This window comes from Myxocyprinus asiaticus, chromosome 21 (genome assembly GCF_019703515.2).
Source record: "Myxocyprinus asiaticus isolate MX2 ecotype Aquarium Trade chromosome 21, UBuf_Myxa_2, whole genome shotgun sequence".
NCBI classification, from domain to species: domain Eukaryota; kingdom Metazoa; phylum Chordata; class Actinopteri; order Cypriniformes; family Catostomidae; genus Myxocyprinus; species Myxocyprinus asiaticus.
In genome coordinates, this window is record NC_059364.1 from 21,381,595 (window position 1) to 21,453,683 (window position 72,089).

Consider the following 72,089-nt stretch of genomic DNA (forward strand, 5'->3'; position numbering starts at 1 on the left):
TTGTTTAAACATGCCAGCCAGAGGAGTGTGGCTCCTGAGGTTTGTTCCTCATATTTAAACATCTTATGGAGGATTTTCTTGTCAGTGTCGCCTTTAGCTTATTCACTGGGGTTGTGAGGCACTATTCTCCATAAAGCTGCTTTGGAACAACCTTTATTGTGAAAAGCACTGTGCAAATACTTTAAATTAAATTGAAGTAAATTAGATTTAATTGGATTGAACTGAATCAAAATGTGTTGGTTCAAATGTTAAGAAAAGCAACTCATTTTCCAAAACAGTGCTGTGTTGTGTAAACTGACCACTCTGTGCTATGACACTGGTTTCACAGACCTTTTATAGATCCATGTTGTCATGGTAATTTTAAACTGTTCATCCCACAGGGCCTTTTTATTTTTATTTTTTTATTTTTTTTATTATTATTTAGGAGCACAGACTGGCTTCACCAAAATGTACTGAATTAAAAGGGAATAATTTATCTATTTAAAATATTTAAATATTTAAATAAATAAATAAATAGCCTTCAGGACCACCCATCGAGTCTGCTATTTCATTTAAATGGAACAATGGCTAAAAATAATAACAATAATAATTTAGCCATTAGAACTATTTAATAGCTGGTGGAAATTTATAAAGTGGGAAGTACTGCATAAACCATTATGAAATGGTGAATTTGTTGTAGACATTATTAAGTTCCGTATTTTTGCGCCAGGTGGCGCCCAATAACAAAAAGTCACCTGTTTTCAGGAGGAGAAGAGGGCGTGGAACGGAACGGATAGAGAGGGAGATAGACAGAAAACGAGCGAGCGAGCGAGCGAGCGATAGAGAGAGAGAGAGAAATCACAACTCAGCCAGTCCACCAGTTTGAAGGTCTGCTGTCACGCACCCTACGCACTGTAGCACCAGCCGTGCGCACTCCTCCATGCGTGCGGACAACGTGCACAGGTTCAGCACCGCACTGACGTGGACAGCATGCTTACGGACAGACGGAAAGAACCACAGTCTCTTCCATAGAGACAGAGGTTCCATCCATACTGTAAGTACATAACGGGGAGAAGTATTTGCCGGCATTCAAGGGCTGCATCCTTTTCTTCAAAGGGGACAACATGGGCAGAACAGTGATCTTTAAAATTTTAATCTCAAGCATTTGATGATAACAAGGAGGATTTCGGAAAAGTGCCAACGAAGGATTTTAGCGGCTTGTCTGCGATTTGTTTCATAGCCCAGGACTTCGATAAGTTGCTCAGGAGAATGGAAAAGCCCATCCAGCCTCAGTCAACCATGTCCAAGTGCGCAGAAGGTCCGTCAGAGGACCTCTCCAAACTTACGGATGAGGAGCTTCTGAAATGGAGCAAGGAAGATCTGGTGCGCCGGCTGCGGAAAGCCGAAGCCGAGAAGATGAGCGTGATAGTGGACCACAGCAATCTCATCCGAGAGGTGAACCGCAGGTTTCAGCAGCACCTGAACGAGATACGGGGTCTGAAGGTAAGAGGAGCCTGGTTAACCGTTTCAGGTTGTTGGCGAATAGAGCTTTTATCTTGCAGTCATTTGCCATGCCTTTCAGTGGTTATCTCTGAAAACATTTGGCCTTCTAAGAAATCCCCAAAACGCACTGTTATTTAATGTCTAGCTAGATGTAATTTCTACAAATTTCTCAAGAATTTTGAGCCATACATCTTTTATATTGCTAAAATTATAATTTATTATCATAATTAACCATTTAGGGGAAAAAAGTGATAGATTTTATGAGATGCCATCATACCCTCCTAAATTAACATTCTGCTAAAATTATTTAAACTTATATTATTTAATACTTAAAATATTATCCCTTGTGATATTGCAATGTATATATAGTGCGAAAGGATTCTGAAATAATATTAAGGGAAATAATGAGAATTAAATGTCTCTTTTATATATTCTTTATGCAGTTCATTAACATGGACAAATGTACAATACATTTTTTTTTTAACTGTACTGTCTGAAAGGCTGCTGCTCTGATGCAGTGCACAATACTAGAAAAAACTGAGTGTGTTAGTGTCTCTGTTTTGTGGACTCTGTCCACCACTGCACTACATTGTTGCCAGTGCTTGCTTACTTTACTTTCATCAGTCACTCTAGCCTTGCTTGCACATCAGTGTTGAATCATAGATTTTATTGTTCCAGGAGGTGAATCAGAAGCTCCAGGAGGACAACCAGGAGCTACGAGATCTCTGCTGCTTTCTGGATGACGATCGGCAGAAAGGGAAGAAGGTGTCGAGGGAGTGGCAGCGCCTGGGCCGGTATAGTGCAGGAATCATGCGTAAGGAAGTGACATTGTACCTGCAGAAGCTGAAAGAGCTAGAACAGAGGCAGGAGGAAGTGGTGAGGGAGAACCTAGAACTGAGAGAGCTGTGCCTCATGCTGGATGAAGAGAAGGGCTTATCCACTGGTGGGTCAGCAGGCACCGGGGGACCAGCCGGCTGCAGGAATTCAATTGATAGCCAGAGCAGCCTGTCTCATGCCAGCGGACCTGGGCCTGGACTACTGAGGGATGTAGGTGATGGGAGCAGTACCTCCAGCGCGGGCAGCACCAACAGTCCTGACCATCTCACACATAAAGAGCAGCTGTTGGGTGGCCCAGCTGGAGGCAGTCCTGACCACCTATATAAACCAGGCACAGGGGAGGAGGCATTAGGTCCCGAGCACGCAGGCCGCAGGCATAGCACCAGCCAGGAGTATACAGCGCATACCTTTCCCCAGGTATGCAGGTCTCGCTGCGGGTCCTTCTCCAGTCCAGACCATAAGGGCCTACGGGGGCTCAGTCCAGAGAAACTCGGCAAGAGCCTGTCTAGAGGCAGTCCAGAGCAATTCTCGAAACACTTGCTGGTGTCCTCTCAACCGCCCGGCAGCCCCGACCTTTTCCAGAAGCACAGGGTGAGCATGGGTAGTGTGTGTGGGAGTCCAGAGCCCAAACAGAGTCTATCAGGGATGCCAGAACACCTACAGAAGGGCCGTATCATATCTGGAAGCCCTGAGATGTTAAGGCATCAGTATGGCGGCAGCCACGAACACGGCAAGTTTGGCAGCCCGGGCCGAGAGGTAACACAGAAGAGGACAGGGGGAGAGGAGATGTCGCCTCATCACCGGAGCATCTATACCGGTATGAACAGTGGGTCCAACTGGAGCCTGCTGTAGCACCCACAGTGACATACATGGAGTTTCATTTGAATACACCACATGCAGAGGGGATGGTCATTCTTCATCATGGAGGGCATCATTTGCAAGCAAAGCACAATTTCCAGCCAATTCAGCCAGCTATGATGTGCATTTAGTTCAGTTTGTCTTTGCTCAGTTCAGGAGAGGCATTGAGGAGATAGAGCAGGGACTTTAGTGTCTGACTAGAGCAGAACATCTCATCTTTGGTAAAGGTCGGTGGTGTCCAGTCTTGGTCCTCTTGGACCATGATTTTAGCAGGCTTTAGCTGCTTCCTGTCATTTATGCCTCTGTACCTGTGCCTCCGAAACCATTGTTTTAAGCTCTGGAACCCAGCTGAGGGAACACTTATCAGTGAAAGACCAAAATACTCAGAGGCCCAACAAAAGCCAGAAGACAGTGCAGCCCAGCAGGACCAGGAGTGGACACCACTTATTTGCCATATGCACCCAGGTGAGTGGAGTGGCAAAGTATGAGTCAGCAGAGCTGGAACAAGAGCAGTGTTGAGACTCCTATTTATTTATTGACCCTTTTCTTATGTTCTCTCAACTCCATTTACAATGCAGACTTCACAATGATCTTCTTATCATGTATAGATAACACTGTGAGTGTCTATTGTATATGAAGTGCTTAAGCTGAGTGCTGCAACACATATATACTCTTGAATTACACAAACACACACCCACACATAATCACATACAACTGTGTTTACATCTGCATAAATAAGCAGAAGCAAAAATGTGTTCTTGAACACACACACACACACACACACACACACACACACACACACACACACACACACACACACACACATGTTGGTCTACCTATCATTATGAGGACTTTCCATAGACATAATGATTTTTATACTGTATGAACTATAGATTCTATCCCCTAACCCTAACCCTACCCCTAAACCTAACCCTCACAAAAACTTTCTGCATTTTCACATTTTCAAAAAAACATAGTTTAGTATGTTTTTAAGCTATTTACATTATGGGGACACTAGAAATGTCCTCATAAACCACATTTATAGCATAATACCCTAGTAATTACCAGTTTGTAACCCAAAAAATTGTCCTTGTAAACAACACACACACACACACACACACACACACACACACACACACATGTTGGGTTTTCATGTTTTATGAGGACTCTCCATAGACATAATGATTTTTATTCTGAACAAACTTTATATTCTATCCCCTAACCCCAACCCTACCCCTAAACCTAACCCTCACAGAAAACTTTCTGCATTTTCACATTTTCAAAAAACATAATTTAGTATGATTTATAAGCTGTTTTCCTCATGGGGACTGACTGATTGTCCCCACAATGTAAAAAATATCAGGTTTTACTATCCTTGTGGGGACATTTGGTCCCCACAACGTAGGGAATACCTGGACAGATACAGACACACACACACACACACACACACACACACACTGTTGGTACAGCTATCATTATGAGGACTCTCCATAGACATAATGATTGTTATATTGTACAAACTATAGATTCTATCCCCTAAACCTAACCCTCACAAAAAACTTTCTGCATTTTTCATTTTCAATAAAACATCGTTTAGTATATTTTTTAAGCGATTTGAATTATGGGGACACTAGAATGTCCTTATAAACCACATTTATAGCAAAAATACTCTTGTAATTACCAGTTTGTAACCTAAAAAAAAGTCCTAGTAAACCACTTAAACCTGCCCCCCCCCCCCCCCCCCACACACACACACACACACATGTTGGTGCAGCTATCATTATGAGGACTCTCCATAGACATAATGATTTTTGTATTGTACAAACTATAGATTCTATCCCCTAACCCTACCCCTAAACCTCACAAAAAACTTTCTGCATTTTTACATTTTCAATAAAACATCATTTAGTATGGTTTTATTTTTAAGCGATTTAAATTATGGGGCCACTAGAAATGTCCTCATAAACCACATTTTTAGCATAATACCATTGTAATTACCAGTTTGTAACCTAAAAAAAGTCCTCGTAAACCACTTAAACCTGCCCACACACACACACACCACAAGGTGCTGGCACAGATCACAGCAGGGTCTTGTAACTTTGTACATAATTAAAGCATCACTTTAATTTTGCCTGTAGTTTCTGAAGGATTTCAGTTGGAGTTCTGAAAATTCAAGTTTTAGGTGCTGTATGCCAGTAGTGAAGTTTGATTTGATAGAAACCATGTTTAGGGATGTGTATCCCTTTTAGTCTGACAAAATCAACAATGTAGCCTCATATTAACCTAAGCTAATTTATCCTGTGAGAACAATTTCAAAGAAAATGTAAAGAAAACCAATTGTATGAATTTAGATTAGCAGTTTGCTTTGAATAGATAGTTTATAGCTTTGATAGTCAAAACTGTCTGGTCAAAAAGGCTGCAGTGAACATTATTGGAGGACAAACTGTAAGAATGTGAATGTATGCAGAACAAAGGGGAAGAATACCAGGCTCTCTTCCTGATGTATAAAATTTTCTCCCGCTATATAGGCTGCTAATGATTTCTTTGAGAGGAAAAGTGCTGAGCTGTGTGGCTTGCCAGAGCCGTGGGACACATCTTGAAGCTGTGTGCTGTTTACCTTACGATGCGTTTAATAGGAAAATAACAGCTGCTATTTAACACCTGAGCTCACTGACCTAAAAGACAGGCATGAATGCTTTAAAAAGAGTTACACAACTAGTAAGAGTGCTGTTATTTTGATGCAGGACAGTTGTAAGTGAAATTCTGGTATAGACTGGTATGGTAAAATTGTTGAGTTTGCCTTTTCTCAGAGGAAATTTTTATTGCTCAGATGTTGCCATTTCAGAGCTCAGGAGACTTAAAGGGAAAGTTTACCCTAAAATAAAATGTATTCACTCTTATGTTTTTCCAAACCCACATGTTGTTATAAACCCATATATGTGGAACACAAAAGGAAATATTAGTCAGAATGTTAGCCTAAATACACTTTCATTATATTTCATTATATACTGTAAATTCCTTAGGAGAAATGAAAATAGACACAATGTATGTGTTTAAATACAATCAAAAGTATAGAGCTATTCAATTAATATGGATTGCATAGATGATTTGATTTTAGGAGAATTTAATGAGAAATATTTTGAGTACATAATGCATTCTGTAATTTTTGATTGCAGACTTAGACATTGTTGAAATCTCTTCTGAAACTTAGCAGAAGATGCATGCAAGATTATTGGGGTCTTTTTCTCAGTAGAAAAATCTGAGGAGCAGGAGACCTCAGAAAAAGTCTCAATTTATTCTCTGTTTAATCTCACTGCTGTCTAGAAGAAACAACTAAAATATTAAAAAGATTTATTTATTTTCCTATGGGACGTGATGTGGTGTTTTTCTCTCTGAGTGCACAAAGGACTTGTATGCAAGCTTTGTACCAGACAGCCTGTACTGAGATCCATCTTTCTGCACCTTCATGTCTTTCGACACATCCAGCAAACGAACATTGAATAAACAATTGTACTCTCTATTTCCCTATAAATCATTTGCTGTGCTTGAGACACACATTCTGAATTTCCATTTGTGTTTTTCCATTATCTTTCCAGACCAAGACTCTTTTTCCTAATGTTGCAGATCCAATTAAAATTTTATTTTCCAATTCCAGATCCAATTATTGGTTAATCAAACAGTAAAGGTTTTTATACTGCCCTCTCTTCATGCAACTCTGTTCTTTATCAAAATCACATGCTCGTATTCTGAGTAGGGAATTACAGTTTATCCCTGTTGGTCATGGCCAGCCAGCCTGGATTATTCCGTAAGAAGGTTTTTACAGTCGGATTTCTCTTTTTCTCCTCCCTTCCTGGGGTGTGTCCTGTGGTCCCCTATAATGCTCATATTTTTGGCTTTTTTGATCCAGCCCCTCTATAGTTCTAGTTCATTTGCAACAGCCATTAAGCTATATCAGTAAAGTAACAGCTGCAAGGAGTCTGATTGAAGAGTTCAAAGTGAAGCAAGTTATGTGATCTGTGAATGACTTCTATAAGTCATTTGCTTTTAAACATGCCTAAATTGTAGAACTTAGAACTTAGGGGAAAGTCTTTGGTATTAACACTTAAAGGATTCAAGTGTTAATTCAAGGATTCAATTTAAGGTAAGCTAAATCTACAACATTTGTGGCATAATGTTGATAACGACAACACATTTTATTGACTTGTCCCTCGTTTATTTACCAGAAATTGCAAAAAACGTGGTTACAGTTAGGCACTTACAATGGAAGTGAATGGGACCAGTGTATACACATTATGTACAAATACACACTGTTTCAAAAGTATAGCCACAAGACGTAAACATTATATGTGTATAATATTTTAGTGCCATCTTGGAACGGACAACAAGGAGAGCTGATTGAATCGGTTTGAATGCAAGTGAATGGAGGAGATGCCTCAGACCGAGCTCCTTGCTCAGACCGCTGCATAAACTGCTTTTGTGTGGAAACAATGTTGCGGTCCATAGGAACAGCTGCTAATTAGGTATCTACTCATGAATATCTATGCAAATGAGGCTTACGCCACGCGAAAGGCAGTTTGAACTCCACCCATGCCAATGAGCTGGCCGGAAACTAAAAATTTTTTGTAAAAAAGTTGTAAATATTGATCTATTTCTTACACACACCTAGCATTTCACTTCAGAAGACATTAATTAATCCAATGCAGTCATATGGATTACTTTTATGATGGCTAAATTGGCTTTTTGGAGCTTCAAAAATTTGGCACCCATTCACTTGCATTTTACAGATCTGAGATATTCTTCTAAAAATCTTTGTTTGTGTTCTCCAGAAGAAAGACAGTCATACACATCTGGGATGGTATGAGGGTGAGTAAATGATTAGATAATTTTCATTTTTGGATGAACTATTCCTTTAATGCCAGAAAACCCTGTTATCTGGTAAATGGCGTAACACAGGTAAATCCCTGATTTTATCACACTAAAATAATGTTAACATGTATAATGTTTACATCTTGTGGAAATACTTTTAAAACTGTGTGTATTTTTATGTTTATGGACTGACCCCATTTGCTTCCATTGTAGGTGTCTTACTGTAACTGAGATTTTTACTTTTTTTTAAATAAACGAGGAATGAGTCAAAATAAATTTTTGTGGTAATCAACATTATGCATAATTGATACAGTATTTAAAGTTTGATAAGAACCATGATTGCCTTTTTATACCACTCATACTTACATTTCTTTGCAAGCCTGCCTGCAGGACATAGAATGAAGTGATGAACAAACTTCCAATATTTTTTCTTCTACTTTGAATTGGAGGATCGTTCCGCCCCAATTTAACCCCTGCTTGTATCATATCCTTTCTCTGTCCCCTTCTCACAGCTTCCAAAGCCATAGCGAGAGCCAACAGTATGACCTGCTATCCCACAGAGGACACTGCTTTTGACCTTGACCAACCTCTTCCTAAATGTAGCTCTATACCTATAGCTGCCCTGTAAATCTCCTTCATAGGGGACATCTGTCTGAGTGTTCCTCAGAGCCAGATGGCAAATCATACTGTCTGTCAATCAGACCGTCTGTCAACGTGTTGTGTAAATAATGAATAATGCTGTAGCTCAGCTGCATTTGCATTGGTAATGTTACACAGAACAAGCCCTGCTGGCTGTTCATGCTTCACGCTTTGTGGGCTTTTGTCATAGTTTCAGGCTGATGTGGCAGTACATGGTTTTGGCCCTTTGCAGTAATTTAATTTGGAATCTGAGCTACTCTGAGTTGAAACGGGCAATGTATTTCTAATTGCTTGCCTTGACATTTAAGGGGAATTTAATTTCTGTTTCTTTCATTTCTCATGAGATAAAAGGTCTGGTGGTGATTGGGACTGGCATCAGATGGCTGTTTTTTTCTCTCTTGCTATGGAGCTGGGGTTGTGTAACAATTTGGAAATATTTCTCAGAAGCTCCATAATAAAGTAAATCTACTCAGCTCTTTGGGACCTGGCCAATGACTGATCTTGAATGCTCTGCTATAATTAATGACTGTCTGCTTGTTTTATGGTTTAATGAAAAATTTAAATCCTGCTAAGCTGTGTGCTAAACAGACAGCAATTTATTTCCCCTGTGATCAGTTTGTGTGGTTGCTAATTCCATAATCTATTAGTTTTCATGCAGCGTTTGGCACACAATAATTTCAATGTGCTGCATGCAGTGTAGAAAATGCAGCTGATGAGAAGAGTTCTGGGGCTAAATAGGTGTACACATTCTGAGAAGTGGAGAGCTACAAAGTCTGCAATTGATTCAGGGTTTTTGCTACTGTGTCGGAAGGAGAAACTTTGAATTTAAGACACGTGGAATAGATTATGGGTCAGCTCCTTGCCTATATGTCTTGCCTTAACACCTCTAGTATGGACCTTAGTCAGGGTAGATGCAATATATAATGTGATGCAAACGAAAACAAGGCTGTGAGAGATACGAGGACAGTCCGATTAATAGATTTGATTGTTTTAAAGGGATAGTTCACCCAAAAATGAAAATGTACTCACCTTTAAGTTATTCCAAACCTGTATGACTTTCTTTCTTCTGTGAAGCACAAAAGGAAATGTTAGGCAGAATGTTAGCCTCAGTCACCATTCACTTCCATTATATTATGTTAATTAAAGTGAATGGTGACTGAGACTAAAATACTGCCTGATGTCTCCTATTGTCATTCAGGTTTGGAATGACATGAGGGTGATTAAATAATGACAGAATTTCATTTTTGGGTGGACTATCCCTGTAAGATTCAAAGTAACGTCTGATTTTCACAACTTATGTTTTCCAGAGATTTTTGTCCAGTGGAAATTTTTGAAGATCTGGTTTTTATGTTTTGGTGGCTGAAGAATCAGCACCAAGGTACACATCAGTACAACCCCTTAAACAGACTCCACTTCTCAAATTTAATTAAATATTAAATTTGGTGCCTAACCTAACTAAGATCTATTGAGTATAATTTCCCTCCATTTTAATTTACAGTTTCTAAATTGCAGTTAGGAATGACAATGGCGTGTGCAGTAAATTTCATTGTATTCCTATAACTTTTCGGTTTGGAAAAGATTTGGTGTTTGGTGATAAGGGTAAGCATAGCCAGTGTTAGAGGAATCTTCTATTCATTTCTGCCCCCCCCCCCCCCCCTTGTAACAGGAGTAACATGTTCAGGTGCAGAGGAGGAGAAAGAATAAGGCCTCCAAAGTGTCCTTTAGACTGGCTGTTAATGCAACTTTTCTCTTAGTCCAGTTCCCCTGTGTATGTTTTCACCTATGCATTAATATTCTTTCATTGAGATCTGATAGAAAAATATGCCATTATCTCACATTGAAATAAATCTTTCTTCCATTCAAGTTTAATCATGCATGTGGATGTTTTCTGTTCTGTATGAGTGAGTTCAGTTACTTCCACTCATCTGTGTTGTTATCCTGACTGTGACAGTGGCCTCTGTAAAAAAGTGTCTTTGTAGAACATGCATTGTCAACTTCATGGTTACTGCAGCCAGTATCTCCCAGTAATAGTTTAATTCATTAAATGTCAGTGAAAATGATATACATTATTCATCTCAATTATAGCTCTTGATCTCTCCCATTCCTTGGAAGATGTGCCAACAAAAGCCTTTTGTTCCAAATGATACCCTGTGCCATCTCTACCAATTCTCGCCTCTGTACTGCCCAGCAGCATAGTGAGATTATATAATTCATGCTGAGAGGGCTGAGCCTGCTCTTTACTCAGAAACCCTGTTCATCACCCTGCTGTCTTCAGGCATAAGGTAGAAACCATTGATTGCTACCATAGAGAGAAGGAACACGAGGGCGTACAGTGGTCAGGGCACCTGCAGGGCTTTTACCTAATCTATGGTCATAGTCCTCCAAGAGCTCACAGCCAGCTCACAGCTTGAGGGGCCAGATTCAACCCACCATTATCCTGTTCTAAAGAAGTCGAAAAAAACATTCATGGCGAGAGGGAGAGGCTGTCAAGTTGATGGCTCGCTGTTATAAAGGTCTTAAAATGGTTTCTGAGAACCTCTGGTAAAATGCTCGCATTGGAAATGCTGAGAAAATGGGATCCTTTTCGAGCAGAAAACATTGTCTGGTTAGTGGGAATGTGTTCACACACATCTTTATCATACTCTGTTGACCTTTGGCAATGACAGAGGAGTGTATTAGTGGCTTGTGTTTGTGTTTGGGTGTGACTTAGGTCACTGTGTAGGTAAGTCAGTGTTTTGCATGCAGATGAAGGGCAATCACACAGTATTGTAAGTCACTGCAGTCAGGTAGCACTGTTCCCCACTGAGCATATGTGATATATCTCAGTTAACAGTGAATATTAAACAGGAATCACTGACTTAAGAATAAAGACATCAGGATGAATGCATGGATTGGCTACAGAGTGTGACAGTGGTCACTCATTTCTTTCAGAGGCCTTGCTTTGAGAGGTATTTTTCCCATTCATTTTCGCACAGGTAATTTAAAAACATTCCTCAATTTGAACCATTCAAATAAGATCAGAATCACAATATTTCAAACATAGCAAAAAAGTACAACACTGTGTTCTTAATGTCTTTTACTAAGCAATTAACTTTGCATCCCATGCATTGCGAATTATGAAATTGAATCCAAAACAACTATTGATCTATTGACTTGAAAACAATGACTCAGAAGTGACTGCCCACTCCCATGTAGCATTGTGAATTATGTAATAGAGTCAGCCTCTCTGCACTCTCAGACAACTCACATACACTCACTGAACACTTTATTAGGAACACTATGGTCCTAATAAAGTGGCTGACATGATCTTATGCTGTTGTAGCCCATCCACCTCAAGGTTCGATTTGTTCTGCATTCTGAGATGCTATTCTGCTCACTACAATTATACAGAGGGTTTATCTGAGTTACCGTAGCCTTTCTATCAGCTCGAATCAGTCTGGCCATTCTCTGTTGACCTCTCTCATCAACAAGACGTTTCCATCTGACAGAACTGCTGCTCACTGGATGTTTTTTGTTTTTGTTTTTGGCACCATTCTGAGTAAACTCTAGAGAATGTTGTGCGTGAAAATCCCAAGAGATCCGCAGTTACAGAAATACTCAAACCAGCCCATCTGGCACCAACAATCATGCCACTGTCGAAATCACTGAGATCACATTTTTTCCCCATTCTGATGGTTGATGTGAACTTCAACTGAAGCTCCTGACCCATATCTGTATGATTTTATGCATTACACTGCTGCTACATGATTGGCTGATTAGATAATCACATGAATAAGTAGGTGTACAGGTGTTCAAATATATTGTATTTTACACTAAATATATATATATATATATATATATATATATATATACTGTATATTTAATGAAGGAATGAACTACGATTCCCAATACAAATCAAGAACAATGGTACAATATAAAACTATTGACTTGTAGACATTGATTATAAGTATTCGATTGTAATGCTGCATTCCATTCAAAGTCGGATGTGGGATATTCCGACTTGATATCTCTGATCTCCGATCATAAAGTTATTCCATTCCCCGATGCTCGGAAGATGACGTATAAGGAAACAAATGTGCAGTACTCCTGTTAGCTTTGCAGGTGTTTGACTTTCAACCAAATTTCTTAGCAACCAAATTGTGGAGGATAAACAATGCTATGCAATGCTTGGATTTGTTCTACAAGCAAACCATTATCAAAAGAGAGTGTAATTTTCCTTGCTTTTAACATCTGTCTCTGCAAACATTAGATTAACATGTTTTGTTATTATGTAATATAGGAGCTCTGACTCATTGATGCTTTTTATTTGCTTGAATATTAATGTTTATCATAAACTTTATACATCTCCCTGAGTGCCGACATGTCTGCGTGACATCATGCACCTGCATCTTGGCGAAATCGAGTTGAGGATTTCCGCACAAGTTTGAATTCAAGGGGCATTCCAGGAAAGAAATTTGACCTTTAAAAAGTTATGAAATCACACTGACTTGTAGCATATATCATAGCTTTACATCGAAGCTCATGGTTGTCTTGAAAAGTTTATACTGGCAGGGAAGGATGGGAGATGAGTACGAGACCAGCAGGTAGGAAATAAACATCAGTGGGATGGTATTAGCAGGACAGCAATGTGGGGCAGGTGTAGGCAGGATTCTTATGCTGGGACAGCGTAACTGCTGTCACTTCACTTCACTGAATTATATATGATGACCTGCTTACAGATAAAACCTCTTAATGTTATGGATAAAACTTTTTTGACTGCAACTATCTATGCTTACTAATTAGCATTACAGGTCATCGGCATGTGTTGTGTTTTGGATGCTCCTTCCCAAGCTGCTTAAAGGAATAGTTCACCCAAAATATATAGAGTTAAGTCATTATTTACTCACCTTAATGTTGCTCTAAACCCATGAGTTTCTTTCTTCTGTGAAACACAAAATGTGAATTTTTAACTACATACTGTAGGATGTAAGATGTTTTTCCAATGTTTTGTCAGCTTAACGATCAACACCAATTTAAACAACTGTACAGACCATTGAAGAGACTATAAGTCTTTCCCTCAAAGCCACATTTTCATTTCTGTCAAAAATCAAATATGCAGCTACTCTGAGATCCATCACCAAGAGTGTAATAGTCTTCACAAACCACTTTACAATTAAAATTCTGAAGTCAAGTAAAGAAGTTAAACCTTTCCTTGTCTCTATTTGCTATATTTTTGGGAAGTCATCCACTATCGATTTGGGAAATATATGGATTTTTTTTTACTGTCATTTTCCATTTGCCTTTATTTTTGTGCGCATGTTTATGTTTGCTGCTGACTAGAAGTTTTGTATATTGTGGTATGGGCAGGAATAGATTGCTGTGTTATATAACTGAAAAGTGTGAGATGGATTGAGAGAGAGAGAGAGCAAGACAAGAAGAGAGGTGAAGCTATTTTTTATGGTGAAAGCACTGCACTTTTGCTCTTGGCTCTCACAGCCGGTTCACATTTCAAAGCATAGGCAGAAAAAGGCGGTTGGACTCTCACGTATCGGCTTCAGAGAGCAGCGTGCTGCTTACAGTTTCAATGGTGTACTGAGAGAAGGCCATAGTTAGTGCAAAATCTATTGAAGGCAAAACTGCATACCTTTCCACCTAAATGCAGTTTCATAACAAAGTTCGACATGAGCATGTTCATTTAATCCAAACAGTCACATTAAGCGTATATATATATACAGCTGCTTACATCCATGCTGTGATGATTCCTTCAGCATTTGGCTCAACCCACTTACCCACGACAGATCCATGCGACAGTTTTGGATGACACACTACTCTGCGCAAAGCATTTGCCCTCATTAGATAAGCTCTTCCGTCGCAATTGTTACATTCTTCACCAAGCTGCTGCAGCAGCTACTATTCATATTTCGTGGAAATGCAGGCAATTTAACCATTGCTTTTGCACTGTCTTTCTTTTATTCTCATCTTTCCTCACTGAAGCTGACCTGGCATTGAGGCTGCCTCCGCACAGGCCACTGCTTCACTGTAAACCTGTCATACTGCCCCCTATGGCTGTACACAGGTCCTCTCAACCTATTTTTCTGCCCGGAGCGAATGGGCATTGCTCTGGCTTCATGCCACTTGAGCTCTATTACAGCTTTAATTTAACGCGAGGGAATCAAAAGATTAAAAATGTAATTCAAACATTATTCCAACGCACTCCAGCATTTCAATCCGGTTCTCCCGCACAAGTGATTCCTGTCATCCTGATTACCTCACCGTGCAGCTTGTTTGGGGTGTGTTCCATTCAGTGATCATTCCCATGCCCTATTCCCTTCGAAGACTTTACTATTGTAGGGCTTTACTGGTTGTTTAGATCAGTGTTACTATCAGAAATAATTAATAATTATTTCTTTAGTTATTAATTAATATTTAAATTAATTAATTGAATCTAACTCATTAAAACCTCATATGGGGCTCCAGTAAATGTAGTGCGCTACGTTTAGGAGTGGGTTTGGTTATTAGCAATAATTAATAATTATCAAAGATAATTATTAATTATTAAAATCAATAGAACATTGATGAGAATCAATGTTAGCTTTTTTAATCCTTTAAATCAACAATTATCAAAGATAATCATTAATTGTTAACATCGATGAAACATTAATTAAAATTAACACAAGCTTATTGATCATTCAAATTCAACAATCATCAAAGATAATTATCAATTATCAAAAATCAACAGAATATTAATAAGAATTAACATCACCACCCTGGAATCAGGGACTAATAACCAGATAGTATAACAGTCTCAATATTAGATTGTTTTCTTAGGAAAATTGACATCCGAAGAATATCGATTTTCGGGAAAAAAAACAATGAATGAAGGCTTGAATCCGAGCACTGACATCACATCAGCATGACACAGGTGTATGCAAAACAAACCAAAACACTTCTATTTGTAATATAAACAAAGTTTATTTATGCAGTAATATCAATTAATAATTAATACAATGCAGTCAATAAACTTCCGACTTACAACTACAAACTAAACAGTGATATGATTAGATATGGAAATCAAAATAATTCTATAACACATGAAGGTGTGTGTGTGTGAGAGCGAGTGTGTGTGTGTGTGTGTGTGTGTGTGTGTGTGTGTGTGGTTAGTACGAGAGAGAGAGAGAGAGAGAGAGAGAGAATAAAGTGACGGCCCTAAAGCCGATTTCGCAATCGTAGGAGAGAAAGCAACTGTTAGTTTATCGCTCAGAGACGCGGTGGACGGCTCGTAAAAGTCCCGCGTTCTTTGACTCTTTAATGGATAAACTCAGTTTGCCGGTCTCACCCGCGATGGCGAAAATGCACAACAGTCCAATTTAGTTGGACCACAATACAGCAAAACAAATTTGTGATAATTAATAATGAGCGGACATGGCAGTCCATAAACTGTATAAGCAAAAACCTTGAAACACAAGAATAACACACTATAATATTCTATCTCTACCCAGACATAAAACCTCTTACTTGAATTGCATGAGGATGCAGAATGTGTGTTCATACATCCTTTAACTCCAACCGGGTTCCTTGAGGCTCGGGTGATGATGGGAGGCCGTTTCCTCACTCTGTCTGCGGGCGGTACGGCTGCTGATTCTCGGCGGGCTGGCGGAGAAATCAGAAATGTCGACTTGATTGAAGATGGAAGAGAAATCTTTAATCTCTTCACTTCTGCAGGCAAACGGATGAAGATGCGGATTGCTCGGCGGTCTCCTTCAGATCCGTTAGAGTTTTCGGTTGAACACAGAGTAATCTCAACTCGTCCAGCGAGATGGAGATTGTATGGCCACAGTTTCAAGTCGGACGTTACTTCCTTGTGCCACGAGGTTGCAAGCTGCGTCTATACACTGCGAACAAAGTTGCTGGAAGCAAATCCCGGAAGCATTTCAGAGGTATTTCTACTCCCGATGATGTCATGGTTTGAGGGACATTCTGTTGTGTGCCTCATCCAATAGGAGTTGAGAGTTCGATCCTTTAGTGAGCAAGGCTTCATGGGATTTGTAGTCTGTTTTGGACTCCCTTTGTTTGATTTTGGTGCGATTTTTATCAGTAAGATTTACGACCTGGTATGTGGGGGCTTGAGTTAGGTTTTTACGACTGTGTTTTTTTTTTGTCTTCTATCTGAATACATGAGGCCCAACACTATCAAGCATGAGATATTTTGAGGGCTAAGAAGTGGTGGACTCAAAAAATTCAGAACTCACTTTGAAGTCTTTATATTCAGAAATTCCAATTTGAAGTTATCTTCCAACATGACTATCATGAATGTTCTCCCTTCAAAGTGCCCTTCGGAATGTGATTTATTTGGAACACAGGGGCAATCATGCAACAAGAGAACTTCCTTTCGAGCTGAATTCGGCTCCGCAAGTGATGGGTCGCACTCCGCGTCACAACTCGTTCATGAATCATTCTACAAATGCGTCTCGCCTCCTCGCAGCATTCGAGCTTGCCACGCAGCTCCGATAACTATGAAGCAAACGCTTCTACAAACTTTGATTCATCTCTAGACTATAACATGACTTTCTCTCCTCCCGCCCAGGACAAACGTTTCACGCAGGTGAAATCAATTCATAATTTTCATTTTACTGACAAGTCTTCTCTACTTTTACCCGAATCATTAGATTGAAAACTCTTAACAAGCTTGACCATAGAACCTAATTGCTGCATGACTTTAAAGTGTTTCAACAATCTGTCATAATCTTGCGCTCCACTCAAGCTTAAAGTAACGGGTTGAAATCTGCACCGGATGATTCGGATTCACATTTCACTTCATCGTTTTCTGTAGAATTAATTACAGATTATCAATATAAATAAGTCATATTTATTCAACACACTACTGCAAATGGCGCTCATATTGTATCTATTAAATCCAATTCTCAGGCACAAACTCCAAACGATTTCATACTTCCTCATCAAAATGAGACGAGTCACCCTGTGCCAGCAATAGAGAGTTACTCACATTACGTTGGAGAACAACCTACAAAGCTCCAAACCATACGCTTAAGTTAAATAAAAATCAGACTATGGTATTCATCTTGGTACTTAGTTTCAGGTGCCAACTTTAAATGATGTTGTAGGATTGCAAATGCAAGCATGTATCCTGACATTGCTTCACATCCAGTATGTTCCAGATATTTAATCTAGCAAACAATTAAGTTTAAGGTGTCTGCTGATGCAACATTTATTTATGTCTCCTCAACAAGCGGTTGTTCGCAGGTGTCTTGCAACACCTAATCATGAAAAACAACATAAAACAAAACAAAAAAACAAACAAACTCAAAGTTCAAAATATCTTCCTAGAAATGTAAGCGCAGTGTAGTTCTAACGGGAAGACTAGCAGCTGTAAATCATCGCACCATTAGCTAGGTAACACCTAGCCAATCACATGTAAGCCTATGTCTTATAAGTCTGCTCACAATCTATCACATTGCATTTCAGTGTGCTAACATGGCAACCTCCACCACCCCACCACTACCAGTTGAGTCCCGTCCTGCACGGGGGTAGGCTCCTCGCCCCTGCTTCCTATCTCTGGCAGGATATGACGGTTCTGAGTACAACTTCTTTGGACAGCCAGATGGGGCTTAGAGGGACATTACATTTCTGTTTTATATTCATCAAATAAATGTCATCTTAAATTTCACTCAAGTCTGCGAGTCTTCCTGAAAGAAGTGCTTTTACAGGGGATCCCCTTTTATGATCCTGGCTCAACTATTTGCCTGTTACCCCAGTCACCAGCACCATTTAATACTAGGTGTTTCTGCAAATGCATATTTTACATACAGTTGTGCACAAACGTTTGCATACACTTGGAGAGTTGGTAATATATGTACCATTTTTAAAGAAAACATTAGTGAGCAGGCAAAACACATTTCTTTTATTTCTTATAGGATTCATATTCAACTGTAGGTTATAACAGAATGGCACAATCATAAAACAAAACATGGCAACAAAGAAAAAAATGAAATGACCCCTGTTCAAAAGTCTGCATACCCTTAGTTCTTAATACTGTGTATTGCCCCCTTAAGCATCAATGACAGCATGCAGTCTTTTGTAATAGTTGTCTATGAGGCCCCAAATTCTTGCAGGTTGTATAGCTGCTCATTCGTCTTGGTCCAGGTCATGCAAAGTCTTTGGTCGTCTTGCATGAACCGCACGTTTGAGATCTTCCCAGAGTGGCTCGATGATATTAAGGTCAGGAGACTGTGATGGCCACTCCAGAACCTTCACCTTTTTCTGCTGTAACCACTGGAGGGTCAACTTGGCCTTGTGCTTAGGGTCATTGTCGTGCTGGAAAGTCCAAGAGCATCCCATGCACAGCTTTCGTGCAGAAGAATGCAAATTGTCTGCCAGTATTTTCTGATAACATGCTGTATTCATCTTGCCATCAATTTTCACAAGATTCCCCGTGCCTTTAGAGTTCTCAAAACATCAGTGAGCCACCACCATGCTTCACAGTGGGGATGGTATTCTTTTCACTATAGGCCTTGTTGACCCCTCTCCAAACAGATCACTTATGGTTGTGACCATAAAGCTCTATTTTGGTCTCATCACTCCAAATTACAGTGTGCCAGAAGCTGTGAGATGTGTCAAGGTGTTGTCGGGCATATTGTAACTGGGCTTTTTTGTGGCATTAGCACAGTAAAGGCTTCTTTCTGGCAATTTGACCATGCAGCTCATTTTTGTTCAAGTAGCGTCGTATTGTGCTCCTTGAAACAACCACACCGTCTTTTTGCAGAGCAGCCTGGATTTCTCCTGAGGTTACCTGTGGGTTTTTCTTTGTATCCCGAACAATTCTTCTGGCAGTTGTGGCTGAAATCTTTCTTGGTCTACCTGACCTTGGCTTGGTATCAAGAGATCCCTGAATTTTCCACTAAATTATAAGTGATTGAACAGTACTGACTGGCATTTTTAAGGCTTTGGATATCTTTTTATATCCTTTTCCATCTTTATAAAGTTCCATTACCTTGTTACGCAGGTCTTTTGACAGTTCTTTTCTGCTCCCCATGGCTCAGTATCTAGCCTGCTCAGTGCATCCACGTGAGAGTTAACAAACATTGACTATTTATACACAGACACTAATTGCAATTTAAAAAGCCACAGGTGTGGGAAATTAACCTTTAATTGCCATTTAAACCTGTGTGTGTCACCTTGTGTGTCTGTAACAAGGCCAAACATTCAAGGGTATATAAACTTTTACACGCAGGGCCATTTGTGTGATTTCTGTTATCATTATGATTTAAAAAGGAGCCAAACAACTATGTGATAATAAATGGCTTCATATGATCACTATCCTTAAATAAAAGACAGTTTTTTTTTTTGCACGATCAGTCATATTTTCAAAATCAATGCCAAAATTTCACAATTTCTGCCAGGGTATGCAAACTTTTGAACACAACTCTATTACTGTTTACATTATCAGTAAATGTTATATTATCCATAAACCCATCCATATAGGAAGCAGCAAGTAGTGGTAGCCCTGCTTCCAATGTTTCCAACAATGTACACCCACTTTCAGTGTGCTGGGCTATACCGTTATCTCAACAGAATGCAGATGCCAGCCCAACCTTGAGCACCGTCTAGTCACAATGTTAGTTGTGGACCAACGCGATCTATGTCCGTCCGCTTCAGTTTTCTTTGGTCATATTCATTAATGACTCTAATACCAACCCACTGCAGCCTCAGCATTTTACCATGCTTCTGCTGAAGCACCTTTCTTCTATGCCTCACCATAGCTGTAACAAGTCCCGACTATGCAACTGCAAGTCCTGTTCTCCTCTAACTCAATTGTACAACCCCGGAACCTCACCACAAATCCTCTACTCGGGCAGTGTGCTCAAGATTGGTGACACTGCAACCGCGGCACCCCTGCTATTGGCTCAATACATCTCCGAAGCAGTGCAAATGCAGCGTTCACATGCCACAACCACAGAATGTCTTTCAGGCCATGCGTACAGTTCACCATAAGCCTGCATTTTCGAATGCATATTTCATTCGAATATAGCCTACTATACACCCTCCAGTTGAATGCCATGCTTGACGACTCTCGCAGCCTATTCGTATCACAGAGTGAGATCTCGTTTATTTGCAGTGTAAACTTTTCACATGAAAACACGGGCTCTTCCTGTTAAACTCTGTGTGGTCCCTTGCTTGAGGATTCAGCCCATTCACTTCGCATAGGGAGTTCTTTTAAAATGCAGCATATATCACTTTCACATTAATCAAGTGTTCTACCATCGAATGCTGTGCGGGCCCATGCCTGCGGATTCAACCATTCGTTGCATTGAGCGAGTTCAGTAAAATACAGCATAAACCATTCTGACATGAATCGTTTGCTCTCCCACTAAATGCAGTGCGGTTCTGCGCTTGAGGATTCAGCCTGTTCATATCGCAAAGAGGGGGATGGTTCACTTTTTAAGCATCTTTAATCACTTCATTTGAATGTAGCACAGGCTCTCTCGTTCGAATGCAGTGAGAATCACCACATGCAGGCCTTGGGCACTCCCATTCGAATCACAGTACAGCTCTCCCATTCAAATGCAGTACAGCTCTCCTGTTAAAATGCAGTATGGCTCTTCCTTTCAAACACAGTGCGGCTCTCCCATTCAAACTCAGTATGGCTCTCCTGTTCAAACGCAGCACGGGCTCTCCCGTTTGAATCGCAGTAAGGGCTCTCCCGTTCGAATGCAGTGAGTGTCACCATGTCCAGGCTGTGGGCTCTCCAATTCGAATTGCAGTGAGGGCTTTTCCGTTCAAACGCAGCACGGGATCTCCCATTCGAATCGCAGTAAGGGCTCTCTCACACCCAGTCTCAGATACCCCCCCCCACACTCGGTGCCCAGCCTTGGCTTGTTTTGGGGGGTATTCAAGCTTGAGTTAAGTCTCGAGCTTCAAGCCCTTCTCCAGGGACAGTGAGCCAAACACATTTACACTATCCTCATGGCAGGATTACATTAACTTGCGAACTACTGAAATGGAGTTTCATAACAACGTTCTGGAGGAGCATGTTCATTTAATTCGACCAATCACATCACCAGAGTAAGAGTATATAAACAGCTGCTTACATCCATGCTGCGACAATTCCTCCAGCATCCCTCCGCCACCCCAAATCCTCCCATCTATTCTTTAATAACTCAACAAGTCCAGGGGGTATTCGAGCTCGGGTCAAGTGTCGAGCCTCGAGCCCTCCTCCAGGGACAGCGAGCCAAACAATCCTCATGGCAGGATTACATTAACTTGTGAACTACTGAACTGATCAAAAGGGTGTACAGCTTCATGTTGAACAACTGTACCATAGATCAGACTGACAAAATGCCACCAAAACATGTCTACAACTATTTCATCTAATTAATACACTGATCAGATGTTCTTTGGAAAGTACTGACAAATTTAAAAGTTAGTAATGACTTATGAATATTTTTGAGAACTGATTCCGATGGCAGGTTTGAGTTAAAGGTACACTATATTGCCAAAAGTATTCGCTCACCCAACCAAATAATTGAATTCAGGTGTTCCAATCACTTCCATGGCCACAGGTGTATAAAATGAAGCACCTAGGCATGCAGACTGCTTCTCCAAACATTTGTGAAAGAATGGGCCGCTTTCAGGAGCTCAGTGAATTCCAGCGTGGTACTGTGATAGGATGCCACCTGTGCAACAAGTCCAGTCGTGAAATTTCCTCGCTACTAAATATTCCACAGTCAACTGTCAGTGGTATTATAACAAAGTGGAAGCGATTGGGAATGACAGCAACTCAGCCACGAAGTGGTAGGCCACGTAAAATGACAGAGCGGGGTCAGCAGATGCTGAGGCGCATAGTGCGCAGAGGTCGCCAACTTTCTGCAGAGTCAATCGCTACAGACCTCCAAAGTTCATGTGGCCTTCAGATTAGCTCAAGAACAGTGCGTAGAGAGCTTCATGGAATGGGTTTCCATGGCCGAGCAGCTGCATCCAAGCCATACATCTCTAAGTGCAATGCAAAGCGTTGGATGCAGTGGTGTAAAGCACGCCGACACTGGACTGTAGAGCAGTGGAGACGTGTTCTCTGGAGTGACGAATCACGTTTCTCCATCTGGCAATCTGATGGACGAGTCTGGGTTTGGCGGTTGCCAGGAGAACGGTACTTGTCTGACTGCATTGTGCCAACTGTGAAGTTTGGTGGAGGGGGGATTATGGTGTGGGGTTATTTTTCAGGAGCTGGGCTTGGCCCCTTAGTTCCAGTGAAAGGAACTCTGAATATTTCAGCATACCAAGAGATTTTGGACAATTCCATGCTCCCAACTTTGTGGGAACAGTTTGCGGATGGCCTCTTCCTGTTCCAACATGACTGCGCACCAGTGCACAAAGCAAGGTCCATAAAGACATGGATGAGCGAGTTTGGTGTGGAAGAACTTGACTGGCCTGCACAGAGTCCTGACCTCAACCCGATAGAGCACCTTTGGGATGAATTAGAGCGAAGACTGTGAGACAGGCCTTCTCGTCCAACATCAGTGTCTAACCTCACAAATGCGCTTCTGGAAGAATGGTCAAAAATTCCCATAAACACACTCCTAAACCTTGTGGAAAGCCTTCCCAGAAGAGTTGAAGCTGTAATAGCTGCAAAGGGTGGGCCGACGTCATATTAAACCCTATGGATTAAGAATGGGATGTCACTTAAATTCATATGCGTCTAAAGGCAGATGAGCGAATACTTTTGGCAATATAGTGTATAATTAATCCAAAAATGAAAATTATATGATCATCATATAACATAAGGGGATGTCGCCATTCAGTCTTTTTCACGTCATTGAATGGGAGAAGTGGCAATTTTTGTGTCCCACAGAGGAAAGAAAGTCATATTCGGGTATGGAACAACATGAAGGTGAGGAATGGGTGAACTATCACTTTAATGAAAGGACTGAAAAAAAATTATTTCTGTCATATTTAAGGTTTTGACTCAATGCTCAATGTGATGCATAGGCAGTAGTCAGTGTCAGCTTGTGAGTCATATAACACAATCATCCTTCTTTGTGTTTGCGTGTGTGTGTGTGTGTGTGTGTTTAAAATCAGTATACTGGATTTTTCTCCTTCTAGCTCCTTCTGCAGTGTGTCAAGGCTTCACTTTTGTTTCCAGCCTTTAGAAAACCCACTCAGATGAAGTCACTCTTCTGTGATTCAACTACTTTTTCAAGTGGACAGCTATTTACACACACACAAAAATACACACCTAAAACAAATTCCTCGTAAACCACCCAAACCTGCCCACACACACACACACACACACACACACACACACACACACACACACCATGTGTTTATATCATTGTGGGGACTCTCCATAGACTTCCATAGAGGATTTTATACAGATCTAACGCTAATTTCTATCCCCTAACCCCGACCCAACCCCTAAACCTAACTCTCAGAGAAACCTTTTTGCATTTTTACATTTTCAAAAAAACATCATTTAGTATGTTTATAAGCCATTTCCCTCTTGGGGACCGCTGGCTGGTCCCCACAAGGTAGGTTTTCTCAGGTTTTACTATACTTGTGGGGATATTTGGTCCCAAAAATGTAGTATAAACATGGTATACACACACACACACGGCAATAAAGGAGACTGACTAGCACAGAAACACAGCTTAGAGACAGAGCAGCGCCCACACTGCAGAAAAAAAAACAGTATTTTTTTTATCTTGTCTTCCAGTCAAAATATCTAAACATTCTTAAAACAATTGAGCACAATTGAGAAAATTGTAAGATATTAAGAGTTGTTTTCAGTTGTTTTCGCAAAATCTCGTTAGATTTATGCTTAAAACAAAAAGAACAAAATACACAGTGGGTTAGAAAAATAGACTTCATTCAAGATATATTCTCCGAAAAAAACTCTTACATAATTTACCTGGAAAACAAGACAAAAATATTGATTAAGAAAATGTTTTTTGAGAAGACAGACCCTCGTTTGCCATCTCCCCAACCCAAACACAAGTAAATAACAAAACAGAGCAGATAATGCAGTTGAGCGAGGTTATACTGAGGGAGAAACCTTAAACTGAGCAGTGCTCCATATGGGAGGAGGCCAGCATGCAGGCAGCTAGATGTGGGTATTTATGGACTCTCTTCAGCATAAACAGTGCTACTGCACTCTTTATAAATCATCTGAATGCATGACCTGACGCACATTTTGAAATTCATAATGTGCTGACTGAGTTTGGAAAATACAGCCACACTAAATGACCCCTTTTTCAATTTATGCTGATAAATATTTCATCATATCTGCGAATTACAATCTTTAGAACCGCAGGAAGAGATGGATGGATGGAAGTGTACATACTGAACAGCCCTGTGTGATAAGTATTAGTGTAATTCAGCCTATGCCACAGGCCACATTGCTTTAATGCTTTTCCTCCTCATTCTAAGCTCCTGTTGTAATCACATGAGCTGGAAAAAAAGACTAATTTCTCTGAGGCTGGAGACTCAGGCTGTTTGTGGTTATTTATAGGAGTGTGTGTGGAACTCCTCATCAGGGAGGCGTCACAGCGAGGTCATAATGTCAGCCATACAGCTTCAGCCAGTGGCAAACGCCAATCATGCAACCTTGAGATGCCTGAGTTACAATAGACTTTTCAGAACACCCATGGTGACAACATCAGCTGATTCACACTACTACACCATATCTCATCTCCACTCTGACTCTCTATGAATTCCCTGCTTAAAAGATTAGCATACAGTATGTTGTGTTATAGGTGCTGGTCCCCGGCACAGAATGCTGGAGTGCTTTACCAACAAGGTTAACCAGCTTCAGCAGAGAGACCATGCTGGTCAAAGATAAGATTTGCTGGTAGACATCTTGGCTAGTAGTAACCAGCTTGGACCAACATTGAAATTAATGCTGGGCTAAGCTTTATTGTATTTAATCAGGCATTTTGCTTGAGGGTAAATTTGGCTTATGCCATCCGTCTTTGCTTATTAGATCAGATTGTTTTCATATTCTGTTCACAAAAGCTCTGAGATGCTATTTTAAAATGGCCTCCATTTGATTTCAGAGTGTCTAAGAAAAACCCTAAAACCCATTGTGAAAATGATGCCCTTAAACATGTAGAGAAAACAATGTCATTTTGTGTGTTTTTGCTCTTTGCAGTTGGTCTTGAGGGATGTGGAGTCTCTGTTACTGGGTTAGCAGGTTTGAAGTTATCTAAGGTTCCATCTTTTTATGCACAGTATGTGTGTGATGAAACACAGCTTCAGTTCTATTTGGGACAGACAAATATGGAAAATCTGAGTCGCTGCTGTGTTTTGGGATAAACACTGGTGCTTTTTGGAAATTGGTTTTAGAAGCTGGGTCAGTGGAGCAGCTTATTCTCCCTCAGAGTGTGAGTGTGTATATGTGAGAGAATGAGTTAATACTCTTTTTAAGACTTGCTGTGACCAATACTGTCACACCTGCTTTACCAATACCCTCCACACCTGCTTTACCATTTGATCCCTGTGTGCCCTGTTGGGCCATTTTTAGGCCTAAAATCCACCATATCTCCTACACAGATACTACTAAACTGTCAGGATTCTGCCCTCACTATGGCAAGCCAAATTGACTTTTAATCATTAGCAAGATATGAACTGTTGATATTAATAATTACATTTTCACTATAAATGGGCTAATTCTTGATATCAGGAATGAAAGAAGTGCTTTGCTGATATGTGAAATTGGAATTTCAACTATTAAGAATTACATTTTTAGAAATATGTATTAGCATTTTGAATAAGAATGGATGACACTAGTGAAAATGCAGTTACGGATATCAAGAATTACAGTTTTTACTAGCTGAAATTCAATTTTTGATATCAAGAATGTGTATTCTTGCGAATGATGATGTCATTTTTTATATCAAGAATTAACATTTTACTACTTCAAATGTAATTACTGATATCATAAATTCATGTTTTCACTATTATATTCCTGATAAAAAGAATTAGTATTTTAACTACTGAAAATTGAACAATTTATATCCTGTGAATGATTAAAAGTCAACTCGGCTTGCCATTCCTGACTGCCCTGTTGTTTTTGTGTTTTTTATTTTTATTCTGTGTATTGTTGTCTTATGTTGGATCTGTCTCAGTCTGAGCACATGTTTTTTTCTGTTCTTGTCCTGTGTGCCATGCACTCTTCCTACTTGTTTGTTAACCCCTGATTGTGCATGTGTTTCACCTGTACCCTGTTTCCTTTTGTGTATATATTTCTGCCATGTTTCTGTGTTTGTGGCATGCTTGTCTTGTGTTTTTTTTTTTTTTTTCTAGAGCATTCCAGTCTTTTCGGTCTGTTGCTTTCCTGTTAGTTTGTTTTTCTTTTTGCTCAGTTGTGTTTTTTATTTTTTTATTAATAAAGTTCCCTTACTCATCCCATGCCCTGCAATTGAGTCCTTTTTCCCAGAACCTGATACTAAACTGTAAAATTCTAAATCAGTATTGTCTTCCAGTAAAAATATCCTTAAAACAAGATTAATTTAATTGAGAAGCAAAGTTATGTAAGATAATAAGAGTTGTTTTTTAATATATCATGAGCTGAGATTATTTTTCTTATCCCATTAGCAAATTAGGCTACTTATCGTTTTCTGAAGCATGAATCTAACACAATTTAGTGAGGTTTATGCATAAAATAAGAAAAATCAATCTGCCAGATCTGTAAGATAAATAAACTTAATTTAAGTCAAATCAAAGTCTTTTTTTTTTTCTTTTTTCTCCCCTTTTCTCCCCAATTTGGAATGCCCAATTCCCAATGCACTCCTAGACCTCGTGGTGGCTTAGTGACTCGCCTCACTCTGGGTGGCGGAGGATGAATCTCAGTTGCCTCCGCATCTGAGACGTCAAACCGCGCAGCTTATCACGTGGCTTGTTGAGCGCGTTACGGCGGAGACATAGCGTGTGTGGAGGCTTCACGCTATTCTCCGCGGCATCCACTCACAACTCACCACAAGCCCCAACAAGAGCGAGAACCACATTATAGCGACCACGAGGAGGTTAAACCAACGTGACACTACCCTCCCTAGCAACCGGGTCAATTTGGACTCGCAACTCCAGGGGTGGTAGTCAGCGTCTTTACTCGCTGAGCTACCCAGGTCCCCCTCAAATCAAAGTCTTAATATTTTACACAATTTTGCTTTTCAATTTAATGTATCTTGTTTTACTGGAAAACAAGGCCAAAATTTAGAATGTAAAATTCTTAAGAAAGTAATTTATTTATTTATTTATATTAATTTATTATTATTATTTTATTATTATTATTATTATTATTATTATTATTATTATTTTATGTTGTGTAAAGGGGTTTTGTTTACCTCAGACTAAATATTCTCCTCAGAAAAGCCACGCTCTCTGTGTATGGTAGCAGAGTTTGTCCCTGTGTGGCTTGGAGACAGACTGCCTTGACTCTGAATAGTTATTATACTGTAACACCCTGAGGGTAGGAACAATGTGTAAAGTGTTTGATCTCCCCATTTTTCGAATTGAGGTTTAATCTCTTAACTGACCTGATTTCCCTGATGGCTTCCCATTGTTTTGTGCTTCACAGTACCGCCATGACAGCATAAATAGTGTGTGTATTGTGAAATCGTAGGGCATCAGGATATTAAAAAAGAGTTACACAGATCCTTTTCCCCCTTTTGTCTGTAGGAAATCAGTGAGGTCAGAGAGGTCTGGATTTCAGATTTATTTGCAAAAGAGCTCATTAAGAGTTGACCTTGTCCAGTTGGGAGTACAGAATAACTGGAGGATCCTGGCAGAGGAGTGAAGTTGCAAATCATTCTCATTCATTCCTCGTAAGGGAATGGAGCACAACTCTCTTAAGATAGCGATCAGGTTTTCCTCCCAGAACATCCTGTTAAGTAGGCCAGTGGGCTATTCCTCCTCCTCTCATTAGCTTTTCACTTTGAAGCCAATCCCCTTCAATTATATTTTGTTTAAGATTAACATTAATATTTATGCACTATTCGAACCTGATATTGAACTCCTGATAGTTTCAGTTTCAGCTGACGTAAGAATTCCCCTTTGCCCATGAACCCACTAAGTATAGCCTAATTTATATCCTTGTCATAAAAAGGGTTTTCAAACTTTTATTATTATTTTTTATTTATTTATTATGTCAACAGATGACAGACCAAATCGCAAGCACCAAAGCCCTTGTCAATTCCTTGACCAATCATGCTCTCTAAGTTCGCCACTGACCAATCAGTTTCACTCTCGAGCACGCGCTGAAATACAGAGTCACAGTAGTTTCAGTATCGTATGTCTCGTATGTGTGCCGCTTTGATTACACGAGCTCCCATCAGAAAGAAGGAAAATGCTGCATTCAGAGACTGTATATGGAGAAAGGATGAAAATCAGGTGTCTTTCAACTGTTCTGAGACCCTTTTCCATAAAAGTTCCATTCATTCAACGGTGCTGTCGGTTAAAAGCCATTAAGATTAGACCGCAAGTAAGCTGAATAAGCTTCGTATGCAGCACAGTTACAGCAGTTCTGTGCTCGATCGACACTGACTTTCATCTCATGCTCTCATTATGTATTATGCACAGAAGTTCAGAATAGCTCTGCTCAGAGATTGGTTCAGTTCGTTCGCACCGTTAACGTGCTCTGACCGTGTTAAAAATGCTCCAGATTTTCTTCAATTGCATAATTTCAAGTATGTTTGGCCATTAAAAGTGTTTAAAAAATCTAAAATACACTCATGGCACCGTGATTTTGTGGACCGAGGAGGAGATGGGAGCATTTTACCATGTTATGAAGGAGCACCAGAGCCTGTCAAAGCTGTTGTCAACAGAAACCATAAACACACATAGACACACTCTTTCGCGCTTTTTTTTTTCCTCATCAGAATAATGGCTTAAGACTAGTTTGTAGTTTTAACACCTTGTCCAACATGAGAGCTGCTGTTTATTGTAAATGTTTTTACAATTTTTTTTTTTTTTAGAATTGATATCAGAGCAGTAAAAAACTTTTTTTTTGTCTAAATCTTGCATCCCTGTAATGAAAAAAATAAATAAAATAAAATTCTCAAAGGGCAGAAAAATAATTATGAATAATCGTAATCGTGAAATGTTAAGCAAAAAAATCATGATTATCAATTTAACCATTATCGTGCAGCCCTAACATTATACATTATTCAAGGACCTGACAGCAGTCTGAGGGGTCCCTGGCAAGAGGATCATCATATTTAGGGGTCCTTGGCATCAAAATATTTGAAAACACCTGGCTTACAATACTCCTACTAAATAACATTTTGTCATGGGCCCGTCTAAGGTGGTCTATAATACCTGGAGAAGGCTATCTGTTAGCATTCCCATTAGGGTTGTGCATTGAAGCCATTATCTTTATTTGTATCTGTATCTGTTCATATGACAAAATTATCTGTATCTGTCTTCAGATAGAACCGGGTGTGTGTGGGGCTTAAACCGGAAATGCATCAAAACTAAATGAAACGCCCATTTTTAAGTATTACTCTTACATTTATAGTTTCTATTACAAAAATATGTCTTGTATATGCCTTTTCATAATAATAGCCTAATAATAATAATAATAATAATAATAATCATTATTATTATTATACAATTATTATTTAAAGAAATATTATTTGATTATTTTTTCTTACCAGATGAAGCTGAATTTGTAGGCTACATTAACTGTGGAATATGCGGAATATCCTGGTATTTCAGATATTAATGTTTGCATGAAACAGACTTTTTGTTTGTCTGTGCATGTATAACAACATTATTCTGGAGGCAAGAGGTGTCAAGCAAAATATGAAATGTCAAGCACACATTTTTGCAGTGAATAATAAATACAAATTGAAACATTAAAATACATTTAAATAAAATCAATATAACCTACAAACAGGTGAAAGTCCCATAAGTCTATCAGGAATTTTTACGATAGGAATCCATTGTTTAGTTAAATAATAATAATGATGATGATGATGATGATAATAATAATAATAATAATAATAATAATGTTACATTTATATAGCACCTTATAAATTGTGTGCTCTTTTCACTTTATTGGCAAGAAGTAAACGGCAGGAATTATTATATTATCCACAGTTACGGTCCGGCTATGATAGATGTCCAGAAATGGAGCACAATGAATTACATATAAATGATAGCATTACTGTATTGTGCTAACAGGTGTGTGTACATGTGCTGAAAGTTCATTTGAAATGTTGAGGGTTTGTTCATTTCTATTTAGCATCTTTTTTTTTTGTGAATACTTCACATGTTTTGAAATGGCATTATTATTGTTTAAAAAAGGAACGGTGTTTTCCCTGAGCTGTCTGTGAGTAGTGACGATGTTTTCAACTGTTTTCATGCTGTGATGCTAAATGGAAAAATTCTACAGTGGAAGACCATAATTATTAGATGAGACATGTTCAGTAGTGAGATGTTTTATGAAGTTTGAAATTAACTGTATTCTGATTTTCCTCTTTCCTGCAATTTTCCTGCCTGCAATTCACTGTCTTTGGAGTGTCTTTGCAGAATGTGCTTGTCTTCTTAAGGGGAAAAGGTGATTTGGAAAACAGTGTGGACATTAATTCAGTATCAATTACATTTATTTTGTACAGCTAGTGATTTTTATAATACATACTGTTTTATAGTTGCTTTACAGAGAACACTGAACTTTTGTGTACAATGTTTATAATGTATGTCCAAATAAATGTGTTTATTTGTATTGCATGTAGTTCTTTTCGTACAGTACAGTTTATTGTGTGGCTGTTAAGACATCGTTATTTCCTACACAAGAACAATAAATTCAATCTATCAACAGGATCAGTTGTTCAGTCAACACCAAAACATTTCATGTAGGTTATAGCATTTAGATACGGATATTATGTATGTAAACTAACAATTATATAGCTAGATTGAGTCATCTCCCATAAAATAATTGTATTTTATCTGAAAAAGGGCAGCATGACAGTATTATCGCCTGAGTCCTGCAATACACGGCATCCTGCTGTCGGTACCTCCCCTGTATCTGCAGTAAGTACATAATCTCGGTACAACAAACACTTCAGGTTCTGCCTAGACTCAATATATGCTTTAAAATAAACATAACTATCTACAGTTCTCAAAACATGTTCAAATATACAGCTGTAAAATCGCTAAGAGGCTACATAGCTTTTCAGGTTAGTCTGCTCAGGTTCTTCCATCAGTGGATAAAGACTCAACAAAATAACTAAAATGCTTCTATTTGTAATATTTGGCCATCCTCCTCAAACCCATAATCATTAACAGATAGGTGGGGAAGAACAATATCGCTTTGCTATAATTCTGTGATAATTTGTTCTCAAGTTTCTCTCATTTTAATGCTGCGTTATTACATAACATAATGATTGTTTACGCTTTACCGGAAGTTCCACCCACATCGCCCGCAAAGCATCATGGGACTCAGGAATATTGTGGATAAATAAAAACATGAGAATCGCGTGTGAATCATGTGATACATTAACATAGACATTTCAAGAATTGGAAAGTGTATATGATGTCGTATCTTAGTTACACTTGATAAGCTCCAGACGCACAAAATTAGCAGAGACCACAAGAGACCGTGCCCATCCGATCTGAAATGACATCGTGCGCATTTTCATGCATAAGGTTTACACTTAAGAAATATTGGCTGCACAGATTCATAAATTTGTTGTAATTTTGGATATGTTTATTTAAAATGTCGCTTTATCCTTGTGCTTTTTGGATAATCAGTCATACAAATATTTTTTTATATTATTCGGATGGTCACACTTTATATTAGGTGGCCTTAACTACTATGTACTAATATTAAATACATACAAGACTATGTATTTACTATGTAACTACATGTTGTTTGCAAAATGCCCACATTTGCTGCTACTGAGGTTGAGGTAAGGGTAGGTTTAGGAGTAAGGGTAGGGTTAGGGTTAGGATTAGAGGTTAGAGTTAGGTTTTGGGGTAAGGGTTGAGTTAGGGGTAAAGTTAACAGTGTAAATACAAATGTTATTAAATGCAAGTACATTAAATGTAATTATAATGCAACAACATGTATGTACATAATAAGTACACTGTATCAAATGGTTAAGTATATAGTAGTTAAGGCCACCTAATATAAAATGGGTCCATTTGAATGAATCTGTTATAAATTTTGAAGTCATTATTCGTGCCTTTCCGAATAAGGTATTCGGCTTCGGGCACATCCCCAATTCCCATTAATTTCAATGGCAGTTGCTCGGCTGGTGTATGTACCCTGGGTAGTACAGTATGTGACCTGCATTCTGCCATCTTTACTTAGAGACAATATTTTTTTGAGCAAGTCACCTGAGCCACAAAAAAAAAAAAAAAAACAAGCCACAAAAAAAAAAAAAAAAACAACAAGCATAGTTAAAACATCTACTGAAACATAATGCTATACTTGCAATTCATGTATTGCTTGCAAAAATTTTATTTTGTAGAATACATGGCTACTTTTGAATGGCCATCAATGGAGAAAGATGCTTTTACCGGCAAAATGGTATAGTTATGACATCTACCAGCAGGTGCTAACTGCCCATGCAAACCAGCTAAACCTTAACCCCCAGGCCCCTGACCCATAAAATGTTGTCTTAGACCCCATGAATTCAATCAACAGCCTATATTGATAAATGCATTGTGAAAGTTGAAGTCACATCGGGCTTTTTTTGGGGTTCTTTGCTTTATAAAAGTACTGCACTTAATAAGGAGAGAAATGAGAGTGCATGTTAATTAATTCAGACGTGGTTCTTTTCTCTGTGTTCCTCTCTCCTTCATTTCACTGTTCGATCTCCATAAAACAGGTGCTTCTATGACTGGTAATGACAACTGTGACATTCTCTTGTCTTTTTGTGTGTTCATGTGTGAGCTCTTTGATGTCCTCAGAGCAGACACGCTATTCTGTTGTTCAAAGACAGTTGTTTCTTTTTTCAGTTATGTTTTTCATCTCTCCATTCAACCACTAACAAACAGGCTATAGGCATTGGACTGATGTGAAACATATTGTACTGTAGGGTATTGGTGGGTGCCACAAAGAAAAAGAGACTGGTCATTTCTAGGGTTGACAACTTTCTACCAGCCAAATACAGAACATTTCAGCTCTAAGTACAGGACTATTTTTTTGCAGCAGGGCTCCTGTGCGATACGCTGGGCAATGGTTAAAAATGTCCACCTAGAGTTTGTTTACAGAGGAAAACTATTGAAAAACAGCGTGGATGGACCCAAAAACGCTTAAAATGAAAACCACTTTAATACAACGACCAGGAAGAACCAAATTTCTATCAATCTTCACTTTTAATAAACACTACTTTTTGCCAAAAGAATGAAGCTGCAATCAATGGAGAAAGAAAAATATTTTACTGTCAAGCATTTTCTTCCCCATAATTAAGCTTAAGCCTTTTCCGTTTTTAAAGCTCAACGAACCGGCTTTCACTTTCCTTTTAAAATTGGGGTTATATCACAAAAAAATTTAAATAGCCTTCAGTATATATCTTTAAAACAATTAATCTGGCCCTCCACTTCCAGGGAGAGAATACGCTTAACATGAAAATAGTGTATTTCTTGTTAATTACATTGTCGTTGTTTTGGCAGTAAATAGTGTTTATCAAGGGAAAATGTAAGAAAATCAAATTTTGTGTTTTAACTGAACCTGTGTGTACTGTACTTTTGTATTAAAGTGATGCAGTTTTTCTCACCTTGTTTGAGTTTCTCTTACAGAATGAGCAATGACATATGCAATGCAATAATGTCATGTCATGAATAGGTGCGTTTACTGGTGTTTTTGGAATCACAATGGCAAGAAAGAAGCATTTGTATTCTATATGTTTGACGAAATTATCCTGCCCCTGATTGAAAACACGCACGTATGTAGGATCACGCACGACCACTCACATTAAAATTAACTCTCCACTCATATCAGTAACCTTATAAGAGCTGTTTTATTCTACATGGAGAGGGTCCGCACATGGGGGCTACCATGTTAGAATCACATGACCAGCCGAATACTACTCGCTTAATCTCAGTATCCGTCCTGTTATTTGACACTGTCACTCATTGATTAAATTAATCATGGCTGACTGTGAATAATACATTTCTACAATGGCATCTGAAACTGAAAACTATTGATTTTAAATGATGCTGCATCCAAGCCGCTAGGTGTCAGTGTAAGTCCAAGATGACATAAAGACAAAAGTTACTGAGTTCACCTTTAAACCCTCCAGAAATTCAAGTAGGTATAGCTGCAGGCCGGAGACCTCCAAATTACTCCAAAAGGGGGTTGCGCCAACTCCAAAAGGGGACATCACTTCCACTCACGGTTAAGGTTAGGAAAAGGGTTAGGTTTGGGGCTCCCTACAATGGAGATTTGGAGCTCACGCCCCTTTTTGGGCAATGCCTGCAGCTATACTCTTCTCCAGAAATTGTCCCCATTCACATCCATTGTAAGTGTCTCAATGTAACCTTAATTTTTGCTTTTTTAAAAGAAAAGTAGGGACAAGTCTAAATAATTTAGGTGGTAATCAACATTATGCCACAAATGCTGTCAACTGAGCTTAACTTGTATTAAACCCAGAATAGTCCTTTAAATAACACTTGAAATAACATAATCTTATTTAACTCTTCCCCTCCTGTCCCATGCTTGCTGGGGCATGGACATCCCTGCCCAGCCTCAATAAACCTGTTACAATATTGTTCCTTTATGCATATTGAGTCATGAGGCTACTTTATCCTTTCTGATTCTCTTTGCTCTGCTTTCAGTATTGAATTGAAAAGTTCAGGCTTTTCTTTGGCAGCAGACAGAACCTTATCATGATCCTTCAGTCCAGGAGAACTAATCTGGGCCTCATTTACCAAAAGCATCTTAAGCCTAAGTAGATAGTAGAATCCAACTTATGATTTATCTTGGTTTTGCGGTCCATTTCCCAAAAGCATCATAACGTAGTTCTTAAAATTGCTCATAAATTTACAAGTGCTCTGGAGTAATCGTACAGCGCTAAGAGCATCGTTAGCCCATAGACTTATGCAGACACCTGCAGGACAATCACAAAATTATACTTCATATAATTTAAATACCAATTGGTACACTTTATGCTGAGACTTTAATATCAGGATATATGTGTTTTATTTATTTTTTATTTAACAGACAAATCTAATAATAATAATAATAATAATAATAATGAAATGCATAAAATAGATAGTCTAAATAGATGAATAGATTAATTAGTAAACAAATACATTTATTTGTGTGGACTAGTTGTGGTGGCATGATTGATGCAGACAACTGTATAAACTAATATTAGAGAGAGAAGAAAAAAGTAATTAACTTGCTACCATGCATGAAAATTGTCTGTATTCATTTGCTCATCATCCTACATTTACATGTATTCATTTGGCACATGCTTTTATCCTCGTCTCCTCTTCTTCTATGACACCAAAAGGCTCTCTCACCAGCATTACATGTTGTGTAGCACCATACATGCAGCATTGCTGTTACCGTTATCACCTTTGGGAGTAAAGAGCAGACCTCCACTTTATTGGTGAATGTCCCTAAATTGCATCTTCCAAATGTCTCATTTTTGAACCTCGTAATATTAAATGAATGCTTGTAATTAGCAGGATCATACACAGGGCCTCCACTCTCTTCACTAATGCTGCAAGCGTTTATATAGAGAGGAAATTGTGAAAATGAAATATTACAAATGTACACCTGATTATGGAAGCAGATTGTGTAAAAGAAATAGATCGTTCTATGCAAAATTATTGTAAATACAATATGTAAATATGCAGTTAATTAGGTTGAATATTTAAGAAAATATATATAAAAAAATTTTTAGTGAGGTAAATTACAAATGATTGTAAAATTACGCACAAATATAAAGAAGTTACAATGACGAACAGCTATATATGGTCACATTTCAGCACATCACATTGGACAGCGACTATCTTAAGTAGCACTTAAACCGCGTCCTCGCACGTTTGTGTTAACTGCATGTAATGCGGTTCAAGGATGGGAAAGGAGGAGGCAGGAACCGGCTGAGCAGTCAACGTAAACTTTAATGGTAAAAAGGAACTTAAATATAACATAAAACAAACATGTACACACACAGCAGTCGTGTGCGACTCTCCCTCTCTCCCTCTGGCGCCCCTGGCTCCTCCTTTATCTTTCTCCCGCTGATTGGGCAACTCAGCACCGGGCGTGCATCCTCATGGCCAGGCCACACCCTCCTCCACTGCCCGATTCAGGCCGGGGCGCCATCTGGACTGGCTTACTCCCCCCCATCTCTGGAGGGGAGACGCTGCCCTTCTGGCCGTTCTGCTACCTGATGGTCCTCCCCTCCTTCCTGAGAATCTGAGAGAGACAAGGGGAGGGAGCGGGGAGAGAGAAAGAGCGAGCGGGAGAGACAGAGAGAGAGAGAAAACAAAACACTCTTCTTCGGCTCCCGCGGGCACGCTGCCTACCTCAGACGCTCCTCCTCCTCCTGGTGGCTGGCAGCATCTCCTCCATCCCCCGGTGGACGGCAGTGGGTCCTCCATCCCCTGGCAGATGGTAACGGCTCCTCCACCCCCTGGTGGATGGCAGCGGTTCCTCCGCCTCCTGGCGGATGGCAATGGCTCCTCCTGGCAGACGGCAGCGTGCTTCTCTGCCTGCCTGGTGGATGGCAGCGGCGAGTTCTCCCAAACAGCGTGCTCTTCCTCCTTTCCTGGGTTTTGGCACCAATGTAACATGGTTCAAGGATGGGAAAGGAGGAGGCGGTAACCGGCTGAGCAGTCAACGTAAATTTTAATGGTACAAAGGACACACACAGCGGCCGCGTGCGACTCTCCCTCTGGTGTCCAGGGCTCCTCCTTTATCTCTCTCCCATTAACTGGGCAACTCAGCGCTAGACTTGCAACCTCACGGCCCGGCCACGCCATGCCCTCCTCCTCGTCACATTGCCGTTTTCGGAAACACACGTTAAGAATAACGAAAAATTTTAAAATTGCTCGAAGAAAACGCTCCTAACTGCTAAGATCGATCATTATTGGGAAACAGGGCCCTGATCCTGAAAACGAAAAATCCTGCTGCCGCATACAGTTCAAAATTTCACTTTCGCTGTCTGCTCGCAAAACAAACCTGTCAACATGGAAATGTAACAAAACATGTATACATTGGTCTAAAGTCAGTCTAAAATAGAAGCAACTATTTCATGTGCCTCTCTAAGAGATGTATTGATTTGTGTTTATGCTCTGCTTTGCTGCTTCTCAGGAATATTCATTCTGTTAAACTGAAAGGCAACACAGCAGTGCGGACTGGCACAGATGATGAGAGAGATGGGTGATGATGGGTTTGTTTAATGAGAGGCCCAGCAGTTGACCTTGTAAAGGACAGCAGGGAAGCCCTGTACTCATTGATTACAGCAGAGATGGTCTGGAGAGAGAGAGAGAGAGAGAGAGAGAGAGAGGGAAGAACAATTCCAGAAGAAAGGAGAGGGTTATGAAACATTGTGAAATAAGGGTTACATGCCAATATGGAATATGGCAACCAGTCTCTTGTTTTTTCATCGCTTTAACATGCACGTACACAGACACAGACACAGACACAGACACATGGTATCTATGGGCAAGAGTCCATAGTCACACAGACAATAAGGAAAGCTGATAGACAGTGAGTGTCAGTGGCCTGTCTACATCCCCTGCTGGAGCACACCTGCTACTCCCATGTTAATGAAGATCCTACTGCAGTGCTGTTCAGAACTAAACATTTACAATACCAACACAAAACACCACAACACAGCACTGCTGCATTTTATTTGAATTCTTATTACTTTGTATCTTCTCTACAATTTTCTGCAAGTAATTCAACACAAACTGCTTAACAAACTCCACTGAAAATTTGCTTTATAGATAATAAGCCTTAGATAATCTATTTTGGAGCTTTATATACTTAATATTTAGTATATATAATTAATATTTTTAATTTAAGGGTAAAGTTTGAAAATACCTTGTTGACTTACACTTTCATTAATGCTGCATTTTGAATACAGTAGTAATATATACTATTTAAATAGTCACTCTGATTTCATGATTCCGTTCAAAATATAACCAACAGTCAGTATGATGTCATCATAATATTTACCTACTGAATTAAACATGGCCTGCTATAAGCCAGCTATAGAATTGTAATTCGCTTTTCTGTCTTACATCTATCTTACCATCTATAATCCAAGTGTATACTAGAAAGATGACATATAAGCCAGGTTGTGTGTGGATTCTCATGCAGCTGACAGAAAACAAAATACATGTTAAATTTCATGACAATATTAAAGGTTTAGGCTGCTCTGATGTGGCATTTCTTTAACGCAGAAAGAATGTCTTACCTACAACTTAACCACTATTCATTTGCTGCCATGCAAATACTGCTATATCTTTCAGGAGATGCAGACAAGTTCATATGTGGGTTCCCAGGGATGGCATTTGCATTTCTGTTTATGTTTACATCTTAACAATTCAGTAATAAAGGAACAAGGTCACAAACAAGATAAAAAGCAGTCAGTAAAACAGAAACATATTGCTGCTGGAGGAAAAATATCTGCTCTATACACACTGAATTGAAGTACATGCTTACCAGTAGCATTATATTTTTTATGCATTCACAAATAATGCTTACCCCATAAATAATTTCTACTTACCACCGGTATGTGTTGGTGCATGTGTGTGTCTGTAAAGGCTATGTACATGTGTTTTTGAGTGGAGAATTTATTGTAGTCATATGAAGTTGCAGAGGGCCAAGGCAGTTTGAACTCAGGGCTTTTTTTTTTATTAGAAATATTGATAAATGCAACACGTACAAATCCAGGTCAGAGGTTTAAGCACCTCCATTCATCTCCTGTAGCTGCTGTTCTGCTCCCTTCCTCACTGGTGCACTATTATAATGTTATTACTTTACACAGATAGATGAGGCTTTAAATAGAGCAGGTATTTTAACCAAATTAGAGTTTACGTCCAGCGGTACACAGTTTAGGAGGAGGATAGACCAATTTGGACACATAGCAACATCTTTCAGAAGTAAAATAATTCACTTTCTTGGTCTGTTCCCAAACATATGCTTATTTTAGACTTCTGCAATTCACAATGTTCTAGAAGTGGACTGTACTGAAAATAAAAATTTTCTTCTATATGTCCATACAAGGACCTTAATATTTTATTGAATTGGAAGTCTCATTTTTTAGACTATCATAGCTCCTTGATTTGATTATACAATATTGATTCCCACTGTCCAGGCCCTGTAAATGAATAAGCATTTATGGATATGTCTACACAGCATAGCAATATGAAATACAAGTGAGTGTGAACTGGCCTGGAGAAACAAAATTTAAAAAAGGCAAAAAAAAAAAAAAAAAAAAATGAAAAAAAAAAGAAAGAATTGCTTGTAGCTGTCAGGTCACCCTTTTATTCAATTTTCTGTGTGATGGCAAAAGACTGGAGTGCATTTCTTTAGTTTCAAATGGCACAAAAATTCTCAACGGCACATGCAAGGACATATTCAGTACCTTTAATAGCAGTGCTCTTTAAGATTTGGTCTGTTTACACACACACACACACACACACACACACACACACACACACACACATGTTGGTGCAGCTATCCTTATGAGGACTCTCCATTGACATAATTATTTTTATACTGTACAAACTATAGATTCTATCCCCTAACCCTTCCCCTACCCATAAACCTAACCCTCACAAAAACTTAAGTGGGTCAGACTTTTGACACTTGAGTGGGTCCAAACGCATCAGAAATTTTAATTTATTGTTTTCTGACATTGCTTGGGCCCAAATGCATTAAAACCTTTAATTAGATCATGAGGTGAACAATCAAATTGCAGAGCTAACTTGAGTCTCTAAAACATAATACTTTACTTTCATTTTGTTGTTATTTAAACTTAAATGTAAACTGCTGCACAGCCAAATCATAAAGTCATAATATAAATGATTAAGAATGATAAAGATAAATTGAGCCCTTGAACTGTTGCTGAACTGAATATAAGCAAGCTGTCTGCTACAGTTGACTGTGTTTTAAAGTGTATATACATACTGTATATTCAGTCCTACTGTATATACTGTATATATAAATAACAGTGAAGACAGATATATTTAAATGCATAATGTTATGGTCTGCAAATCAGGCATCACATTATGCTGTGCATATTGTATATGTTCAAATTGTGAGTTGCACACTGTTTATAGTACCATGCCTTCACAAAAAAGAAGATTGAGACAGAGAAAGAAAGAGCGAAAGGAGGCTGCCAAAGGGTGTATTTCTTTGCAAAAATGGATTCAAAGTACCAGCAAGCAAGCAGGTGAATCATGGTTAAAAATATATCAAAAGATCCTTCACACTACCTGTATGTCTCCAGTAAAGTATTTTTTCCTCAAAATAATTTGCCATAGAAAGAAGTAATGTGTAGCGTTGTGTATGAAAGTAAAATGGATTGATATTTGTATACAGAGTAAAAAAAGTACAGATATATACATTATTCTACATCAGTTATATACTGTAAAATATAAATAAAAAAAAAACCTGTTAATTTACATTATATTACTGGCAGCACAGACGGCAGTACATTACTGTAAAAAAATAAATAAATTGTATGATACTGTTATTATAATTTACAACAACGTACCGTTTACCATATACAGTACGCTTACTGTTGTTTCTCTAATGCAATGTAGTACTGTTTTATATGAACTACTGTCATATTACAGGCAGCTCCTGTTTAAATACTACTTTACTGTAATTTTCATCTGAAGGTTTTACCTCGCCCTTTTCCCTGGAATGTGCGTTCCTGTGTCTGTAATGATTACGGCATCTTGCGCACACTCACAGTGAGAAAAAGGCTCTTCACAGCAGGACACTGCTTGCTGTTATGCTGTTGTGCATATGCAACTGAAACATTTTTCTTGAGCGTTTATAAGCGACTGCTCCAAAAGCCTTTATGCTATAATTATGCTGCATGTACATGTTACTTTGAACCCTTTATTTGTTTAGCTATTGAACAAGATAAAAGATTTACAATTCATTTAAAGCTACACTATGTAAGTTTTGGCCCTCTAATGGTTAAAATATAAAACTGCATGTGTCTTGCGGAAGAACATTGTTTTGATAATGACGTAAGATGTGCTTTGGCTCTGCTCCTCTACGCGGATGAATGTGGTTCGAGGCACTGGTGTACACTGGAAACAGGACATCTTATCAGAGCGAATGGACAAATAAATAATGAAAGAAAGGAAAAGATGTGTCATCTGAGCAGATAAGTGCCATATCTTATGCTATTGTTTTGACTTATTGGAAACATTGATGTTTTTAAATAAATGGCGTTACAAAAGTTATGCGACGTTTTTAACATTAGACATAATGATTGCTAGTCTGATAAAGTCAAATGTTGTAAAGTTTTTATAACTGCAGGAAACTCTGGCCAAACAGACCACGGTAGTAACTCATTTATAGATTGTCATTGTTACCAACCAGTGGTCAACATAATTTCAAGACTCACATGTCCTTGGCAAGCCTAGGACTAAAGGATTTATTTATATAAATTATTGCTGGTATAAAGACAAATACACACGTGTGCTAGCAAGTGAAATGTTCTGCACCGATTTCAGTATATTTATTGTATTCACTACACACACACAGATGTGTGTGTGTGTGATTACACAACTATACATTAACCATACCAATAAAACATCTTACCTGTTGAGTAAGAAAAAATCCATCTCTGGGTCACTTTTAAATCCTTTCAGATCTCGGAGTTGTCGCCACCTCTGAATAGCCAAGCTGATGTTGATTCAGGTTTTATTACAGACTCTGTTCCCTTTTTGCTTGTAGACTCTGATCTGTTCGGGGTTTCTTTGTTTTTACAATCGGTGATTCCCCGGAGGTTTGCTGTTTGAATGATCCATTGTCAATTTTTCTAGTTCGTTGTGACAACAAACTTTAAGCTTCACGCTACTCCCACATGTGCGCTACAGTAGCCGGAGCTTATTTTCTCTGTGTATGGATATGATGTCAACATGCATGGGTGAATGACGTATGCATGCAATTTCCTGTGAAATCTGTCCTGACAGCTCTAAAATATAAATCATTATTATAGATTCATCAAAGTGTATTTGGGTAAAGACATGGTTTGGAAGATGGATTTTTGCTGCACTCTCTCATTAATAGCATCTTGTTATTTTTTAACAAAAAAAGTTACATAGTGTAGTTTTAATGTTGTTCGTTTAATGTATACCACTTAATTGTTGCCCATGTAAATGAGAAAGAAATGATTAGCTTTCTTCTGGTTGGTCAATATACAGAAAAGGTTAAAAAGGAAAGAGCATAAACACATAATGTTCAATTTCAATAGACATTACAAGAGTGTAAGTTGGTCTGACTCCTGTGATGTGCGTCCAAACAAAGCTGATATTCACACAATCCATTTGCATTGAACAACGTCTCCTTTCATGTCCTTTGTGTTCTTTACAGTTCATTTCTCACATGCATGGATACGATCAAAAAACATGCGACTCCTCTCTCCTAATTATGTGCTAAACTCCAAATACCTGTGTGCCCCCACTGGCTGAGCAGCCACTCCTCTTAAAGGGCCAGTACCATTTTCAATGCCTGCTGAAAAACTCAATGCAAAATCAACGTGAAACTTGCAAACATTACAGATTATGCATGAAAACAAAACAAAACAAAACAAAAAATATCTCAAATGTAAAATAATGTATAAATATGTAAATATTAAAAGGGAAAATTCTGAATTATGAAATATATAGATTTAAATAATGAATTATGATGACTTCACTAAATAGGCTCCTACACATAATTTTGTGACAGACCGAGATAAGAGGGGAAATTGAACTGTTGAAGTGTGGGTGTGTGTAGATCGGAGACGGTTTCCTGTTCCACATTTAAAAACTTAAAAGTCTCCATTAAGATGGAGAAAGAGACTGGGAAACAAAGTTGCCAAACGTAAACAAACTGTCCGTGGTGTTAATTCAAGAAATGATCAAAAATGTAAAAAGTCCTCTGAAATTTGACCTGACATGCTTTTTCCCCTCTTTTATTTGTGGAAGCAAAATGCAAACAGTAGTCACAGCAATCTTTGTGATTTTACCACGGTTGTTATTTTATCCTTACTATATACATGTATATGGAAGGGGTGATAATAAAAACTCTCTTTACTTAAATAAAAATAATTAAATAAAGGCAGAGGCTATTTGCACTAAGTGCAAATATTGGCAGATACTCTTACACCCCTGTTTAAATACTAACATACAGTATAGTGGCATCACTGCAGCATTTTTATTGTGATTATTTGGAGTCCCACATACACCCTACACCAACCCCTACCCCTAATCCTACCTTACAAAAATTAACCATGGTTTTACTACAGTAACCATAGTATCACCATGGTATTTTTCTAGTAAAATCATAGTAACCACAAAATTAAACATGGTACTATTAACTACTGTTAACAACATGTTACTGTAGTAACACCATTGTTAATACATCAGAACTATATAGTTTCTACCAAAGTGCATGGTTACTACAATATAACTACAGTAAAGCCATGGTTAATTTTATCCAGATCAAATCCGTCTCTCAATTCCCCAACCTTCACTGTGACCAAATAACTGCAAGGAATCTCTTTTATTTATTACTATAAGTAGTATTAAGGAAATATTAAGAGTAGAGACATGGGAAAAAGTATGTAAAGGGGAGTGATTAAAACCCGGATCTCCAGCGTGACAACACATGCATACATACATACATACATACATACATATATATATATATATATATATATATATATATATATATATATATATATATATATATATATATATATATATATATTATTTCAGGTGTCTTGATAATCAGGAAAACGGATTTTACGTTGTTATTTAGAATACAAATTGTATTATTTTGTATAACAAAATTGACTATAAATGACTGTATTACACTACAGGAATGTTAAAACTAGATTGAGTATAATATGATTTGTAAGGTAACTAAATATTTTAGCATTAATGAATGCATGATGAGAAAGAGATGTCTCTCTTTCTCCACCGTAAAAAACAAACAAAATGTGAATTGATTATAGTGCTGTTATATATATATATATATATATATATATATATATATATATATATATATATATATATATATATATAAAATAAAAATACTGCAGAGTGCATCTGTATGTCACATATCCCACAATGCATTGTTTAATACTGTAAAACACTGTAAAACTTAATTACAGTACTTTTGCTGTAAAATTCTCCCGTAAATTTCGACGCATTGTGCATTATGAAATTCTATTTTGCTGACTACAATTGTACAAAGTGTTATCTGAGTTACTGTTGCCTTTCTGTCAGCTTGAACCAGTCTGGTCATTCTCCGTTGACCTCTCTCATCAACAAGGTGTTTCTGTTCACAGAACTGCCGCTCATTGGATGTTTTTCGTTTTTGGCACCATTCTGACTAAACTCTAGAGACTGTTGTGCGTGAAAATCCCAGGAGATCCGCAGTTACAGAAATACTCAAACCAGCCAGTCTTGTGCCAACAAACATGCCACGGTCAAATTTTTTCCTCCATTCTGATGGTTGATGTGAAAATTAACTGACGCTCTGACCAGTATCTGCATGATTTTATGCATTGCACTGCCGCCTGCCACATGATTGGCTGATTAGATAATTGCATGAATTAGCAGGTGAACAGGTGTTACTAATAAAGTACTCAGTGAGTGTATATTAAGTATAATAACTTAGCATAATAATATAATAACTTAGCATAATAATATAATAACTACATAATAACACACACACACACACACACACACATATATATATATATATATATATATATATATACAGTGGTGTGAAAAAGTGTTTGCCCCTTCCTGATTTCTTATTTTTTTGCATGTTTGTCACACTTAAATGTTTCAGATCATCAAACAAGTTTAAATATTAGTCAAAGATAACACAAGTAAACACAAAATGCAGTTTTAAAATGAAGGTTGTTATTATTAAGGGAAAACAAAATCCAAACCTACATGGCCCTGTGTGAAAAAGCGATTGCCCCCTAAACCTAATAACTGGTTGGGCCACCCTTAGCAGCAACAACTGCAATCAAGCGTTTGCGATAACTTGCAATGAGTCTTTTACAGCGCTGTGGAGGAATTTTGGCCCACTCATCTTTGCAGAATTGTTGTAATTCAGCCACGTTGGAGGGTTTTCTAGCATGAACTGCCTTTTGAAGGTCATGCCACAGCATCTCAATAGGATTCAGGTCAGGACTTTGACTAGGCCACTCCAAAGTCTTCATTTTGTTTTTCTTCAGCCATTCAGAGGTGGACTTGCTGGTGTATTTTGGATCATTGTCCTGCTGCAGAACCCAAGTTCGCTTCAGCTTGAGGTCACGAACAGATGGCCGGACATTCTCCTTCAGGATTTTTTGTTAGACAGCAGAATTCATGGTTCCATTTATCACAGCAAGTCTTCCAGGTCCTGAAGCTGCAAAACAGCCCCAGACCATCACACTACCACCACCATATTTTACTGTTGGTATGATGTTCTTTTTCTGAAATGCGGTGTTACTTTTACGCCAGATGTAATGGGACACACACCTTCCAAAAAGTTCAACTTTTGTCTCGTCAGTCCACAGAGTATTTTCCCAAAAGTCTTGGGGATCATCAAGATGTTTTCTGGCAAAAATGAGACGAGCCTTAATGTTCTTTTTGCTCAGCAGTGGTTTTCGTCTTGGAACTCTGCCATGCAGGCCATTTTTGCCCAGTCTCTTTCTTATGGTGGAGTCATGAACACTGACCTTAACTGAGGCAAGTGAGGCCTGCAGTTCTTTGGATGTTGTTGTGGGGTCTTTTGTAACCTCTTGGATGAGTCGTCGCTGCGCTCTTGGGGTAATTTTGGTCAGCCGGCCACTCCTGGGAAGGTTCACCACTGTTCCATGTTTTCGCCTTTGTGGATAATGGCTCTCACTGTGGTTTTCTGGAGTCCCAAAGCTTTAGAAATGGCTTTATAACCTTTTCCAGACTGATAGATCTCAATTACTTTCTTTCTCATTTGTTCCTGAATTTCTTTGGATCTCGGCATGATGTCTAGCTTTTGAAGATCTTTTGGTCTACTTCACTTTGTCAGGCAGGTCCTATTTAAGTGATTTCTTGTTTGAGAACAGGTGTGGCAGTAATCAGGCCAGGGTGTGGCTAGAGAAATTGAACTCAGGTGTGATAAACCACAGTTAAGTTATGTTTTAACAGGTGGGGCAAACACTTTTTCACACAGGGCCATGTAGGTTTGGATTTTGTTTTCCCTTAATAATAACAACCTTCATTTAAAAACTGCATTTTGTGTTTACTTGTGTTATCTTTGACTAATATTTAAACTTGTTTGATGATCTGAAACATTTAAGTGTGACAAACATGCAAAAAAATAAGAAATCAGGAAGGGGGCAAACACTTTTTCACACCACTGTATATATAATATCACTTAATATGTTATAAATAGCTACTTAATAACATATAATAACATAATAACTAATAACTGCATATCTATAGACAATGCTATTCTATATAACAATAAGTGAAAAGTCGGTTACACTTTATTTTAGTGTCCTTGTTACAGTGTAATTACACAAGTAAGTACTGAGTAATATTAATTAACACTTGTACTTGCTATAGGTTTAGGGTTAGGGTTTGGTTTGGGGTTATTTGCTTGTAATTATGCATATTTTTCTGTTATTACCATAGTCAGTACATGTAATATGCACAACAAGGACACTGTAAAATAAAGTGTTCCCGAAATGTCTAATTCTTCCATTCAAGATAAGACACAACCATAAGGCTCAAGGTCAGGGAGTGAGTTCTGAGCATCAGGAACAGGTACTGGTGAGAGGATTTTAGTGACTGTAAAGGGACATAATACCAAGAGTTTGATAAGGAGTAAGATAGACATGGGAATCTCTGAACGGAACACTAATTATAACAGCAACAACAATGGTAGTAGTATAAGCATTAAGCCTAATTATTAACTATATGACTTAAAAAAGTTTGTAAAGAATGTTTGAGCCACTGCCCCCAGTAGAGATGCTAGATAAAACTGTGTATGTTGTGTGTGCATTCACTCCCAGAATGCAAGTCTCCTGGGTTCCAGTGAAGTATTACTGTAATAACCCTTAAGCAAAACAAATCAATAGATAAACAAATTGCTTCTTGGTGTTGTTCTTAAGTAGCTCTAGAGTGAGTGTAGAAGTGACACTTGACTCAGTCATAAGGTACTTTTCATTAGCAGACACTCAGTGTTACAACTCCTGCTGGTGCAATCACACTGTATGTATTAAGGAATAAGCAAGCTTTTCTCTCTCTTGCTCTCCATCACTCTGTGTCTCTCTTTCTCTCCCCATTTCTCTTTTCTTCCTCATTCTCCATCGGTAAATAGCACTGTGGGAACAAGACACAAATTGCCAGACATGTAATCTCACTAACCCCATAATTGTACACCCTTATTTTTAACTATCAGACTAGCTTACACAACCACAAATGTATAATGGTGCTATATGTTTACATTTTACATTTACAGATTCACATTAGGTTATTTCACACTGCACTCACTCGTCTTAGCTCTTCAAGGGGTGCAAGAATCTATTTCCAGAAGTTTGAAACATTAAAATAATGATCCACACTCACAGATGTTTCAGCTACTAGGCCATCCTCAGCATGTCTGAAACAACTGTGTTTGTTCCCCCATATGAATTAAAAAAGAAGCAACAAAAAGCTTGAAGTGTGGATAATTATTTTAATGTTTTGGACATTTTACATTTATGCATTTGGAGGACATTTTAATACAAAGCGACTTGCATTTAAGCAATGTATTTGTATCAGAATGTGTGTTCCCTGGGAATTGAACCCATGACCTGTTCCAGTAGCTCAGCTGATAGAGTACTAGCAATGTCAAGGTTGTGGGTTTGATTTCCAAAGAAAACATGTACTGATACTATATATATATATATATATATATATATATATATATATATATATATATATATATATATATATATACATATATACCTTGAATTAGGGATGAACCGATATGAAATTTCGGGGCTGTTACGCTAACCGATAATGCACAGCTCATTCAGTATCAGCTGATACCGATAATTTAACTTTTGCATTTTAACACTTTAAAGGAATAGTTCACCTAAATTCTCTCATCATTTACTCACCCTCATGACATCCCAGATGTGTGTGACATCCCAGATGTGTATGACTTTCTTTTGCTGAACACGAACAAAGATTTTTAGAAGATTTTTTTTAAACTCTGTAGGTTCATACAATGCAAGTGAATGGGTACCAAAATTGTGAAACTCCAAAAGCACATAAAGGCAGCATAAAAGTAATCCATAAGACACCAGTGGTTAAATCTAAATATTCAGAAGCGGTATAATGATGGGTGAGAAACAGATCAATATTAAGTCCTTTTTTACTGTCAATCTCCACTTTCACTATCACATTCTTCTTCTTTTGCTTTGGTGAGTCACATTATTTGTGCATATTGCCACCTACTGGGCAGGGAAGACAACTTTTAAAGACATAGATTCAACCACTGGAGTCATATGGATTAATTTTATGCTGCTTTTATTACATTTTAGTGCAATTTGTAGCTTCAAATTTGTGGTACCCATTCACTTGCAGTGCGAGGACCTACAGAGCTGAAATATTATTCTAAAAATCTTCGTTTGTGTTCATCAGAAGAAAGAAAGTCATACACACCTGGGATAGCATGAGGTTGAGTAAATGATGAGAGAATTTCTATTTTTGGGTGAACTATCCCTTTAAACTGGAGCTGCTAGCTAATTAATTAAAAACTACTCACTTAAAATAAAACAGATGAAATCTTGATTTCACAATCTGTGTCATAACATTCGAAAAGTCTCAACTCATAAAATACAATCAGCACATTAGTTTCACTTACAAACTAGTGTTTTTCATACTTACGTTAACAGCTCATGTCACACTGTGTGGACTATTTCAAGATCTATGCACCATTTTGCATTGTGTTTGTGTTAGTTTTAATCGAGATCACCTCTGCTTAGTAACAGAATGCCATTTTCCATGTTCTGTTTATATTTTAAGAAGTAATAAGAGAAAACATGACAATGCTCGCCCATAAGTAACATAAATATAATGTTACACGCTGTTTGTGTGCATTTGCAATGACAGTTGGGACTGCCTGACAAGGAATGAAGCAAATAAATTAACTGTAACAAATAATTGTTGAAAATATTAGCTGTAATTCCACTATTGGCACAATAATAATATATAGATTTTCCCAGTAATCGGCCAATAATATATCAACTGCCAATATATTGTGCCCCCCTGCCTAAATGGTTTACATTTGTATTTAACATTTATGTATTTGGCACACACTTTTGTCCAAAGCACCTTGCATTCAAGCTGTACATTTTATTAATATAAGCTATGTGTTCCATGGAAATTGAACCCATGACCTGTTCCTGAAGCTCAACAACTGTAGCTAGCAACAGCAAGGTTGAGGATTTGATTCCCAAGGTAAATATGTACTGATAAAAAATGTACACCTTGAATGTTCTGTAAATAGTTTTGGATAAAGGTTTCTGCCAAATGAAAAAATGTAAATGTAAAATGGCACTTCCACCATGCTCTACCAGTTGAGCTATAAGAACAGACTAATTATGTGCAAATATATTAACAACACAACCAGAACATTAAAATGACAGTGATGAACACAGACAGATACTGTAGATGGTTAGACAGACGGCCAGAGTCTCTGCTGTCCTCTCTGCACACACAGCTAGGCCAGGTGTAATATGCCTTCATCTGTATTCTGGGTGAAACACTACAGCTCCCAGTTCTCAGCCAGGTTTATTTGCAGAGCTGCTACACTGCTGCTTACCTTATTTGCTATGTTGAAGAACTGCATTTTGTTTTCCCTTTTTTTAAAAATGTCCTAGTAATGCCTATTTAAGCACACAGAAGGATTTAAAAGACATGCCATAACTGAAACTTATAGGCTGCCTCACACCATTTACTTGAATAGGCAGTGTAAAAACAGGCCCTTGGGTTAATTAGCTGGTCTATAAACAAGTGAATAATTATCATAATTTCTAAATCAATGAGTCAGCCCACTATTGTTCTGTGAAACTCAGGGTTGGTATACTGTTATTAAAGGAGCTGTTATTTTTTAAAACACCATTATCATTTAAACATCAGTACTAAATTTATGGCTAATTTGTTCTTTTTCCTTTGCAGCTCTGATATCAGCTGGCTGTTGCACCAGCTCCTGTAGAAGTGTCAAGCTTTGGGACAGGTAAGATTTGCATCTCTACAGTTTTATTGAACTACTCAGTGTAAAGCAGATGCTTTGCAGCATTTTACTTATGCATAAAAGAGATGAAAATATGAGTTTACACAGGGAGAAACATATATGCTTGAGTTAGTGTATAGACCTATATGAGAGAGGGATGTGGCTTTAATGCAAGTATGAGGTAGTTTATTGGCTGTGCTCTGGAAGGTCTGTGGGGTTAAATTAATCCTGACACCTCTCTCAGATGTGCTCCATCTACAGTAGCAGAATCAAAGAGGGAAGTTCATATTTAATGGTGAAGCAGATCTAATGGACAAATAATTCAACCTGCAGGGAAGAGAACGGTTTTACCTCTTGATTTTGCTGAGTTTATACCAATTTCTACTCGCACACATTAACATATGCATGCATGCATGCATGCTGTCAAGGTATGGTAATAAGGTTGTGTGGACCAATGGTGTAGTCTTACCAACTCTGTACATACGTAAAGGGGTCATTCCTACAATTCGGCAACATTCTGGCTTTGAAACTTTTGAAAAATAAAACATACTTTTACAAGTTTATTCATGTTTCATCATTACAGGGACATATTAAAGATTGTATTAGTCATACTGGTCAAGCTAAATTACTAAAAAATTCAGATATCCATCCAGTTAAATGGGCAGCATCAGGGTGGACAATAACAGGGTGGACATTCAGTGGATAAATTAACCACTACATGGTATGTGATTGATATCTAGGAAAAAAATATTTGTAAACTAATATTTACTATTTTATTTCTATTAACATAAATACTGTATATTGACATTTTAAATTATATTAATTTCCCATATATCTTCCCATAACAGGGTGGACATGTTATGCTTGACCACATATGACTAACACCACAAAATAAAGGAAAACATAACTAAAACAATAGAGTTATAAACTTCAAATAATTTTGCAGAATGGGTGATGCACATCTCCTGTGTGTGATGTAATTTCCTAACATATATCTTCAATGAAAGGTCAGAGTATCATGACATAACAGGGTGTACAATAAATCAAGGGACACAAAAAACCTCAGTGATAAAATTACACATTTACCACAAATGAATACATGTTAGTAAGAGAAAGTAACACTAAACTCTTAACTGTATGTGGGGATAAATAGAAATCCAATGATTTAGAATTTATTTTTGTCAATGTTGTTTTGACAAAATTCTATCATGTACCGTAATGATTTTCTATCTTTTGTGTAAAAAGATGCTTAGCAGAATAACTGAACAGCTCTTTTCCATACAATGAACCTGGTTGGGGACCAGAGGCTGTCAATAAAAGCCATTCAAAAACAAAAAGCAGCCTATATGATTTGTGCACTATTATAGCTTTATGTGAGGAACAGACTTAAATTCAACTCCTCATTTAAGGACATAATACAATATTATCCAAGGCAGTATTTTGCACGATTCATTTTATGATTCCAGACGTTTTTTAAGAAATGTAAGCGCAGCGTAGTTCTAGCGGGAAGATTAGCAGCTGTACATCATCACACCATTAGCTAGGTAACTCCTAGCCAATCACATGTAAGCCATTGCTTTATAAGTCTGCTCACAATCTATCACATTGCTGTTTCAGTGTGCTAACACGGCAACCTCCACCACCCCACCACCACAAGTTGAGTCCTGTCCTGCACGGGGGTAGGCTCCTCGCCCCTGCCTCTTATCTCTGGCAGGATATAACGGTTTCGAGTACAACTTCTTCGGACCGCCAGACGGGGCTTACGCCAAAGAGAGACATTATATTTCTGTTTTATATTCATCAAATAAATGTCATCTTAGATTTCACTCAAGTCTGCGAGTCTTCCTGATAGAACTGTGTGTTTTTCAACAAAAACAGTTGTTGAATAACTTTAGGTCAATTATAAGAAATATAAGTCAAAAATAAGACATATGATGTCAGTTTACATGTTGTAGGCTACATCATGATTTTAGCAGTTTTTAGTTTTTATAGCTTGTTAACTTATTTTAAATAATTTTAAGTCATCTTAAGGCCCCTTGGAAGTTTGCTGAGGCCCCTAATGGGCCCCGACCTCCTGGTTGAGAAACACTTTTTTAAGTTATACAGTTGTATAATGACGTGAGGGTTAGTAATTCATTTTTAGATAAACTATTATTTTAAAAAAAAACATTAATGCTATTCAGTTTCCATATTTGGCTGGGCCTCTACTCTGTGGACGTAGAGGTTTCATTAATTCTAATCAACTGCTCATTTCACCCCATAGTTTTGATGCCTCCTGACCATTGCCTTGACTGGATCCGGCGTTGGGACCCAGGTCATGAAAAAGGATCCCTGTGCTTTCATGTCACCTGCACTGACGGAGAGATGGAAGGAGAGAATAAAGAGAAAATAATTTAAGGACTAAACACTCTGTAGCAGCCAGCATCTACCGTTGCCCCACCATGGTGGTTCCTGGTCTACTAATACAACTTACAGCCCTGCACAACAAAGACTTCTTAGGAGTCAAACAACTGGAAATAACAAGATTGCCAAAAGGATTTCTCAAACAGGAGAGTTAATGATCTCTCTTTTGCCAACAAAATAGACCTACCTCCAGAAAAATAAAAAATAAAATGATCTGGGACTGAGAGGCTATAACCCATTTTGTTTACAGTTGCCACAAAACAGACATAGTCATCTGACAAAACCTTTGCACACATAGGCAGACAGGTATTATCAGACTGGTCTTATGGCTCTGAGAATAAGGGCAACATTTCTTAAGCTGTGTGTAGGTAAGAGCAATACTGAGTGTCAGTGGCTCGCAAGTTTAATTAGACATTCTAAATATTTGCTGAAATTTCAATGAGAATGACTTATCGATCACTGCCTGCCTTTCATTAAAGGCATAGTTCACCCAAAAATACAACTTCTGTCATCATTTACTCACACTCATGTTGTTCCAAACATTTTTCTTGCATGGAATTATCTAGCAAAATGTCTAAGGTGCTCTTCTCCATACAACGTAAGTGCAGTCCCTGTTACCAATTCACTTTCATTATTTGGAAAAAAGCTGCTTGGACATTGTGCTAAATATCTTCTTTTGAGTTCCACATAAGAAAGAAACCCCATACAGGTTTGGAACAACATAAGGGTGAGTAAATGATTACAGAACTTTCATTTTGGGTCAGCTATCCCTTAATGAGCTGTGTGAGGACCTATATTTTCTGTGTTGACTACCGTACTGCAATTTAATGTTTAAGATGTCTATAGTAATTCAGAAATCTGCACTGGAACAGGAGGTGCCCCAAAACACCTCTCCTGTCTCTCAATATCCCATAACTGATGTCTTTGAAGACACAGAGTGTTGTGTGATGTGAAAGAAGCACATAGAACGCTGCTGCTACAAGCAAGATTTGTGTAGCCAAACGCTTAAGCCTTCCATTGTGTTGAGTCCTCTTGCTCACCTTGCTGCCGAAATCAAGCGGCCAAATCACAAGGCTACAGTATATGAAAGCTTCACAAACCCTGACCATTTCCATGCTTTGTGAAATTGCCAAACCCATTTAATGGTTTACCATTAAAATGGGATTTTGTTCTGCATCTGTCTGTGGATTAAAAAGGAAGGATGGCCTTATGGCTCTATTAGAAAACCAGATCTGCCTGGTTTCAGAAGAAACAACATTCTCTGTTTATGGACCATAATTGACAGGCAAAATCACAGACTTGTCCACATACAACTTCCTTCTGTCCCACTGGTCAACATAGACCACCATCTTTTCAGGATGTATTCAACTGAACATCTTCTGGCAGACAGTACAAACCATACACACATTTGTTCTCTGTATTGTTGTGTTTCAATTAACCAAATTTGATACTTATATTTTTGTCCTCACTGAACATTACTGACTTTTCCAAAGCCAACATCACTCACCTTGTAAACCATCAATCCTTCTGTATAAATATAGCAAAAGCTACTTGATGAGCTCATTAACCTGTGATCTTTTTTATATTTGTTGACAGATTATGAGACAGAACAGATATTAATATATAAATCTTTTATGTATTTAAAAAGTAAAGAGTAGTTTAAGGCTTAGTTTTTTACATATGATAACTATAATTATTATTTTTGATGTACTGGTATTATTGAAACTATAAATATTATACTAAGAGATGTATGTTAAAGACAATAAATTCTTTATGTAAAACACTTCACTAATTTGGCTCTTATTTCGACACACTTTTATTTAAAGTGATAGTTCACCCAAAAGTTAAAAATGATGTTGTCATTTACTCACCTTCATGTTGTTCCGAACCTATGACTTTCTTTGTTAGGAGATGTTAGACAGAAGGACAGAATGTCCTTAGTTACTATTCACTTTCACTGTATGAAAAATAAATGCAATGAAAGTGAATGGTGACTGAGGCTGTCAGTCACTGACAGTCTGCCTAACATCTCCCTTTGTGTTCCCTGGAATAAATACATTCATACAGGTTTAAAACAAAATTAGATGATAGAAATTAAATTTTTATGCCTTTAAATGTTTTGTTTAGTTAATATTATGTGACCCACAGTGCAAGAAACATATTAGATTCCTGATGTTGGGAAGTGGGTCAAACATTTAACATCATGAATCAGGTATGAGGTACAGTATGTCTAGTAAGTGTGTTAGTATTAAAATTGTTCTATTCAAAAACCTAGTATACACAACGTTTGCTAATAAGTACTATTCTGCTTTATTTGTCCTTTCATCATTTATTGGTTAACTGTGTTGCTTACTGCGTCAAACATTTTAGATATCTACCTACATGTATTATATTTATATATTATAGATATCCACCAATATAATATATCTACTGTATATATAATCGATATCTACTATATTTAGATACTGTGACTCCAGAAATGAGCAAAAACCTGTCTCAGTTCATTCAGCCACTAACAAGAAACTTCCCACTATATTAACTTCTCTATGATAATCCAAAAGGTCAATTGTAGCCTGAATTATATGAATACATGAGTCAAATTCAATCATTCAAAAAGTAAATGGTCAAACATTCTCTGCTGAATAAAGTTTGAAGCGCTGTCCTCACCATCCATTTCTCTCCCATAACAAAGAAGATGTGTCTGTAATATGTTTTTGTCAGTGTACAGTATGTGTACTGTAAGTATATTAATATGTGTGCCCTGTTCTGCTTTGGTAAGAAGGGAAGTACATACTGTATATCAGACAGAAGTTAAGGGGTAAAGAGCAGCACTGTGTGCTCTGATTAAGACATATTATTGTCAAGAGAGCATGACACACACACACACTCACACACACACACACACACACACACACAAAAAACAATCCTAGTCCTAATGTCTGCTCTTTCCTTATACTGCAATGCAGCACACATTGGGATCAGGCTGAGAGCTGCCTAAATGCCTACCTGAACAAAAAACACCCAATCCATCAACACAAACATCAGACCAAGAGGAAACCATTGGCCCTATAAATACTCTACCTTCCTCTCTGTCCCTCTCTCTCACTTAGACACACACACATTTTCATTAAAAACTGCATCTTCATATTTACACCGGTCAATACAATAATGCTTCACAGTGGTGCAGGTCTGGCCTGCTCAGACCCAGAATGAGCTGGCGGAAAATAAAGACTTTAAAATGCAGTGCTGCGTATAAATAGTTATGAAATGATAAACCGGAGAAATGCAGATATTCTGTGTTTGCATTCCGGTAGGCTTAAAGCAAGCCCTGCCAGAGGGATTTGTTGCAGAATGAGGCAATACAAGTTAGGCTGTTATTTACTGTAAAGTTTATACTTAATATTACAAGTAATATTTAGAGGGGTTATATAATGTATTTTTAATTTTTCCATCAGAAGTCCACTCATCAAGTTAGTTAAAAAAATTGTACCAAAATCAGTTTTTCATGATCATTTTTACATCATCTCTCTAAACCTTAGGGTGCTTTCACACTTGGTACCGAGTTCACATAAACCATACCCCAGTCCACCTTTTACTGTAAAGCAGACTCAGGTGAGGTTTGCAGGTGCACACTTGGGTTCGGAAAACAGTGTTCAAATGTAAATAGGGGGAACAGAGTAAAATAAACAGAGCAAAAACTGTGAATTCGGTGACAGGAGGTCAAAAGTTCTGCTACCGAAATCGCTCTGTGCTCACCGAAATTTTAACCACTGCCTCCAGTGATCGAAGCTGGAAGTTTTGTTGAGGTGAAGTGTCCACAGGGTGGGGGCAAAAGTTAGTTTTATTTTTGTTGTAAATTATGTAATACAGTCAACAAGAATGTATATTTTATTAAATTTACCCACTAACCCAAACACCAACCCTAAACCTAACTGTCAGTGGAGTAAAAATTTTAATTTTAGAGCGAATCACGTTCACCATTGTTTATATAAATGCTATTACTTAATGTGCTATCAACTGATGAAAAATGTCTGATGAGTGATGATACTTGTCAGTAATTTGACAGAATGGGGTCAATTTCAGGCTACATGAAAATTCGGAAGCAGTGTGTCTATTTGCCTTAAATTTGATCATGTTTAAACATGATCACAGGTGTTCATTTGTAATTGTGGGATTCTTCAGGATATTCAGAGCGGTTATACTCATTAGTACTTCTGGTACTTCTGGTCTTTTCTCCATATAGCTGTGACTGGGCAAGCCAAGTTTCCTATCACCCAATAGGCGTCATTGACGTGTAAATGTCAACAGTCATGTCTCGATGTATGCATCTGTCTAACGTCAAAAAGTTGTGGAAGTTTAGAAAAAGTAATTTTTGCAGCTAAGTTTAAATGAATGTTCTTTATTGACTGGGTAGGAGGTTTTGAGTTCTAAATGTACATCAAGCTCTTTTCTCTAAAAAATTAAGAAAACAATTGATTTCTCATGATATATGATATATCAGTTTTGTTGTGACATGGCCGCAACCCTATTGCAGATTTAAAAAAATAAGAAGAATCAATGCTCACAGAGAGAAGAGAGATTTCACTTTCTCACTTAAGGTCTTCTCATAGAGCTATGGGCTTGTCTCATTTTCTCCAATATGAAGTTTTCAACTTCAGTGAGCAGACACCATAACAGCAGGTCATTCATGGATTGAAAAGGTTTCGTAAACAAGCTTTGTTTGTGAAAGTAATTGAACGGAACCAGAACTTACCTGACGTGTACTTGTTGCCCCCAAAGTTCAGTGACTCATTTTGGTTTAGAGATAAATAGCCATTATGGCAGTGTTCAGAGTTTTGCGTGTCTCGCCTAAGGATGGCTTCCGATTCAGAGGAGATTGATGCCTGAATCCCAGAGGATGCTGGGTATCTCATGTTCCAGGCTTACTCTCAGACTTCTCAATGTACTCAAAATATTCCTTTATTTTCTTTAATAGTGCAGAGATAGGTATCATACTGCAACTTTTGTACTGTGTATTGGGCTCAGTTGACTGACTGGTTATGTACTGACTGGTAAATTACTTTAATGACAGACATGGTTATGTGCAATTGATGATGCATGTAACATGCCCTTGTGCAACAAGATTTTAGGTTTAAAATAATTTTTATGAATGTTTAAGGGTATATATTTTAGGTTCAGTGACTGGTCACCATTTTTTTTTCTTTTTAATCATGTTTAGCTGTCCAAGTCCATTTTAAATCCTCCTGCGGAGTGACAAATGAATTTTTTAAAGTACAGATATTCCATGTAGTCTTGATTAAGTCATGCATGCATAATAACTATGAAAGAATTAGCAAATTGCTGTTAAAAAAGTTTAATCTGGAGTATAGCATGTCCACTGTAGGAATTAAAAGATATTCGACTGGAAGAAATCTAAGGACGGTCAATGGTGCCAAATGGTGCCTCGAGTATCTTTTTTTTTCTTTTTTTTTTGAGTGACCTCAGGTCATGTCAACTACCCACATACTTTTCTAGTGCATCAATTTATTTACTGTAATATATCACTACCTTTTCTCTATTTTATAATTTCCTTCTACATTTATATTAAGACATGCATCAACATTAACTCCTGGGCCCATATTTTCAAAAAATCTTAAGGCTAAAAGTAGCTCCTAAAGTGGAAATAGCCAGTGGAAATGGGGCGTGTCACTCCTAATTTTAGAATTTTCATCTAAGAGTGATTCATGAAGCATTTTAACACTAAAAGTAGCTTCTAAACCCACAACAGCATAGAAGTCGTCCTGAGGACTTCTAACTCCCTAAGAGTTACTCACAAATGATCCGAAGTATGGCTGCTGCCGTCAATCCACATTAAAAACAATGTATTAGAATATTAATATGACACTGGCTGTTTAAAAAGACACTGCATGAATCACAGTTGAGTTTATGTATTTTAATAATATAATACTGTAATATTATAAATGTTGACAATGACCTTTAAAATGGTATTGTCTGAGTTGCAAGGGTGTTTTTATTATTGTAGACTTAAAGATTCATTTCCCTTTCATAGGAACTAGAGCTGCGTAATCGCATTGGGACACGCCCTGAGTGTCACGTGGTCTGAAGCCCTTATACAATCATGGCAATTTATTGGCTGATGGTGCTTAAGTGATGCCCCTAGGGAACTACGTCATGGGCTCCATAAATGCGCTTGCTTTGCGCCATTGAGTCAGATTTTCTGTTCTTCAGTGCACAATCTCGTCTGGTCAAATCAATCAATCAAATCACTTTATTGTCACACAGCCATATACACAAGTGCAATGGTGTGTGAAATTCTTGGGTGCAGTTCCGATCAACATAGCAGTCGTGACAGTGATGAGACATATACCAATTTACAATAACATCAAATTAACACAGCACAATTAAACATCTGTTATACACATAATTACACTCAATAGTATACAGATAATAACATACACTGTACAGTATACAATACGCACTATATAGATACACATTAATCAATAAAAATAAAAAATAAAAATATATAAAAAAGTATATATATATATATATATATATATATATATATATATATATATATATATATATATATAGAATGTACAGTATTGTACTGTATTGACATTCAGGCTGTCGGTTGATAGTCAGTTGTTAAGAGAGAATATAATATAATAATAATATAATTTATGACAGTCTGGTGTGAGATATAAGAGTAAGAGTAATAAAGTGCAGTGCTGATGTATTTGATCATGGGAGATCAAGAGTTCAGAAGTCTGATTGCTTTGGGGAAAAGCTATCATGGAGTTGGCTGGTGCGGGTCCTGATGCTGTGATACCGCCTACCTGATGGTAGCAGTGAGAACAGCCCATGGCTCGGGTGGCTGGAGTCTCTGATGATCCTCTGAGCTTTTTTCATGCACCGCCTGGTGTATATGTCCTGGAGGGAGGGAAGCTCACCTCCGATGATGTGTCTGGCAGTTCGCACCACCCTTTGCAGTGCTTTGCAGTTGTGGGCTGTGCTATTGCCGTACCAGGCGGAGATGCAGCCAGTCAGGATGCTCTCTACAGTGCAGGTGTAGAACCGTGTGAGGATGTGGCGGTTCATTTCAAACTTCCTCAGCCGTCTCAGGAAGAAGAGGCGCTGATAAGCCTTCTTCACAATGACTTCAGTGTGGATGGACCATGTGAGTTCCTCAGTGATGTGGACACCCAGGAACTTGAAGCTGCTGACTCTTTCCACTGGTGCTCCATTGATGGTGATGGGACTGTGTTCTCTGTCTTTTCTTCTGAAGTCCACCACAAGCTCCTTTGTCTTACTGACGTTGAGGGAGAGGTTGTGCTCCTGACACCAGTGTGTCAGAGTGTGCACCTCCTCTCTGTAGGCTGTTTCATCATTGTCAGTGATCAGACCTACCAGACCTGGTCTGTGTTGTCTGTGTTGTACCAACGACTCACATCGAAGTGAGGATCATTATTATTCTCCCTTCTGAGTGGCAACACAGGATGGAATTTTTAAAGTACAGATTACTTTTCAGTCAGCTGTTGGATCTACACATGATGGTTTTGCAGTCCAGTCAAGTGCATCACGTAAAGGAATGACTTTGAGCTAAAATCATCTCCATTAGGAATCCCATGAGTTGGTCAAGGCAATGCTTTTGTTCGTGAGGGTGTTTCTGGATACTAGGCGTTGTTCCCCCATTATATGTTGGGACCGGTTTAGTTCTAACCCATTTTTTCAGTACACCAATTTAGCTCTGTCTCCCATGTAATTTGACTGAATGGCGAACAAACATTGAATATTTTCAGCTTGAATTTTGCCTCTGCCTCCATGAGAATGTGGTGTTCATCAAGCACAAGTGTACACAAAACACACAATGAACATAAGCACCACATGTTGTTCCCAAATAAGAATGCTGGGACCATTGTGGCGAGCCTGCTTGCTCTCAATTCCCCTCCATGTTCGCACATTCTTCCCCCTTCTATGCTAGGGAAGATGGTTTATCTGGCGTAAATACATTCAGAGTGACTGCATTTTATAACTGCCTGATCGAATTTGGCCTCTGTCTCCATGACCAAGGGTTTTGTGACATGCATAACAGAATTCGATGCTCATCATCACAGGTGTGCACAAAACATACAGTGAACATAAGCATCACACGTTGTCCCCCCATAAGGAATGCCGGGACCGTTGTGGTGAACCAGTTTTTCTGAAATAAATATTTCCCCCAATTTTCATATACTTTTCCCTATTCAAAAACCAGGGAAAGGGTTTATTCTGTCAGCGTCCCTGCTGTAGATATATTCAGGGTGCTCATCATTTATGCCTAAATACAATAAAGGCAAAGACAGTATCAAATTCCCTTCAACCAGCCACAGTATTGGAGGAACGAAGGCTTCCCTCCACTGTGCTGCTGGTTTTGGGGCAGTCACTAAAAGTAAACAAAGCATGCCATTTAGTGGTCACAGGTCACACTGCAGGCAAGAGCCATGCATTAATCCCTCGTCTGTATGCTTGGCAGCAGCTGAAGGGCATTTCAAACTGGGAATTTCAAATGATAAAGCATAATTATGTAATTAAATTCAAGCAAACTCCGCCGGTGTTCAGTGGGGTTGTTCCGACAGAAGTTTACATTTCCAAAGCATATAAATTTTACGTACTTCCGTTCTGACTTGCGTTGGTACCACGCACTTTCACAAAATGCATGGATGCAGCTTTGACACCCTTGAGGCTTCAGGGCATCTGCGTTTTGAATTATCTTGTTGATTAGTTGGTGCTAGCCCACTCAGACACTTTGGCTGTCCAACATCGAGATGTCATTCTCAGCCATTTGAGCAATCTAGGGCTGTGTGTAAACCTAGACATGAGTGTCTTCTGACAAGGCAACAGACTCTGTTTCTAGGGGTGGAGCTAGATTCGTGAGCGATGCAGGCGCATCTGTCTTCAGTTCGTGTTTTGTCATTCTGCCGGTGTCTAGCAATGTTCAGAGTGGGATGCGTTCTCCCTGCAAGAACATTTCACAGGCTTTTGGGGCTCATGATTGTGGCTTCCGCTTTCAGTCTCCTGGGCATGACAAGCTTCTGTCACCTTGATCTCTTTGCACTGGAAGCTTCTGTCACCATGACAAATTCCTTGTGGGTGTAAGCACACTTGGCAATAAAGCTCATTCTGATTCTGATGCTGCATGCGAGACCTTTTCAATGCTGGATGAGCTCCACAAAGGGACTTTAACCACTGACGCACGTGTTCCGTCTCTTCAAAGTTACATGTGGGTGCTACTGAACTCTGTCACCATGAAAATGGACCCGCCTTCTGATGTCGGGCATTCCATTGGGACAGGTGTGTCGCCACAAAGTTATAATGACAGACGCCTCCTCCATGGGTTGGGGCACTGTATACAAGGGTCCAGCCTGCGGCGTTTGCATGGGCCAGCAGCGATATTGGCACATAAACTGTTTGGAGATGTTCACGGTGCTGCTGGTGTTAAAATTTTCTTCCCGGAGATTCAGAGCAGCCATATCCTTATCCGGTTGGACAACAGGACGGTGGGGTCCTATATCAATCGCCAGGGAGGAGTGCGTTCTCATGCCATGCTGAGGCTGGCATGTCGCACTCTTCTGTGGGAACTGGACAATGTGCTGTCTCTACGAGCCGTGAATGTTCCTGGCCAGTTGAATTTGGGGGCGGACCTCCAGTCCAGAGAGGGCTTTATGCCCAGAGAGTGAACATTACATCTATAGATTATGAAATTGGATCTGTTCCCTTCGAGCGAGATGTCACACTGTCCCCTCTGGTTTTTCCCTCTCGCCCCTGGCACTACTGGGCATCGATGTGTTGGCGCATCAGTGGCCGACAACGCGTCTTTACGCATTTCCACTGATCAGTTTGTTACACGGAGTTCTGCAGAGAGTTCGGGAGGATCGAGTTTGACTTCTGTTAGTGGCGCCGTTTTGGCCATCTCAAGTATGGTTTTTGACTCTTCTGGAGAAAGTGCCTTGGGAGATTCCAGTCAGAACAGACATGTTGTCTCAGGCCCGGGGCAGCATTTGGCACCCCAAGCCAGACTTGTGGAAGTTATGGGTATAGCCCCGTGAGGTACGCAGGCTTGGACCTTTTTGTCCCGTCCGCGTTCCTTTATGGGATTTATCTTTTGTTTTAGAGGCACTCTCAGGTGCCCTGTTTAGGCCCATGGCAACAGTCGCTGATAAGTTTCTGACACTTAAAACGGCCCTGCTGGTGGCATTGACATCATTAAAAATGGTTGGTGATTTGCATGCCCTGTCGATTAATCCCATATGTATGGATTTTGTGTCAGGGTGTTCAAGGGTGGTGTTAGGACCTCGCTTGGGCTATTTTCTCATGGTCGTTTCTACATCATTTCACCTCCAGACTATTCATTTTCAGGCTTTCCATCCTCCCCCATTTGAGGCACGGTTTACCTTCTCCTTTGGCTATTCGAGCTCATTCTACAAGGAGCATGGCATCCTCATGGGCTTTGGCTAGAGGTGCATCCTTGGAGGACATTTGTATGCCGGCAGTATGGTCCTCTTCGCATACAACTGTTATATTTTATTATCTGGACAAGGGTTTGTCTCCTGCTTCCCAGGTTCTCACTGTTTAACAGGAATAAACTCATAATTCCCTCTGTTTTATTCAAACACTTTAGCTTGCTTGTACACCACTATATGTTTGCTAGTGTTGTAGTACTCAAGATCAGTCTTTCTGAAGGTCTCGGTCTCATCTTGGAATTGACTGCATTTTTACTCGGTCTTGTCTCGGTCCTCAAAGAGGACTCGGGTTTTATTTCAGGACCGGTCAAGACCACAACTGCGGGGATATCACTAAATTGCCTGTGCATTGTCTGATTTATTTGTTAACATCATTACTGTGATTGGATGTAAAACTTACTGCTTCAAATGCAAGCAATAACTTGACTCATTTCTAATTAAAAATGTTTGTAATTGTTAACGGCTGTCACCCCTCCCCGGCCCCCTTCACACGCACTCCAAGAAAATGAATGCTGGAGACAGGAGAAGAAACTGTGGCTGTCTGAGAGATGTCAGACAAATCTTATGTAATACAACCTAATTACACCGGAGATAAAAGTTTTGGCAACTCTGCACTCCCTGGCCGCATCAAAATAAAACTGTGGAGAGTGGATGAATTGCACATTTCTGCCAACCATCAGCAAAATAATTTATCAAACTATATATAATATGCCCTCTCCAGACCAGACCGCAGAGAGAAAGGGGGCATTCACAGGCAATCACTGCAATCTATCATCTATCTATGTATCTATCTCTCTACTGTATGTATGTACACTATATTGCCAAAAGTATTTGCTCATCTGCCTTTAGACGCATATGAACTTAAGTGACATCCCATTCTTAATCCATAGGGTTTAATATGACGTTGGCCCACCCTTTGCAGCTATAACAGCTTCAACTCTTCTGGGAAGGCTTTCCACAAGGTTTAGGAGTGTGTTTATGGGAATTTTTGACCATTCTTCCAGAAGCGCATTTGTGAGGTCAGACACTGATGTTGGACGAGAAGGCCTGGCTCGCAGTCTTCGCTCTAATTCATCCCAAAGGTGCTCTGTCGGGTTGAGGTCAGGACTCTGTGCAGGCCAGTCAAGTTCTTCCACACCAAACTCACTCATCCATGTCTTAATGGACCTTGCTTTGTGCACTGGTGCGCAGTCATGTTGGAACAGGAAGGGGCCATCCCCAAACTGTTCCCACAAAGTTGGGAGCATGGAATTGTCCAAAATCTCTTGGTATGCTGAAGCATTCAGAGTTCCTTTCACTGGAACTAAGGGGCCAAGCCCAGCTCCTGAAAAACAACCCCACACCATAATCCCCCCTCCACCAAACTTCACAGCTGGCACAATGCAGTCAGACAAGTACCGTTCTCCTGGCAACCACCAAACCCAGACTCGTCCATCAGATTGCCACATGGAGAAGCGTGTTTCGTCACTCCAGAGAACGTGTCTCCACTGCTCTAGAGTCCAGTGGCGGCATGCTTTACACCACTGCATCCGACGCTTTGCATTGCACTTGGTGATGTATGGCTTGGATGCAGCTGCTCGGCCATGGAAACCCATTCCATGAAGCTCTCTACACACTGTTCTTGAGCTAATCTGGAGGCCACATGAACTTTGGAGGTCTGTAGCAATTGACTCTGCAGAAAGTTGGCGACCTCTGCGCACTATGCGCCTCAGCATCCGCTGACCCCGCTCTGTCATTTTACGTGGCCTACCACTTCGTGGCTGAGTTGCTGTCATTCCCAATCGCTTCCACTTTGTTATAATACCACTGACAGTTGACTGTGGAATATTTAGTAGTGAGGAAATTTCACGACTGGACTTGTTGCACAGGTGACATCCTATCACAGTACCATGCTGGAATTCACTGAGCTCCTGAGAGCAGCCCATTCTTTCACAAATGTTTGTAGAAGCAGTCTGCATGTCTAAGTGCTTCATTTTATACACCTGTGGCCATGGAAGTGATTGGAACACCTGAATTCAATTATTTGGATGGGTGAGCGAATACTTTTGGCAATATAGTGTATATATATATATATATATATATATACCCCAGCAAAATTTCTACATAATTTAAATGCTTTTCATTAACAGTTATGTACCCCCACCCCTTACTTTTCTGACAAATTACCCTTCGCTTACACATTTTACCACATTTAAAGCCATTCCATTGAATTCTGCAGATTTTTTAATGTCTTTACTACTATACATGACAGGTATGACTTGTCCTACATGGAACCTGCAGACTTATTCAAATGTTCGTCACTGGTTGTTGAGGAAAATCTGCAGAATTCTGTGGAATGGCTTTAAATGTGGTAAAATGTGTAAGTGAAGGTAATCTCTCAGAAAAGTAAGGAGTGGGGGGTACATAACTGTTAACGACAAGCATTTAAATTATGTGGAAATTTGCTGAGCTGTCTATGGAATTCAGTGGACACATATTATTTATGATCTAATTCAGGGCATTACAATTCAAAGAGTGATTTTAAATGGGAATAATTCATAAATTACAACATGATGTGATTTGGCACACACACTTACACACACTCACACATCCAAAAACATGCCACAGCAGATTGCTTTACATCTCACCTTTAATGAACACGAGCGAATCACACACACATATGGAAATGTAACCCCAGGGATTTTTCCCCTAAAATTGAAATAAAGAACTTAGAATGCATTTATCAACAAATCTTAATATGTGTGTTGAGTTTTATTATATTTCACAAAGTTAAGTATATTTTTTTTGTACCTGTTCTTTTAAGAGACCCCCTATCAATCATAACGTTTGATTGTTTGATTGCGCATCAGACAAAAGATTGTTTAGCGACCCAGCTTCCCAAATTCAGAGGACACGAGTGCTAAAAGGGAATTAAGGTAATAAATCTTTATTTTGTTTGGCTCTTTGGAGTGAAGGGGCCAATACTCTGTTTGTTTGTGGCCACAACGCACACTAGCAACAGTACAGGCCTGCAACGAAGGGGTAAGCATGAGTGTGTGTGTGTTTGTAGGCCCATGTGAGTTATTTGTTTCACTTATTATTTTATTGTCACAAAGGTATTTCATGTAAAATTCATTTTATTGAGATATCTTTTCTATTTTCAGTGTTAACTGGATATTGCATACACTTGAAATTTTATTAAGTACAAGTTAAAACCAAGTGTTGAGAGTTTGATTTGCACTTACCTGTAAAGGGCTATATGCTAAATGTATATTTCCATATTCATCTGTGGTCAGTGAAACAGTCTCAAAGAGTGTGTTAAAACAAGATTTGGTGTGTTACTTGTGTGTAATAACATTCATTCTGTGAATTAATTCAGTCAAAGTCAATACATACATTTCATTTCATTTTATTGATTGTATCTACTGTCTGTCAGGTAATTTATTACATTTGTTATTTATTTCCCTTAAAATCTATCTGTATTTTTTCTTCTTCAATAAATCTTGTAGTTTGCTTATTCTAAGTGGAATTTGCTGAGTTCATTTATTCATTTACTAAAGTTAAAGGTGCTATATGTAATATTTTTACTGTACTAAATCATAAAATGACCATAATACACTATATTGCCAAAAGTATTCGCTCATCTGCCTTTAGACGCATATGAATTTAAGTGACATCCCATTCTTAATCCATAGGGTTTAATATGACGTTGGCCCACCCTTTGCAGCTATAACAGCTTCAACTCTTCTGGGAAGGCTTTCCACAAGGTTTAGGAGTGTGTTTATGGGAATTTTTGACCATTCTTCCAGAAGCGCATTTGTGAGGTCAGACACTGATGTTGGACGAGAAGGCCTGGCTCGCAGTCTTCGCTCTAATTCATCCCAAAGGTGCTCTATCGGGTTGAGGTCAGAACTCTGTGCAGGCCAGTCAAGTTCTTCCACACCAAACTCGCTCATCCATGTCTTTATGGACCTTGCTTTGTGCACTGGTGCGCAGTCATGTTGGAACAGGAAAGGCCATCCCCAAACTGTTCCCACAAAGTTGGGAGCATGGAATTGTCCAAAATCTCTTGGTATGCTGATGCATTCAGAGTTCCTTTCACTGGAACTAAGGGGCCAAGCCCAGCTCCTGAAAAACAACCCCACACCATAATCCCCCCTCCACCAAACTTCACAGTTGGCACAATGCAGTCAGACAAGTACCGTTCTCCTGGCAACCGCCAAACCCAGACTCGTCCATCAGATTGCCAAATGGGGAAGCGTGATTCGTCACTCCAGAGAACGCGTCTCCACTGCTCTAGAGTCCAGTGGCGGCGTGCTTTACACCACTGCATCCGACGCTTTGCATTGCACTTGGTGATGTATGGCTTGGATGCAGCTGCTCGGCCATGGAAACCCATTCCATGAAGCTCTCTACGCACTGTTCTTGAGCTAATCTGAAGGCCACATGAACTTTGGAGGTCTGTAGCGATTGACTCTGCATGTCAATATCATTAGGGAATTAGGAAACATGCTAAGTTAAAATACTGGCTTCTCCGATAACAATGCTACAGCCAGTATATTCTACATTGAAGTTTCCATTCCAGGCCGGAATTTCTGTTTATGTTTTGGCCTGTGTGATCCCGCCCACTACCCACTCACCAACAGTATTTCGACACTGCCGGGTTGCCAGATTTGAACAAGTTTTCAGGCAAACAACACTGTGTGCTGCAGTCATGGAAGCCAGCAAACGAACTGGATCAGAGATAACAGATTCCACCCGACCTAAAAAGTCTCGCCTTCTGTCTAAATACCACCATGACCAGAGGCGTAGTAAAACAAGGATAAATATTGGAGATGCCTTTGGAAGATGGAGACAGCTTAAAGCTCAGAAATCCTTTAAAACGGATGCTGAGTTGGCTAATTTGCATGTCAACATTCTGGCAACCCGCATGAGCTTCAAGTCTGGGGCGGGGCAGACAACTCTCCAATATTTTGAATTTGGACTGAAATACCCATTTCAAACGCTTGTTGTCAGTCTTACATATAGCACCTTTAAAGTGTATAGTATCTTAAACAGTTGGGTTCTGTATTTAGAGTGTTTAGTCACAGACAGTATATACACAAGTACAGGTGTATTAAAATTCATAGTTTATTTCAGATTGGGGTGACTTACTGTAGGTTAGTAGTTTAAGAGAGGACCCATATAATCAGTTGAGAGACACATAATACCTGAACCTGAGTGCCTGCCCTAAAAGAGCTCAGGTTAATCAACCCTGGGAGGTAACAGGATGCTACAGAAATCTGAAATGTATTTGATACCTTAGCTCATATACAAGATTAGGAAAGCAGAAATAGGGTGTTTTTCTTTTTTCTTTAGGACATTTAATAGACTTATTTCATATTGGTGCTAAGCCCCGGCAGACACAAAAACTGTAAATAATCTCAATGGACTTTTTTTAAAGTTTCATGTATGCTCAGGCAAAGTCAAGACTGTACTTCAGAATGATTCAAATATTAGTCATCAAGTTGGCTCTCCTTCAATTTGAGGGACAGACACTGCAGCACATCTTAAGTGTAAAAGTAATCATCTTTTTGTATCAAGTATCAAGTATGAGAGAGCAAGTTTGGGATGAGACTGAGGGACACAGAGGCATGATTTGAGAGATGTGGGGCTCTGTAGAGTGATTTCTCAGAGGGTGGCTGGGGTTGCCATTGATTGTCTCAACACTTCTTCCTGTCCCTCAGCCTCTCAGAGCCACTAGTTATGGAAAGTCACATCTGTCTGTCATGTCTTAAATTAAATCTCCTTTAATAACATCCTTCAAAATAAGCAATAAGCATAACATAATTGGTGCTTGCCAAGACAAGCATCACTATTGTTATTGCTCATACGTTTAAAATGAAAAAAAAAAAAACCTAAACCTAAGAATTAAACTTTGGTGCGTAACTTGTCTTGTGCTATGTCTTTTTGCTACGAACATGGAGGGCAATAAAATGTTTCATAAAATCCCATATACTTGCATTGAAGGTGTAATCCAAGCCATACAGTATCTAGGGAGCAGAGCCCGGTTGCAACAAACACCTTATGTTAAAGGAAAATTATGGGTTCAATACAAGTTGAGCTCAATCTACAGCCTTTGTGGCATAATGTTGATTACCATAAAAAATTATTTCGACTTGTCCCTCCTTTTCTTTATAAAAAGCAAATATCTGGGTTACAGCGAGGCACTTACAATGGAAGTGAATGAGGCCAGTCCATAAACAGTACAATACTATAGCCACAAGATATAACAATATGCGTGTTAACAGAATTTTTGTGTGCAAGTCGATTGCCCAAAAGATACAGACAGGCTAGCCCAGTTGTGGCCTCTTATCCTCTCTTTTTTTTCTCTCCCCGAAAAAAGAGTGAAATTTGTTAACAGACTGGGGCCACCAGGTCTACATCGGGGGGGTGTCACTCCCAAGGGAAAGACACCGCGGAGACCACACCCCGCCCAGGGGGGGGGGGATTTTGAGTGGAAATACATCACATGGTCTTGGTGACTGGGGCAGAGAGGCCTCTGCCCAAGGAAGATGCAGTTCACCATCAGGGACACGAATTAGCGGAAGATATACGTCGCATGGGGTTACCTATGGGGAACCAACACATATGGAGCACCTACCTCAGTACAGGGCTTAGTTAGCACACGTACTGAGCCGGCAGCGAGTTTCTCCGCAAACTCGTCTGCCACAGGGCTCGGAGGAAGTCATGCAGGGAACACAGTTTGTGAACACTACTGGGAGTCAACAGCGCACATCTTCAGCTCAAGGGAGGTGAAAGGCGCTATGCGCAAGTGATACACCCAGCCAGCTGTCCCGGACGTACCTGCTTGTGCCTGCCACTACATGGGATGAAACCGGTTCCACCCGGAGATTGTAGAACCTTGCAAAGGTGTTGGGTGTTGCCCAGCCTGCTGCTATGTTAATGTATGTTAGAGAGGCACCACTGGTCAAGGCCCAGGAGGCCGCCACACTCCTGGTAGAATGGGCTCGTAGCCCTGCAGGGGGTGGCACGTCCTGAGTGTGATATGCCATTGCTATGGCATCAATGACCCAGTGGGCGATCCTCTGCTTGGAGACAGCGCTTCCTTTCCGCTGTCCACCAAAGCAGACAAAGAGCTGCTCAGAGACTCTAAAGCTCTGCGTGCGATCCAAATAGATGTGTAAGTGCACACAGCAATGTCGCGAGGAGTGTGAGGTCCAAGAACCATGTCTGGGTGGGCCAGTAGGGTGCTATCAGGACAACCTGCTCCTCGTCCTCCCTGACCTTGAACAGGGTCTGTGCAAGTAGGCTCACTGGGGGAAACGCATATTTGCATAGTCCAGGGGGCCAGCTGTGTGCCAGCGCATCTATACCGAGAGGTGCCTCGGTCAGGGCATACCAGAGCGGGCAGTGGGAGGATTCTCGGGAAGCGAACAGGTCTACCTGGAAAGCGCAAGCCAGGCGTTCAAACTCCGGGTGAGGGGGACCAAGGGGACAATCTCGTCAGACGTACCAGCGGGTGGGGCCGTGCAGCGGGGTGGAGCCTGCGGTGCCACGTCGTGCCATGTCCGTGCTGAGATCAGGGACATCGAAGCACTTACCTGGCTCCTTTTGACCACCCCCAGAATAGTTTGGGACGGGGGAGGAAGAGGCCTGTCCTTGTGTCCCGTGGAGACCGTCACATCGGAGGCAGATTTGTCCACAGCTGGGGCGCCAAACCTGCTGAAATGGAATGGTGGATGGTGGTCATGATGACGGCTGTGCGAACAAGGAAACCGCTCTTTTGCTGAACTCTTGGGTACCGCAGCCACTTGGGCATGTGGCGAAATTAAATGAAAAGGTAACAAAAGATTCTCTTCCCGGCCCTCCACCGGGGGATGGAGTGGTCTGCTTACCAGCTCCAGAGCAGCGGGTTTCTCGACCCTGGGTCGCCCATCTCAGGGGCGCTTCGAAGCCTTTCTTGGGTTCTTGGCGGCCGGCCATGAGACGGGTAGCGTCTGCTTCCTGCTGTGGGCTCCACGCCGGGGCTGGGCCGCGGGGGCGGGCTGTGGCAGAGCCAGTGCAGTCACCGCAGGAGGATCACATGAGAGTAGCCCGGACCAAACTCCAGGCACTTTTCGCTGACA

General features: G+C 39.3%; 1 protein-coding gene across 2 annotated transcripts; it reads left to right on the top strand.

Moving 5' to 3' along the window:
- Positions 1 to 842: 842 nt before the first annotated feature.
- LOC127411840 (coiled-coil domain-containing protein 85A-like) lies at positions 843 to 55,229 on the top strand. 2 transcript variants are annotated; one of them, XM_051647657.1, is made up of 4 exons: positions 843 to 1,482; positions 2,161 to 3,136; positions 51,025 to 51,082; positions 52,697 to 55,229. In XM_051647657.1, exons 1-4 carry the CDS (start codon positions 1,249 to 1,251, stop codon positions 52,926 to 52,928), a joined length of 1,500 nt encoding a protein of 499 aa, XP_051503617.1. In that variant the 5' UTR covers positions 843 to 1,248; the 3' UTR covers positions 52,929 to 55,229. The 2 variants fall into 2 exon arrangements, with proteins under 2 accessions (XP_051503617.1, XP_051503618.1); XM_051647658.1 differs by having other exon boundaries at positions 53,343 to 55,229.
- The last annotated feature ends 16,860 nt before the right edge of the window (positions 55,230 to 72,089 follow it).

Bases quoted from the DNA above. Each gene is read 5' to 3' on its own strand.
- LOC127411840 (XM_051647657.1), top strand. From the start codon at position 1,249: ATGGAAAAGCCCATCCAGCCTCAGTCAACCATGTCCAAGTGCGCAGAA. The intron at 3,137-51,024 runs GTATGAACAGTG...TTTCCTTTGCAG, and splicing joins TCACCGGAGCATCTATACCG to CTCTGATATCAGCTGGCTGT. The intron at 51,083-52,696 runs GTAAGATTTGCA...TTGCTGTTTCAG, and splicing joins AGTGTCAAGCTTTGGGACAG to TGTGCTAACACGGCAACCTC.